The 72,089-nt window shown below is 43.2% G+C and overlaps 1 protein-coding gene and 1 pseudogene across 1 annotated transcript; both read left to right on the forward strand.

The window, feature by feature from the left end:
• Window positions 1-30,124: 30,124 nt before the first annotated feature.
• LOC132889959 (uncharacterized) lies at window positions 30,125-33,607 on the forward strand. Its single transcript, XM_060926763.1, has 4 exons — window positions 30,125-30,328; window positions 30,948-32,029; window positions 32,247-32,563; window positions 33,102-33,607. The coding sequence occupies exons 1-4, from the start codon at window positions 30,125-30,127 to the stop codon at window positions 33,455-33,457; spliced, it is 1,959 nt and encodes a 652-aa protein (XP_060782746.1). The 3' UTR covers window positions 33,458-33,607.
• A 23,022-nt stretch (window positions 33,608-56,629) lies between these two features.
• On the forward strand, window positions 56,630-57,545 carry LOC132890298 (dehydrodolichyl diphosphate synthase complex subunit nus1-like; annotated as a pseudogene).
• Window positions 57,546-72,089: the final 14,544 nt, after the last annotated feature.

Raw genomic sequence — 72,089 nt, forward strand, 5'->3', positions numbered from 1 at the left:
CTACAGAGGGACCATTGAGAGCATCCTCTCCAGCTGCATCACTGTATGGGGCGGGAGCTGCACTGACCACAACAGGAAAGCCCTGCAGCGTATAGTGAACACAGCTGGGAAGATCATCAATGCACCCCTCCCCTCCCTGCAAGACATATCCACCACCCGCCTCACCTGCAAAGCTCTCACAATCGTGAGAGATGAGACTCACCCAGCACACAACCTGTTTAGCCTCCTGCCCTCTGGAAAGAGGTACAGGAGCCTACGGTCCAGAACCACCAGACTCACCAACAGCTTCATCCACCAGGCCGTCAGGATGTTGAACTCCCTCCCCTCTCTCCCATCACTGACAGCTCCACCCACCAGACAGCCAAGAAGTTAGGATCTTGCCCCCCGCATGGGAAAGACTCTGACTCAAGAACCCCCCCATACACACACACACACACACACGAAAAGACTCTGACTCAGGAAGCCCCCCCACACACACACACATGGAAAGACTCGAACTCAGGAAAGACTCTGACTATGGAACTGCACTATGTGACTTTTGCACCTTTACCTGCACTACCTCACTTTTTTTTTACACACCATACACTGTTTCTTGTTGCTGCTGCCCTCCACGGAAAAGACTTCTCATTTGCACCTTTACCTGCACTACCTCACTTTTTTTTACACACCATACACTGTTTCTTGTTGCTGCTGCCCTCCATGGAAAAGACTTCTCTATGGAACTACACATGTGACTTTGCACCTTACCTGAACTATCTCATAAGAACTGTCTTGGGCCCTGCAATATAACAACTTACCATATGCTGCTTCTGAATGCTGCTACACATTATTAACACATTATTATTTAACACATTATTCTACATAATGCTGCTACTGTGATAACCTCAACTGGACTGTGCTGTACTGTACTGTGTGTCTTGTATACTAGTCTTGTTCTTATCTTCCTGTCTTTAGCCTAGATTATTTTTCTAAATGTTAAATGTTTCAATATTTTTTTAAATCATTATTTTATTATTACTTATTGCTTGTTACACTGTTATTGGTCCTGTCTTGTGCTTTAATGTTTGTCTTGTTAATGTCAGTCCTATGTTTGTCTATGTCTTTACATGGGATAGAGAGAAACATAATTTCAATTTCCTTGTATGACCTGTGCATATGAAGAAACTGACAATAAAGCTGGCTTGAACTTGAACTGGCAATGATTTACAATCTATGGAAGACACATAACAGAACATCAATGCTAGCGGACGTGAACATAACATGAAACTTATATTAAAGGCGGTGTATCTCAGTGTCTAATACCAAACTTAACCAAACGAATATGCACAATTTGACGTTTTATGGTAGGCTAGTGTGCATGACAATATTTCCCCATCAGCCATAAATGCATCTGCAAATTTAATATCTTACAGTGAATTGAAGAGGATTTATGACCTTAATTTCACTGATTTTATTTTAAGACTTTTTAAGGAGCCACAGGAATCCTGTGGTGCAAAAATTCAATCAGCTCAGCTTTGTCTGATGACTTGTGACCATCTGTCTTCCTCTTGATCACATTCCAGAGGTTCTCAATGGAGGTCTGGAGATTGGGCTGGCCATGACAGGGTCTTGATCTTGTGGTCCTCCATCCACACCTTGATTGACCTGGCTGTGCAGCACGGAGCATTGTCCTGCTGGAAAACCCAATCCTCAGAGTTAGGGAACAATGTCAGAGCAAAAGGAAGCAAGTATTCTTCCAGGATAACCTTGTACATGGTTTGATTTATGTGTCCTTCACAAACAAAAATCTGCCCCATTCCAGACTTGCTGAAGCACCCCCAGATCATCACCGACCCCCTCACCAAATTTCACAATGGGTGCAAGACACTGTGTCTTGTAGGCCTCTCCAAGTCTCCATCTAACCATTACATGACCAGGTGATGGGAAAAGCTGAAAATTGGACTTATCAGAGTAGATGACCTTACTCCAGTCCTCTATGGTCCAATCCTTATGGTCTTCAGCAAACCTCAGCCTGGTTCTTCTTTGCTTCTCACTGATGAAGGGCTTTTTTCTAGCTTTGCATGGCTTCAACCCCACCTGGAGGAGCTTGTTTCAAACTGTCCTTGCCATGCACTTAACCCCAGCTGCCATTTGCCATTCCTTTTCTAGGTCACTTGATGTCATCCTATGGTTGTTGAGTGACATTCAAAGGAGTTGATGATCATCCCAGACAGTGGAGAGTCATTTTTGCCCTCTGCCACTCTGTAACTTTGTTGTGCCCAATGTCTGCTGCTTGACCTTGTTCTTATGAACTGCCATCTTTGAAATTTTGAGGATGGAAGCAACCTCATGCTCAATGTATCCCTCTGCCAGTAAAGTCAGAATTGAACCATTCTTTTTCTCACTTAAAACTTTTCTTTTTAACTCTTTTGGCAGGATGAAGAGATATTTTTGTATTCCAATTAAATTTAAGGTACTACTAGTGTAACAGAGTCATATATTCCAATTTTTTTAGAATTTTTTCTATTTAATATATGATGAATGAGTGCCCTCTACTGACGCTACTGCAGACATTACGGGGATTTCCCCACATACGTTACCAGTCTGCAGTAGCCTGTCTTATGGTAAGTTCGTGTACAATGAGCTCCACTTAAATAGTTGAATAAATAGGTTTCATTTGTAGAAATATTACTTTTGCAAAGAGCTATATGCAAGTGGAGAGTTTCATATTTAATGTGAGATGCTCAAAATCGTCTTTGTTTTATTTTACCGTAAAATACCAAATAATAGCCGAGTTCCAATTAACCGCCGAGTTCCCTTTAACGGCCGGGTGTACGCGTGTGTTGTGACAAATAAAGGCCGGTTCCGAATACTCGCCGGGGTCTAAAAAAAAAAAAAAAAAAAAAAAGCGTCCGAACGTTCTATCTAGAATCTTGAGGCCCAGCACTTTTCTGGTTTTCTGGTGTTTAAACGATTTTGCATTGCATAGTTTTCTACCGAAACAATATGAATGAATGAATGAATGAATGAATGAATGAATGAAATTATTTCTATAATACTGTTTACAACATTTTGTTACGTGATAATAAACATGCCATTTCAATGTTATAATCTTGGTCTACCGTAATATTTCTTGAGGAATGCAACTCCGTAACTTTTGACAGATGTCTTAGCCACCCCTTTGGGTATACCCAACGAAAGCCAGCGTGTGTGGTGACATTGAGGACTGCGGGTTTCCAAGGTTGGACTGCTGCTTCTGTTAAACGACCTAAATTGCCGAATGCATGCGTCAAAGCACACACTGAGTTTTATTAAAGACCTTATACCATTTCACTTGCCCTTACCCATTCGGATCTGGAAGACGCTTTACAAAAAAGGTGAGAGCGTTCTAACATGCATTTCAGTCTGCTCGCGGCCAATCTAATCCAAGGGGCCTTTTCAACAAGTAATCTGTCGTGCAAGTTGGGCAGAAGCACGCGTCAGGCAGGCAACATGTAGGCCTACAAGTCAGTAACCTATTCAACTAACTTTCATCCGAACTTTAAGTTTTCTACCGGGTCGAGCCACCGTACCAACTCACTCGGGGAATAGGCTCATATCGGCCAAATAGGGAGACGTCTTGGAGAGAAACGTGATGCAAGATGACAGTATGTAGCCACTGCAGGTCACTTATTTTTCAGCATAAGAAAAAACCCTTTGGTTTGACACTTCGCACCCTAATTATGTTGCTTCAACGTCGCGCCCTCCATGCAATTTCAGATTGACAGACATCGCGAAGCGCAAAGGGTGGAGGCTGCATGGGTGAGGGTGATAGCAAGTGACCATAACTTTGCAGAGTAATTAAATCACAGTGCTGCGCACAGACAATGGTGTGGTTTCTTGATTATTTTGTAAAGCATGCGCTTAACTAGTCATTAACAGGAAAAGGTGTGTGATTTATCCTTTATCCACCCCGACTGTGCCATGCGAAGATGCATTCTGCGTCTTCAAAATTCCCTGAAGTCGGCACCGTGCTATCTGTAATCTAACTCTAAACAAACTGTAAGTTATACTGGTTAAAAGTAGGCCTATCTGAGAATGATTTTTTCCCCCGTTTTGAGGTAGATTTTGGGGAAGGTGTTTGTGAAGAAGGAATTAATCGCCTGTTCCAAATAGCCGCCTAGTCTCTAATATGCGCCGGGTCTCTTACGTGATTGAGACAAATAATCGCCCGGGCTATTATTTGGTATTTTACGGTATCTCTTGTACTTTGGTTTGTTAAAATAACCACTTTGTGCTAATCAGGTAGTCTAGCTAGCGTTACCTGATGTAAGCAGTAGTCAATAGTGAATGAATATTTTCTTTCTGTCTTCAGTTACTTGTACCGTAATCCACGGATTCGCTGTGAGATACTTACGAAGTCTATTATTATCAGGTACACATGGGTATTCATATGGTAGTTTTATGTTCTGTTATTTTAATGCATACACATACGTTACCAGTCTGCAGTAGCCTGTCTTATGCTACTTGTAATCCACAGATTCACTGTGAGATACTTACAAAGTCTGTTGTTATCAGGTGCACACGGGTATATGAATAAACGGCTGGGAGCCAAAAAGGAGTGATTGATGAGTTTTATTTGCCTACATAATGTGCACGAGAGAGAGAGTACACAACTGCTACAAATGGTGCCATGACCCTTCTTCTCTACACGTGCCTGCTGCTTCGTTGTGGGAGTTCCGCCATTCCACAATCATCTCGTCAACACTGTGCGTCGCCAATGGACTGACACTTTTAGCAGAGGACAGGTTTGAAAAAAAGAAAAAAGAGAAGAAAAGTTGATTTACACCCTTTAGATTAGATATTATGCAGCTGGTCAATTTGTAACTGCATTTAATACTTATTATTTCATTGTTTACCATGAAAGCTCTTTCTTTTTGCTTGTGAGAAACAAAATGCATATCTGAATTGAGCTTAGTTGATAAAAGGGAGCTTTTTATGTTTTAAATTTTCTTTTGTATTTGTCATTTTGTGAAGTCACTTTCTAGCTATCTTAAGCCATTCTGTGATATCCTTTTGATTTTTATGCTACCAACACTGTGTATTCACATAGTTACAATTTTGTGATTTGGTTTGTAATGGAGGGGATGGAGAATGGATTGAAATTGGATGGGCCAAACCTATCTGGTGTTGGCAGGGGTCAGAAGTTGTGGCTTAGCCCTTCACAACCAGTCATAGGAGGTCATAATGAGGGGAAGCCTCTTACATCTACCCCTCACCAGGCAATGCTTAATGAAACTGAATGTGATGATGCCTATGCTACTGCAGGTGTTCAAGCAGGCAACCCACCCGCATTTTCTGTGGGTTAGGCTGTGGAGCATGTTTCAATACATGTTCTTAGTGATTTAGTGAAGCAGATAGGCAGCAGCATTGTGGAGAACATTGTCTCATGCCTTAAGTCAGTTACAACTGGTGAGTCAAGTTTGAGCCCTTTGAGCATTACTGACCTCTCTAAGGTTAACCTGACTATTAGCTACAATAGTTACGAGCCACAGCCCTTCAGAGGGGATAAGACAGATAAGCTCTCACTGTCAGAATGGGAGGAGGCTGTTAATCTGTACCTGACTAGGAGGGATGTGAAGTTGTGTGATCAGGCAGAAGAAGTCATGAGTAAGTTGCAGAGTAGAGCACATGATGTAGTGAGAGTAGAGCTGCTCAGCAAGCCTAGTTTGGACTTACCGTCATGTCCCCAGCCCATTTTTGACATACTTAAGCAACACTTTAGCGAATCTGTGACTTCTTTTATCCCTCTTGCTGACTTTTATAACACCAAGCCCTTCCCCACTGAAAGTGCAGTTGACTACTGGATTCAGCTTAATAAAGCCATCGACACTACTGTTGAGGGACTGAAGAGGCAGGGCAAGACCCTTGATAACCCCCCTAGAGAGATGACCATCATGTTCATTACCCACTGCCCTGACCCTGAATTGTCTATGGTCTTCAGCTGCAAGCCACTGGAGGAATGGACTGCCCCTGATATTCAGGTGCGGCTCGATGAGCATCACCAGAAAAAGCGTCTTCAGCAGCGACAGTGAACCTTGTGCCCAGCTGATAACTTGCGCTCTGCGCAGACTGGAGACGTTCTACACAGCCATGTTCAGGCCACCATGAGTCCTCCTGCCTCTACCCCACAACCAACCTCAGCTGGTTGGCCATCATTGAGTGAGGGACATTCGCTTGAACACGTTATCACTCTTCTAGAGCAGTTACTACAGCAGGAGTCCATTCAGCGCCCCAGACAACCCAGATCCAAACAAGGCGTTCGCACCAGGGCTCGAGGACCATGCGCTATTTGTGGCAATGATGATCATGACACTGCATCGCACTGCTGAAGTGAACGCCTTTGCTTTTGCTGTCATGCTGCCAGACATCAGGCGGTGACGTGTACAGCCTCCCCCCCCCCCCCCGCTCCTGATTTGCCTGCCGCCCAGACGGGCCCATCCACCCGGCAGGGAAACTAGCTGGCCCACACGAGGAGGGGACTACTGGAGGACCAGTTGGCATGTCCCCAAGTGAGGTTGCTGATCTTGAGTCTGTTTATTCTGAATTTTGTGCGTCAGCGAGTAATGATCCGACTTTAATATTTCAGAACACACAAAGACTGATTGCAACAGATAATCTTTTCTACACCAATGTCTTGATCCATGATGCTGTGGAGCTGCATGCCATGTTGGACAGTGGCTCAATGGCCTGCTCCCTTAACTCACGTTTGCTTCCAATGCTGGAAGAGGCCAGTGTTGTTTCACCTGACTCTATCTCTCTGATGTCAACTGTTTTGATTGGTTGTGGAGGATTGAAGACAAGTCCTGTAGGTGTATGTGAGCTTCAGATGAAGGTCCTTGACTGCCAGTTTTCAGTACCCACACTCATCGTGGATGGCCAGAGTGATGACTTGATTCTGGGAAGCAACATGATAAAACATCTCATTCGCATAATGAAGTCCTCCAAAGATTTCTTGGAACAACTTTCTCCTTCACACCGGGCACCTGCAGAGGAGGAAGCCATACTGCAGCTGATGGCCACTGTGGAGAAGTGGGGAGGCAGCGAGATCCCTGATAAGGTGGGCACTGTCAAACTGAAATGTGCTGTGACTTTAGAGCCCATGAAGGAAAATCTAGTATGGGGATGTCTGCCTAGCCATGCATGTCTCTCTACTGTCAGTATGGTAGTGGTGGAGCCAAGTAAGTCACGAACAGTGCCACTAACAGTCATGGTAGTTCGACTTGTGACACCACTGTGGGGCAATGGATGGGTCCCTGTGAGAATCATTAACCCCTCCCATAAACCTGTGACTCTGAAACGCAACTGCAAGATTGCCGACATATCTCCCTGTGTGGCACTTGAGGACTTTGACAATGACTGTTTGTACGTGACTGACCAGACTGACAATGTAAAATGCAATGTAGCCAATGTTGCGCAACTGACTGATACTGGTAGTGAGAAAAGCTTGATCATTGAATCAGGGTGCTCTGTGCCCAGACAGATGCGATCAGTTCTCCATGATTTAGGACACCTTGACATTGACTCAGCTGTCCTGTCTCCATTCTGGAAAGCGAAGCTGCTCGATCTTCTAGCCAAGTATGAGTCCATCTTCTCCCGCCATAGCTTGGATTGTGGAAAAGCAAAAGGATTTGTTCACCGCATCCAGCTGAGTGACAGCAGGCCTTTCAGACTGCCTTATCGGCACCTCTCTCCATCCCACTATGATAAGCTTCGCATGGCATTGAATGAGATGGAAGAGCAAGACATCATAAGAAAGTCTATGAGTGAGTATGCATTGCCACTGGTTCTGGTTTGGAAAAAGAATGGCAATCTGCAGCTTTGCACAGATTTTCATTGGCTGAACGCTCGCACCATCAAAGACACACATACCCTGCCTCACCAGGCTGACACCTTGGCTGCTCTTGGGGGAATGCATTTTTCTTGACCATGGATTTAACCTCTGGTTTCTATAATGTGGAAGTACATGAGGAGGACAAGAAGTTCACAGTGTTTACATCTCCCTTTGGGCTGTATGAATACAACAGGCTCCCTCAAGGACTGTGCAATAGTCATGCCACATTCATGAGGATGATGATGGCTATTTTTGGAGACCAGAACTTTTTAAGCCTCCTGTGCTATTTAGATGACATCTTAGTCTTTGCCCCTAATGAACATCTGGCTCTTCAGAGACTAGAGATGGTGTTTGAGAGACTGAGGGTGCCCAACCTGAAGTTGGCTCCAAAGAAGTGCCACCTCATGCGGTCATCTGTTAAGTTCCTGGGGCATGTTGTGGACAAGGATGGCATCTCCACTGACCCAGAAAAGGTCAAAGCCATTGTCCACCTCAGTGCGAAGGATCTGATGGATGAGAGCAGCGGCACCCCATTTCCTTCCAAGATAAGATCCTTCCTGGGCATGGTTGGCTTCTACCAACAATTTTTTTGAGGGCTACTCTCACATCAGCAAACCTCTATTTGCTTTGACCTCTGGGGTGAAGAGGCCACGATATAGCAAGGGCAAGAGGAAGCTGCCTGTGACCAAGAAACTCACCTCTGCTGACTGGACACCGGAGTGCAATGAAGCATTCAGGAGGCTGAAACAGGCTTTGTTGGACAATGCCACTCTGGCTCATCCAGACTTTAGTAGGCCCTTCTTGCTCTCTGTTGATGCCTCCTCTAATGGCCTTGATGCTGTGTTATCCTAACACACTGAGGGTGATGACATAGCATGTCCAATTGCATTTGCCAGCAAATCTCTCAGTTACGCCCAGTCCCTCTACCCAGCACACAGGTGAGAGTTCCTGGCACTCAAATGGGCCGTTTGTGACAAATTCAGCCATTGGCTCAGAGGCCACACTTTTACTGTATGGACTGACAATAATCCATTGACCTACATTCTTAGTAAACCAAAGCTCAATGCCTGTGAACAGAGATGGGTAGCGAAGCTTGCTCCATTTGATTTTGACATATGGTACATTCCAGGCCCTAAGAATGTGGTTGCAGATACCCTCAGCCATGAACCTTTCGTACAGCCCAGCGTGCTCCATTGCCTCACAAGGGTCCCTTATGGTGCACTTATGGAAGAGGCAAGCACCTTGAACCCCGAATGTGTGCAGGATGCCTTTCATCAGTCCTGTGACCCACAGGCCAGGCTACAGATGCACTATTGCTCAGTGGGGGCCTCTGGATGTGCAGTGACAATGCCTCTGAACCCCTCCATCTCCGAGCAGGCAGTGTTTGCAGTCCTACAGTGGTCTCTAGACCAAGAATGTCTGCCTCCCCAAGCCTTGCTCTTGCCTCAGCTTGTGCAGTCCATTCAACCACATGAGCTGTCTGAGGTATGACCTCTACCTAAGGACAAGCTGATGTATCTGCAGCGTGCTGACCCCTCTTTGAGCCACGTGTTTCAGTATGTGGAGAGACAGAGGCGCCCATCGAGACGAGAGCGTGTGCATGAACCAGTTGATGCTCTAAAGCTCCTCAGGCATTAGGATAAACTCATCATCAAATCAGGCATGCTCTACCATGTGTCAAAAGATGCCATTATGAAGAGGAAGACTTTTTAGTACATTGTGCCCTCTACGGTGAAAGAAATGGTCCTCAAAGGTATGCATGATGAAGCTGGCTACCAAGGTCAAAGCAGGATGCTTTACCTGTGTAAACAGAGATTTTACTGGCATAGTATGGAGAGAGATGTGACGGAACATGTGCAGTGCTGTCGTCGCTGTGTGCTTAGTAAATCTCCTGAACCAGAAGCCAGAGCGCCACTAGAGAGTATAACAACATCCAGACCACTTGAGTTGGTTTGCATTGATTTTTGGTTGGCTGAAGACTCTTCCAATAAATCCCTGGATTACCGACCACTTTACCAAGTTGGCCCAAGCTTATCTCTGTCCCAACCAGTCAGCTAAGGCTGTTGCACAACAACTCTGGAACAATTATTTTTACATGTATGGCTTTCCTGAATGCATACATTCAGACAAAGGTGCCAGTTTTGAAAGCAGTCTGATTGCAGAAATGCTCCTTGTTCCCGGCGTCCAGAAATCACATACAACTCTCTACCACCCCATAGGCAATGGAGCTGTTGAGAGGTTCAATTGCATGCTTGGGAATATGATTAGGGCCCTCCCTCCCAAAGCCAAGCACAGGTGGCCCCAGCTGTTAAGATCTCTCACCTTCTCCTACAATGCCACAGTGCATGAGACTATGGGGTTTGCTCCGTTTCAACTTATGTTCGGACGAACGCCCAGGCTGCCGGTTGACCTCATGTTTCAATCTGCCCTTCAGGATGATCATGTGGTTGACTTTGATGTTTATGTGCAGCATCTCAGGCATGATTTGGCAGAAGCTATCAAAGTTGCTCAGCTCTCCACCACCAAACAGCAGCAGAGGCAAGCTGACCTTTACAACAAGAGGTTCAAGGGCACAGCTGTGGACATTGGAGACAGAGTTCTTTTAGCTAATAAGGGTAAACGTGGAAAGAGAAAATTAGCCGATCGCTGGGAGAATCATTTGTACACTGTTGTTGAGAAGCATGAGAACACACATACATTCAAGATCAGGAACTGTGCCACTGGCCAAGAAAAGGTGGTTCACAGGAATTTAATAATGCCTGTTAATTTCCTGCCTATACCAACTCACTCTGATGATGGCAGTTCTTGTGTGAGTAAACTGACCACAGGGGCTACAGACAACTCACTGCTGGAGGAAGATGATGCCGCTGGCTCTGTTGCACTGCCTGATTGTGGACCAAATGACAGGACTGCATCATGGGTCTCTCACCTTCCAACTTCAGTTGAAAGTCACCGGACTGCTTCACTTGACAGAAAAGGCCAGACTGTTTCCTGTGACTTACCTGTTGACCTGGACGAGACACTTGACACACAGGACTGGACTGAATCCTATGACTTGACTGCTGACAGACCTGACCAGACCGTTTCACCTGACTTACCTGTTGGAATAGACTGTTGGCCTGACTAGACAGACGTAGAACCTGTCCCTTCTATGCCAGCCGATGACTTGCAGTCCTCAGTTGTAGGTGCTGTAGTTAGATCTAGTGTGCTACCATCCCGACTACACACAGCTAATGATGGGATACTTGGGGTGAGAACTAGATGTGGGAGAGTTGTTAGGTCTGTCGTGAGGCTGATTCAAAACATGCACCGGAAGGTTCTTGCTGGGCTTTAATGTTTTTCATTTTGTCATTCTTTAAACTGTGAAAGTGGCATTTTTCTTATTTTAGGGCGACCACCTCTGTGTGATATACAAACATGTGTGAGACTTTGAGACCCAGGTGGTTTGAGTGTGTACTGTGTAAATTATGAGATATCTGGAAGTCTAACATGTAGATGGGCATGTTTTTCTATGAATGTTGGAAGGATTTGCAACCTTTTCTCATTCTAATTCCTTGGGAATGGTCATTCACTGGAATGCTTGGTGTCTGTGATCTGAACAGTACAGTGTATTTTTTTTAATTATTATTATTATTTTTTACTCTGTGCATTTGTATGTAGTTGTTGGTACCTTTTGTTATGTAGTGTCCTCACAGCACTGATATCCATGTCTTTTACTTTGATCCTAGTTGTTTGAATGGGCAAGTGGAGATCAATAGGGGGGAATGTAACAGAGTCATATATTCCACTTGCCATTATCAGCCATTTGAAAACTTTTTTTTTATTTTGTAAGAATTCTTTCTATTTAATATATGATGAATGAGTGCCCTCTACTGACACTACTGCAGACATTACGGGGATTTCCCCACATACGTTACCAGTATATGCAAGTGGAGAGTTTCATATTTAATGTGAGATGCTCAAATATCGTCTTTGTTTTATTTTATCTCTTGTACTATGGCTTGTTAAAATAACCACGTTGTGCTAATCAGGTAGTCTAGCTAGCGTTACCTGATGTAAACAGTAGTCAATAGTGAACGAATATTTTCTTTCTGTCTTCAGCTACTTGTAATCCATGGATTCGCTATGAGATACTTACGAAGTCTGTTATTATCAGGTACACATGGGTATTCATATGGTAGTTTTATGTTCTGTTATTTTAATGCATACACATACGTTACCAGTCTGCAGTAGCCTGTCTTATGCTACTTGTAATCCATGGAATCACTATGAGATACTTACGAAGTCTCTTGTTATCAGGTGCACACGGGTATATGAATAAACGGCTGGGAGCCAAAAAGGAGTGATTGATGAGTTTTATTTGCCTACACAACGCGCGCGAGAGAGAGAGTACACAACCGCTACACTAGCACTGTTTTTGCCATCCAAACTGGTCCTATTGCAAGAGGATAGTGATGACCACAACAATGTTTTTTATACTTTTCATTGTTAAATAAGATTTGGTTCACGTGATCACCTAATCAGCAACTCATTAAGTAAAATGAGGTGCTTGTGTTGGAATTCCAGCACAAACACTGGAATGAAATGGCTGCCCCACATAGAGATAATGATTTAAGAAAAAATTTAAGTGGTCTCATAATTTTTTTCCAGAGTTGTGTGTGTGTGTGTGTACATTTACCAGTATATGTCTTCTCCCTTCCAAGATGTTGTGTTGTTTTAATGTTCCATGCTCTACCATCCCCTCTTTACGTCCTTACCCACTTCATATCCAAGTGTAGTTGGAAAATATATTAGAAAAGGTAAAGGGACAGACAGAATTAGATAGATAGATAGATAGATAGATAGATAGATAGATAGATAGATAGATAGATAGATAGATAGATAGATAGATAGATAAGAAAATGTATTTTTATAATAACCAAGTCAGAGTCCAATCTGAACCAATTTTAGATGCTGAACTGAAAACGCCCTGCTGCAGAAAGTAATGGTCCAAAATTCCTCCACACTGTGCAAGTCTGCACAAAACACTTGGAGGTTGTTACTGCTAGTAAAGGATTTACTAGTTCTACTAAAGGGTTCTGATCATTTTCTCAAACTTCAATTAAGAGCTTTTGTGTTATTAGTTTAGCCAGCATGAGTGTATTATTTTGACTTGATCTTGAATGAAGATCCATCCATCCATTATCCATGACTGCTTATCCTGTGCAGGGTCGTGAGTAAGCTGGAGCCTATCCCAGCTGACTATGGGTGAGAGGCGGGGTACACCCTGGGCAAGTCACCAGATCATTGCAGACCTGACACATAGAGACAAACAACCATTCATACTCACATTCACACCTAAGGTCAATTTAGAGCCACCAATTATCCTAACCTGCATGTCTTTGGACTGTGGGGCAAACCGGAGCACCTGGAGGAAACCCACACAGACACAGGAAGAACATGTAAACTCCACACAGAAAGGCCCTTGTCAGTCACTGGCTCAAAGCCAGAACCTTCTTGGTGCGAGGCAACAATGCTAACCACTACACCACTGTGCCGCCCTGAATAAAGATCTGATCACATTTTATCATTAATCAATACAGAATTCCAGGTGATTCTGAAGGTCAGAATATTTTTGCAAATGTATGTTCCTCTTGTTTATTTCATAGTGTCAGCTTACCTAGTAGAGTGAACAGTGAACTACTCTACATGGGTAACATTGTTTGGACATTTATTTTAATTTATGCTCCAGTGACATATTAAGGATTCATATCTTTCTGACTTCATTGCATCAGTTTGGGGAAGGCCTTTTCCTGTTTCAGCATACTCCTTCCTGCAGAAACCAAGATCCATTTGAATTTGGTGTGGAAGAATTTTACTGGACAGTGTGACGGCGGACCAACCAGCGCACCACTCCTCACACAACTGCTCCCGTGTTGCTGAAGAAACAGTCAGCCCCCACCTGCAAACACGCCCTCGGCCATTTTCGGCTCTCCACTGCCTGCCCAGACTGCACATATCTCACCACTCACTATCACTGCACTTCCCCGTCCTTTCGATTTCATTAAAAATTCCTCACTTGGTTGTACTGAGACCTGGGTTGTGTGACTGTGTTCTCCCCATCTCATAGCGTGAGTCCATAACAGAGATATTTTCAGGCTGAATGTTTACAAGCAGCTTAATAATCCATTAATAATCCAAGTGACAGCTCGATCAGAAGAGAAAACGTCCATGTCTCTACCTTCATAGGAATAAAGCAAACCAGTCAAGGCCATGTCTATCTGACTGAATGAAGTGGGTTAATGTCCTTTTACTAAGGAGTTCAGTAAAAGAATTGCAGACTTGGAAACATTTATGTCAGATTACTTCCACTATCAGAATCTGTGTGTACATTCTGTGTGCGCGCATGTGTTTGAGTCACAATGCATTTCACAAACCACAGTTCACGTTCAGCTAACGTGCTACGTCTGAGACACGGGAAACCAGCCAACCACAGCTGCTCATGCTGAATCACAGGGCAGCATATCACACTGATGAAATATTCACAAGTTTATTTTTAGACATTTTCTCACATTAATGTTGTTGTTAATAAATCATTCAGTTCACTCAGTGGTGTGTTATAACTTTATTTGAATCTGCATCACATTAAGCATCAGTAACATCCATAAGCATCATAATAAATGGTGTGTGTTGCATCTCAGTTGCAGCATTAAGATGCTTTAAGCTTTTAATTCGATGGTGACTTCATGAACACACAGTCTGGGGAACTTAGGAGTAGTAACACTGAAACACACACATAAACACACACATCAATACAATCATTTAGAAATGGATTTACTTTCACTTTTTTAAAATTAAAATAATGGAATAAAACGGTAATCCATGTCTAACTGTCAGATACTCGCATGAAGCCTTTCTGTGGACACTGTGAGTCTGTCTTTTTAACCTCCAGGATGTATTGGGGAGGAATTTTGCCAGTGAAAAACTCAAAGCAGCATTCTGTAGGTGCAACAGCTTTAGCTGAGCAAAAGAGAGATGAGGTGTTTTTTGTCAAACAGAAAATATTAATAAAATAAATGTATAAAAAGTCATACAAAATTATTCCTTCAGTTCTTCAGTTACCGTAATGAAACATTACTACTACTACTACTACTACTACTACTACTACTATTAAAAAAAAAAAAATAATAATAATAATAATAATAATGCATGAAAGTCAGATCTTATAATAATAAATAAATTGCATCCTTCATGTAATAATTTTATATTTCATGAATATAAATATTTTATGATTAATTAGTCATTATATCATTCAAATTTTAATCATAATTTTAACAGTAAATACTTGCAATATATAACTATTCTTTTAGTACAGAAGGTGAACTTCACATGTGAGTTATACTATAAATTGTAATATTTGTACCCCCATTCCTTTCAACAATGGCAGGAAAACCTCACTGCTGAGCTGAGAATGGTGAATCATCTACCACTGAAAATTATATAATTTCAGTGGTGACCTTTTCCATTGCTCAACAATATACAGGGTGTCAGTACTTTGTGCAGATCAACTAATGAGATGTTATTCATTTTGAACCTATAATATGACATAAATGGGTGATTAAACACCCAATGAACATCGATCTGTGGATACATGAAATTTATATATTTCGTTCAACTCACGCTGAGGATCTGAGTAGAGCACCATGATCAGGACAAAGCCCAGGACCAAAAACACACGATTCATCTTCATGTTCTCAGCAGGTGTGTGAAGATCTGATTCCTTCTCTCTCTCAGACCTAATTTGATTACATCTGGCTTGTTTTATACAAATTTTTACCTAAAGGCAGAGTCTTTTTCCCCGCCCCTTGTACATCGACACGCAGCTCCTTCTCTCACCACATCCTCCACCCAGCCTAAATAAACAACTACTAAAGATCTATCATCAAGATTTATCTTGAAGATAGTAACTTCTCCATCGATTATGGGTGATTAAACACCCAATGAACATCGATCTGTGGATACATGAAATTTATATATTTCGTTCAACTCACGCTGAGCATCTGAGTACAACGCCATGATCAGGACAAAGCCATCGATTATCATGATAGTTTACATGATAATCCATCGATTATCATGTAAACAACACGCTGTGATGTACAGCCTATGGTTGAGTGGAAAAGTTCATGAAATCAACACTGAACATCAGTTAGCATTTAAAACATTCTCTTAGTATCACCACCAACAAAAATGGGAATGTGTGTGTGTGTGTGTGTGTGTGTGTGTGTATGTGTGTGTGTGTGTGTGTGTGTGTGTGTGTGTTGACAGCAAGCATAATTGATGAATGTGATTTATGTGTGCTTCTGTTATATTTACCTCAAATCACATTATCATTTTGTCAATGAATCTTCATTCATTAACCCATAATATAACCAGAGGTGGACAAAGTACCCAACTTCATTACTTAAGTCAAAGTACAGATCCCACTGGTCAAATGTTACGCCGATACAAGTGAAAGTTGGACAGTCAAATTTTTCCTTCAGGTAAAATGCTGAAGTACTTGCTTTTAAAAATACTAAAGTATTAAAAGTACATTTTCTGTCAATGCATTGTTGTATTATTGCCACAGCGCTTACAAAACCTAATGCCTCTGAAGCAACCGACTGGATTTACTGATGATCTTATAGAACCTGTAGAATAAACACATGGTAGAATGTTACAAGCCCGATTCCAAAAAAGTTGGGACAAAGTACAAATTGTAAATAAAAACGGAATGCAATAATTTACAAATCTCAAAAACTGATATTGTATTCACAATAGAACATAGACAACATATCAAATGTCGAAAGTGAGACATTTTGAAATTTCATGCCAAATATTGGCTCATTTGAAATTTCATGACAGCAACACATCTCAAAAAAGTTGGGACAGGGGCAATAAGAGGCTAGAAAAGTTAAAGGTACAAAAAAGGAACAGCTGGAGGACCAAATTGCAACTCATTAGGTCAATTGGCAATAGGCCATTAACATGACTGGGTATAAAAAGAGCATCTTGGAGTGGCAGCGGCTCTCAGAAGTAAAGATGGGAAGAGGATCACCAATCCCCCTAATTCTGCGCCGACAAATAGTGGAGCAATATCAGAAAGGAGTTTGACAGTGTAAAATCGCAAAGCCTTTGAACATATCATCATCTACAGTGCATAATATCATCAAAAGATTCAGAGAATCTGGAAGAATCTCTGTGCGTAAGGGTCAAGGCCGGAAAACCATACTGGGTGCCCGTGATCTTCAGGCCCTTAGACGGCACTGCATCACAAACAGGCATGCTTCTGTATTGGAAATCACAAAATGGGCTCAGGAATATTTCCAGAGAACATTATCTGTGAACACAATTTACCGTGCCATCCGCCGTTGCCAGCTAAAACTCTATAGTTCAAAGAAGAAGCCGTATCTAAACATGATCCAGAAGCAGAGACATCTTCTCTGGGCCAAGGCTCATTTAAAATGGACTGTGGCAAAGTGGAAAACTGTTCTGTGGTCAGGCGAATCAAAGTTTGAAGTTCTTTATGGAAATCAGGGATGCCATGTCATTCGGACTAAAGAGGAGAAGGACGACCCAAGTTGTTATCAGCGCTCAGTTCAGAAGCCTGCATCCCTGATGGTACGGGGTTGCATTAGTGCGTGTGGCATGGGCAGCTTACACATCTGGAAAGACACCATCAATGCTGAAAGGTATATCCAGGTTCTAGAGCAACATATGCTCCCATCCAGATGACGTCTCTTTCAGGGAAGACCTTGCGTTTTCCAACATGACAATGCCAAACCGGCGGCATGGTGGTGTAGTGGTTAGTGCTGTTGCCTCACAGCAAGAAGGTCCGGGTTCGAGCCCCGTGGCTGGCGAGGGCCTTTCTGTGCGGAGTTTGCATGTTCTCCCTCTGTCCGCGTGGGTTTCCTCCGGGTGCTCCGGTTTCCCCCACAGTCCAAAGACATGCAGGTTAGGTTAACTGGTGACTCTAAATTGACCGTAGGTGTGAATGTGAGTGTGAATGGTTGTCTGTGTCTATGTGTCAGCCCTGTGATGACCTGGCGACTTGTCCAGGGTGTACCCCGCCTTTCGCCCGTAGTCAGCTGGGATAGGCTCCAGCTTGCCTGCGACCCTGTAGAAGGATAAAGCGGCTAGAGATAATGAGATGAGATGAGATGAGGTTGGAAGTGTTGTTCGGAGCTTTCTTTTCATCAGCAGCTCAGCAGGTGACAGCCCACACTCCAGAGGTGATGCTCTATAGCTCAGTAGAGCCAGGTAAGGATCAGAGTCACTATCTGAAGCCTTCTTCAACAGCTGCTTGAGGATGTGAACGCCTTTCTCAGCTTTGCCATTAAACTGTGCATACAGAGGGCTAGATGTGACATGCTTGAAATCATAGACTTTTGCGAAGTCTTGCCACTCTTTGCTACTGAAGCATGGTCCATTGTCACTCATTACTGTATGTGGAATGCCATGTCTGGCGAAGATGGATTTGCTATGTGTAATGACACAGTTGGATGATGTACTTGAGAGTAATGCCATCTCGGGGTAATTTGAGAAATAGTCAATGACTACTAAGTAGTCCTTTCCTTTCAGGTGGAACAAGTCCATTCCCACTTTGTGCCACGGTGCTGTTGGCACATCAGTTATAGTCATTGGTTCTTTTGTTTGTTTGTTTCTATATTTCTGGCATGTCCCACATCTGCTTATCATGTTGTCAATGTCTTTGTTAAGTCCAGGCCAGAACACCGTCTCTCTCGCCCTTCTTTTACATTTTTCGACACCTAGGTGTCCTTCATGAATTCTCTGCAGTAGCTCTTGTCTGAGCGTACTTGGAATGACTATTCTGTTTTGTTTTAACAAAAGTCCATGAACTACACTCAGCTCACCTCTGACGTGGTAGAACTGTGGACATGATCCTGCAGCCCATCCATTCCACATGTTCTCCATCACGCGCTGTAGTTCTGGATCTCTCGCTGTCTCATTGATGATCTGGCTGGTCTTGGTGTCGGACACAGGAAGCATTGCAGACACCGTGTTGACGTGCACCTGGACATCCTCTTCGGTTGTGCTCGCACAACCCTTTACAGGTGCTCTTGACAATGCATCAGCGAGAATGAGGTGTTTGCCAGGTGTGTAGATGAGCTCAATGTCATACCTCTGCATCTTCATCATCATGCGCTGTATCCTTGGTGACATTTCATTTCAGTTCTTCTTCATGATTGCTACAAGTGGACGATGGTCAGTCTCTACAGTGAAGGTGGGTAGGCCATATATGTAGCTGTGAAACTTCTCAAGGCCAAACACTAATCCGAGACACTCTTTCTCAATTTGTGCATATTTGCGCTCAGTCTCTGTCATAGACCTGGATGCCTATGCTACAGGTTTCCAGTGCTCACCTTCAGCTTGTAGTAGTACTGCACCGATTCCATCTTTCGAAGCATCTGTAGACATCTTGATTCTCTTGGTTGGGTCAAAGAATGTCAGCACAGGTGTGGCAGGGAGTGCATCTTTGAGCTTTTGCCACTCGCGCTCATGGTTGACTGTCCAGTCGAAGTTGTTGTCTTTGTGGAGGAGTTCACGCAGGTAAGTTGTCTTTGCTGAGAGGTTGGGTATGAATTTCCCGATGAAGTTTACCATTCCCATGATGCGTAGGACGCCTGCTTTGTCTGTGGGTTTCGGCATGTTCAGTATGGCGTTGATCTTTTCTTCATCTGGCTGTATGCCCTGAGCTGAGAGCTTATCACCCAGGAACACGATCTCTTGAGCAGCGAACTGGCATTTGTTTTTGTTGAGCTTTAATCTATTCTTCTGTATTCGCTCCAGGACATTGGTCAGTCTCTGATTGTGCTGCTGGATTGTGGACCCCCATATGATTATGTCATTCACATAGGCTCTTACTCCATCCAGGCCTTCAATTATGTGTTCCATTGCCCTATGAAAGATCTCAGAGGCGGATATAATTCCAAAGGGCAGCTTCTGAAAGCAATATCGTCCAAAGGGTGTATTGAACGTACACAGCTTGGCACTGCTCTCATCCAGCCTAAGTTGCCAAAAACCTTGTGACGCATCAAGTTTGGAGAAGTATCTGGCACCTGCCATCTCGCTGGTGATCTCCTCTCGCTTGGGTATTTGATAGTATTCACGCTTGATGTTTTCATTGAGGTCTTTCAGAACCATGCATATCCTCAACTCTCCACTCTTTTTCTTCACACAGACCATGGAATTTACCCACTCTATCGGCTCTTCTATCTTCTTTATCACACCAAGCGCTGTCATCCTCTCCAGTTCTTTTTTCAAACTGTCCATGAGTGCCAGTGGAACTCTTCTTGCGGCATGTACAACTGGCTGTGCATTGTCTTTCAGCTGAATTTTGTATGTGAATGGCAGCACACCAAAACCTCTGAAGACGTCGGAGAAGTTCTGCACAATCGCGTCAACAGAGTCAGGTGCGTCAGTTATGCTGGTGTTGATCCGATACACTCTTTTCACAAGCTCCAGACTTTCACAGGCTTTGTCCCCCAGCAGTGAATCAAGTCCTTCGGGAACAACTGAGAAGAGCAGGTGATGCACTTGATCCTTGACTGTGACTTTCAGCTTGCATGTGCCTAAGCACTCAATGCTCTGTCCATTGTAGTCTGTCAGTGCGAGTGTTTTCTTCTGTATTTTTGTTTTTTCTCTCATTGCCTTCACATCTGACATACTGATTAAGTTTGTTTTTGCGCCAGTGTCCAGCTTCAGTGTGATTATAGTCCCATTTATTTGCAGTGGTGCTATCCATTTGTCTGCTTTAACAGCGTTTATCTGTGCTTTTGGTTCTTTTTCACAGTTCACCATGCCAACAAAGAATGTGTCATCTGAATCCGGATCTTCCACGACATTCACCGATTTTCCTTTCTGTTTCTCTTTTCTTTTTGAAAAACACTGTTTGGCGAAGTGGTTCTTGCCCTGGCAGTTGCTGCATTGTTTACCGAAGGCAGGACATTCTCTTGGCTTGTGCTGTGTGCCGCATCATTTGCACTGGAACTGCCCCGTTTTCTGTCCGCTACCCTTTCCTTGACGAGCATTGTGTAGCTTGGACACAGCACCAACGTCTGCTGTTTCTCTCACATTCACGCTGCCAGTTGCTGCTTCACTGAACGTCCGTATGTGCTTTTTGCTAAGTTCGCTAGCATGGCAAATCTTCACTGCTTCTTCTAACTTCAGTTCAGTTTCTCTTAGCAGTCTTTCCCTAACCTTCTTATCTTCGATGCCAAACACGATCTGATCCCTGATCATTGAGTCTTTGAGAGTGCCGAAATTGCATGACTGTGCCTTTATCTTGAGGTCTGTGACAAAACTATCAAAACTTTCTCCTGGCTGTTGCAGCCTCGAACAGAATACATATCTCTCGTATGTCTTGTTTTTCTTACGAGAACAATGAGCTTCGAACTTGGCTAGCACAGTGTCCAACTTTAAACGGTCTTCTCCCTCCTCATAAACGAAAGTATTGTATACTTCAATGGCTTGTGGCCCAGCTATAGTTAGCAGTAAAGCTACCTTTCTGGTGTCCAGTTTCGAGTCCAGCCCCATTGCTTCGATGTAGAGCCGAAACTGCTGCTGAAAAGTGCGCCAATTGTGTCGACATTCCCGGTCAACTTCAGGTGCTCTGGTGTTTTCAACTCCATCATCATCGATTTCTTGGCGTTGCAGTTAGCTTTCCGAACCGTAGCCTCACTCAGTTTACTTTGTTCACTCCTGGTACCATGTTTTGTTCTTCATTTTGAAATAAAAGAACGTTGTTTAGCATTTTGTATTTTATTAAACACGAAACATATTTACATGCATCTTCACAGAATCATGTCTGTGCTAAATCTCCTCTGTGTACAATGTTAACCATTCATTAATAAGGAACGCTACTGATACCTTGTGGTAGGAGGTAGAATTACACATATCATGACATATATCTTTGCAATAAATTAATTCCATCATTCAGTATTCAAGGTATTCCTCAATTAACTTGTTTTTGATTATCATACATCCTTATTTTATTTTTTTCCTTTCTTACTTTTTGAATAAAAACCCTTTTTGTATCACTACCCTTCTAATGCACAACATGGGTCAAAAACGACCTGCATTCATTTTCCAGGTTATTTCATGTATGGCTGAGTGTTTCTGTGATATACTTTTGAAATAAATTCATTTTGTCATTTACTTTTCCAAATATGCAGTAAATATCTTGTTTTTGTTTAGCACAAATCATCATTTTTATTTTTCCTTTCTTAAGTTATGAACAAGCACAGCTTTTGTAATTCTACATCAAGTTTACACACATGGGTCAGAACCGACCCGCATGCATTTACTCCAGCGTTTGGTGGGAACTATGAATTGTGCTTGTGTCAGACATTTCACAGCTCAGCACAGCGCCCTTTGCCCATCTAATACATGGAAGTAATGTTTTTCAATTGTTCTAACATTACCTTAGAAAAAAATTGATTATGTTTAGGTTATTTTGAGAGTGAGTAGATTACTTGTCAGAAAGTTACTATTAGCTACCTAGCTAACATATTCTACTTTAGTTAGCTAATTTTATTGTAGTTGGCTTAGCTAACTACATAGTTAATAAATAAATAACTGGCCCCATTCACTGCTAAAGTAATTACTTGAAACAAATTATTATTATTATTATAGTATTAAGACATTCAATTTTAAATCACACTTGGATGACCCATGTGTAATAATATAAAAAGTATTTTTGGTCATAAAGTAGGAAAGAAAAAATTTAATTAATAATTTGTGGCAATTAAAAACAAGATATTTAAAGAATACTTGGAATATTCAATCATAAAAGAAATTGATTTCAAAAGATAGAGCAAAGAAAAACTCAGTCAGCATGAAATAACCTGGAAAATGAATGCGGGTCATTTTTGACCCATGTTGTGCATTAGAAGGGGTGTGCATATGTTTTCCATCAAAGGGTTAAGTCCGCGAAAGTCCGGCAGTACATTCCTCGAAAATGGCGTAGAAGAACAAAATAATCCATCAACATGTAGCCTTCGATTTATTTCGGACTATTAAAGAATTCTGGAGGATATCAGCATGTTTGCGCGCCGGCTTCCATCTACCCCCATCCATGCCTCTGTTCCAACAATGAGCATGTGATTTAAAGGGACTATAGCCATAGGATAGGGAGTGAGGAGGTGTGTGCGTGTGACAGTGACAGGGAAAAACCCTATAGACTTCCGAGGCTCATACTCGCCCTGAATTTCTCTTCTAAACGCCCATATCTCTTAAAGTGAAGGCAAAAGAACGTTCAGCGCCTGGCCAGGCTTTCTATGTATTAATTTACATAGACGTTTTAATATGAAATATAAATAAATGTCTGAGACAATAGATACTATTTTATGCTACTGATCAATAATTAAAACTTTATGTGGCTGATGCTACAAGTCGTAACATACAGCTCCATCAAATGTGTGTATTAAACTCACGTTCCTGAACTTCATGAACACACAGTCTGGGGAACTCAGGAGTAGCAACACTGAAACACACACATCAACACACACATCAACACAATCTCATCTACTCTCATCTCATTTAGAAATGGATTTAATTTCACTTTTTAAAAATTAAAATCATGGAATAAAACAGTAATCCATGTGAAATTGTCAGATACTCACATGAAGCCTTGCTGTGGACACTGTGAGTCTGTCTTTGTAATATTCAGGATCTCTTCAGTTTTGCCAGTGAAAAACTCAAAACAGCAGTCTGGAGGCTCTGCGAGATTTTTAACACTTTCAGCTGAGTGAGACACAGATGAGGTGATTTAGTCAAATAGAAACTCATAATAAAATAAATGTGCATAAATGTCATATAAAAATAATCCATCTTTCAGATCTTTAGTTAATGAACAAGATTTGATGTGATCTTACTCCTGATAATAATAATAATAATAATAATAATAATAATAATAATAATAATAATAATAATAATTTTTATTCATCCCGGAAACTCAGATATGTTTTTTAGACACATTGCATGTTACGTGTTACGCATTGTTCCCGTGTAGAACACATTTTTATTTCACAGGTAGGACAACTGTAATCATTGTTGCTTTACAGTATATACACTGAGTAACCACTTATCAAGTCCATATCCTCTATAAGTCACTCTGAAGGTGGAACATTAATAAGTATTATACATCAGTTAATACCAAATAAAAAGTGTGTGTAGTTTATACTGTACATATTTACTTCTACTTCTTATGTAACTGTTGTACTGCTACATAAAATGTGTGTATTAAACTCATGCTGAGCGTCTGAGTAGAGCCCCATGATCAGGACGAAGCCCAGGACCAAAAACACACGACTCATCTTGATGTTCTCAGCAGTTGTGTGAAGATCTGATCTCTTCTCTCTCGAACATCAAATTTGCTTTTGATATTGAGTTTAGCAGTATAGCATGATTTTAAACCATCTAAATCCAGTTTCCCCTCCACCCCCCGTACCTCTACACACATCTAATCAACTCACCACTTCCTCTACTCAAGCTCTACAGTTTATCTAGAAGATAACGACTGATCCATCTCTTACCCCTTAAATATTAAACACATTAATACATTAATACAGCTCACATTTGAGTACAAAGGTGATACTTTCTGAATCCATGGTATATAAATACATAATTTAAATATAATAAAATTATAATTTTTCTCCAACTTTAGCTCACATTGTTCATGTGTCTGTTAAATAACATTCCTGCATTTATTCATGTTTAATTACTCAGATGATTCACTCTGTGGTGTGTTTATGGTTGATATGTTCATGACTAAACAGTGTGCACAGTAACACACACACACACACACACACACACACACACACACACACACACACACATGCTCTCATCTCAACTGTGTACCATAATAATTTAACCACACCCACATCTCCACTACACTTTTTGAGTAACGTTGAAGTGTAAAATATTTTACCTAATTTTTAATTGTATTCAGCGTAATCCAAGCCCAGGCCCGATACCCCTCATGTTCTGTCCAGTTGCCTCCTGACTCTGGGAAGGAAGTAGTTGCCCCGTCTCTCTATTTCACTGATGTCATGCTCTCTCTGCTTCCTGACTCTGGCGAGGTCGTCACTCCAGTGCTTTGGAGCGATGACCGAGGTCACCGAGGTCATCACACCACCACCCTTCACTGCTGAAGTCAGTGCCCTGCCACCCTGTTCCATCACTCTGCTGTCACAATTTCTGTGCCACACCTGCCCTGGGAACCCTGGGAACTTGTGGACATTCTGTCCAGGGGCCCAAGACCCCCTGGTTTGACACTTTTGGAACACTTTGGGAGAAGCACCTTACAGAGGAGGGGGGTTCAGGATTCTGTCATGAATTCCCCTCCTTGGTCTGTGCTTCTGTTCTAAGTGTGTGTTGTCTGAATGTGATCTGACCCATGCTGTGAATTTTGCTGATGATATTTGGACTGCCCTCACTAAAATACACGCTGATCTCACACAACTGTTTTCTGCCTCTTCAACACCTGAACATCACAATACGAATCAAATGCTCTTTTTAGTCCTTGAGTAAAACCAATAAATGGAATGAATTTTACATGCAAATGCAAATGTATCTTATCTTATCTAGAAACCAAAATACAATATGATGGTGTGTGCCAACATATACTGTATACTCCAGTGCTAAAAGGCTTAGAAATATGTGTGTGTGTGTGTGTGTGTGTGTGTGTGTGTGTGTGTGTGTGTGTGTGTGTCACAGTGCATTTCACAAACCACAGTTCATGTTATGTTGAAGTGCTACATCTGAGACACGGGAAACCAGCCAACCACACCTGCTCATGCTGAATCACAGGGCAGCGTATCACACTGATCAAATATTCACAAGTTTATTTTCAGACATTTTCTCACAGTAATGTTTTTTGTTAATAAATCATGCAGTTCACTCAGTGGTGTGTTATAATTTTATTTGAAACTGAATCACATTAAGCATCAGTAACATCCATAAGCATCATAATAAATGGTGTGTTTTGCGTCTCAGTTGCAGCATTAAGATGCTTTAAGCTTTTAATTCGATGGAGACTTGATGAGCACACAGTCTGGGGAACTCAGGAGTAGTAACACTGAAACACACACATCAACACACACATCAATACAATCTCAATCTACTCTCATCTCATTTAGAAATGGATTTAATTCCCATTTTTAAATTAAAATCCTGGAATTAAACAATAATCCTTGTGTAATTGTCAGATACTCACATGAAGCCTTGCTGTGGACAGCGTGAGTCTGTCTTTTTAACCTTCAGGATCTTTTCAGGAGGAATTTTGCCAGTGAAAAACTCAAAACAGCAGTCTGTAGGCTCTCTGATATGTTCAACACTTAAATGTCTAGATTCATATTTTGCAGTAGGTTCAAGAGCTGGAGCTAAATGAGATACTGATGATATGTTTTTGTCAAATAGAAACTAATAATAAAATAAATGAAAATGTCATAAGAAAATTGTCCCTCTTTAAGGTCTTCACTTAATGAAATATATTTTGATATCCTAGAGCGGCGGCTGCAGTTATTGACAGTCCATAATTATCGACACCTTTTCAGATTTACCAATAAAAAACAATTTTACAAAGGTGAGTTTCAGTTACAACAGTTATTATTGGTTAATTAATCAACCAGAAGACCCGCCTCACCCTTTGATCTTGTTGTCTGATGACACAACTCATTACCTGATATGGAATTTTTTTCCGCACAATCAGCAATTTGAGGAAAATCCAGATGTTATCCTCGCAGGTAAGCATGGTGGAAAGATCATGGACATGTTTTTACTGATCAACTTCACCGATATTTCATGATCTCCTTGTCAAACCTATTTTCTTTCTTACTCTTTCATTTGACAGCCACCATTTTGTAGCTAAACACGCATTTGATTAGTTACGTGAGATGCTGATAATAGTGATCACTTTCACTGGTGTCCACCATTATTGACACCCTGTGGAATTAAGGGACATTTACAACTGTTATGGATCAATCTTTGTGTAAAAATTAAATAAATTAAAAAGTGCTGTGATTTATATATTTTTTTCCTGATTCATAATGGAATGGAATGTTTATAGAGTATTTGGAATCGTATTGCAGTAAACAGAATTAGAGCAGAATTAAATTCCTAGCATATAAAAACGAGCATGCTTGAAATATTCAGATTTTTCTTTTCCATTCAGAATTTTTTGTTTTTTTGCAGTTTGTTGTAAATATGTACCACATACTACAATATCAGTAGCCATTTTATAGATTTAGATGTAAATTTAAAATCGCCAAAAAAAACCAACCTTTGACCTGGATGTTCATGTGGCTATAATGTCAATCACCTGTTGATATTTATTGGTAAACTACAAAACTAGAAATTAATACAAACAACAACGAATGATTAACAAAATGTGATCTACAAAAATACTTAGAAAGTGGAACAAAAAGATTTTGTGATGCAGGTTAAACATGATCAGTTCATTTGTTTGCAAACATTAGAATTACTTCCTCATTTAGGTATACACCGGCATCAACATATTTATGTAAAATATATTTTTTACTAAATATAAGTCTATGTAAAACAAATTTTTAAATAAAAACAATGTTTTCTTAATACCACATAACGATGATTTTTTAAAAATAAATAATAATCTGGATGTCAATAATTGTGGAATGGTGTCGATAACTGTGGACAAAGGTGTCAATACTTGTGAAACGGTGTCATGCGATCTGATATGCTAAGTAATCAGGAATCAAGTCTTTTTTTTTTTTCTTGTGGAAGTTTGAGTAATTATTCATGTACAATTTACATTTTGAAAGTCTTTTCTGCTTTTGCAATGGCCAAAGGATTGTTAAGGTGTCGATAATTGTAGCCACCGCTCTACTACTACTACTACTACTACTACTACTACTAATAATAATAATAATAATAATAATAGGAAGAAGAAGAAGAAGAAGAGGAAGAAGAAGAAGAGAAGAAGACTCATTATTATTAATCCAGGAAACTCAGATATGTTTTTTAGACACATTGCATGTTACGTGTTACGCATTGTTCCCGTGTAGAACACATTTTTATTTCACAGGTAGGACAACTGTAATCATTGTTGCTTTACAGTATATACACTAAGTAACCACTTATCAAGTCCATATCCTCTATAAGTCACTCTGAAGGTGGAACATTAATAAGTTTTATACATCAGTTAATACCAAATAAAAAGTGTGTGTGTGTGTGTGTGTGTGTGTGTGTGTGTGTGTGTGTGTGTGTGTGTAGTTTATACTGTACATATTTACTTATACTTTTATATCTAACTATTGTTGCACAGTGTGACGACTCTCAGCGCTGCTGCTGTGATCGCTTGTAGGCGTGGCTGGGGAGCTCGTTACGGCAACACCTGTGCTCTCCCTTTTAAAGGAGGAGCCTTTGGAAAATGGCGGCTGCTCGTGGGCTCGGCGCTGCACGTCTGCCATTTTGTTTATGTTTTGGTTTAGTTATTTGTAATGGCTTCGTTTTGCATTTGTTTTTTCTTTCATGTAATCACTCTTCACTACACTATCATCACATGCTTGCACTGTCTAACACTACTGATTAACTGCCTTACTCACATCATACATTTATCTCATTTCATTATCTGTAGCCGCTTTATCCCTCTACAGGGTCGCAGGCAAGCTGGAGCCTATCCCAGCTGACTATGGGCGAAAGGCGGGGTACACCCTGGACAAGTCGCCAGGTCATCACAGGGCTGACACATAGACACAGACAACCATTCACACTCACATTCACACCTACGGTCAATTTAGAGTCGCCAGTTAACCTAACCTGCATGTCTTTGGACTGTGGGGGAAACCGCAGCACCCGGAGGAAACCAGCATACATTTATTTTATAAATATTTCTATTTTCTTTAAGTAAATTAATTAAGATCTTCAATCTCTGTCCTTGTCCTCCTTCCTTTGTTGTGATTTGTGAATCAGTCGTAACATACAGCTCCATCAAATGTGTGTATTAAACTCGTTCCTGAACTTCATGAACACACAGGCAGGGGATCTTAGGAGTAGCAACACTGAAACACACACATAAACACACACATCAACACAATCTCATCTACTCTCATCTCATTTAGAAATGGATTTAATTTCATTTTAATAAAAATTTAAATCATGGAATTAAACAGTAATCCATGTGTAATTGTCAGATACTCACAGGAAGCCTTGCTGTGGACAGCGTGGGTCTGTCTTTTTCACCTTCAGGATGTCTTGGGGAGGAATTTTGCCAGTGAAAAACTCAGAACAACAACTTGGAGGCTGTGGGATTGGATCAACACCTAAAACTGAATGAAAAACAGATGAGGTGTTTTAGTCAAATAAAAACTAATAATAAAAAAATAAATGTGCATAAAATGTCAGATAAAAATCATCCGTCTTTCAGATCTGCAGTTAATGAAATGTTTTGATGTGATCTTACTACTACTACTACTACTACTACTACTAATAATAATAATAATAATACAACTTATTATCATTATTATTCATCCAGGAAACTGATTTTTTTTTTTTTTTAATATATCACATGTTGCATTTTACACATTGTTCTGGATAGGCTCCAGCTTGCCTGCGACCCTGTAGAACAGGATAAAGCGGCTAGAGATAATGAGATGAGATTAGATGAGATGAGATGAGACTATTATTAATCCCAGAAACTCAGATGTATTTTTTAGACACATTGCACATTACATTTCACGCATAGTTTTTGTGTAGAACACATTTTTTTTATTTCACAGGTAGGACAACTGTAATCATTGTTGCTTTACAGTATATACACTGAGTAACCACTTATCAAGTCCATATCCTCTATAAGCAGAGGTGTCAAGTAACGAAGTACAAATACTTCGTTACTGTACTTAAGTACATTTTGTAGGTATCTATACTTTACTCTATTACATTTTTTTCTGCCTACTTTTAACTTCTACTCATTACATTTTCACACAAGTATCTGTACTTTCTACTCCTTACATTTTTAAAATGAACAGTTTCGTTACTATTTAAGTTTGGCCATTTTTTAAAAAAATATATATTTATTCTATTTTCCTCCGTCATGTGCGTCTTCCAATACAGATCAGTGGCGCCAATCCACACCTATGAGGTCAAGCGTAATTGGCTAAATCATAGTAAAACAAACGGTCATTGGTTAGACGATTCATCCCATTTGAGCAGACTCAAAGGAAGTCATCACTCGTGCTCAGTGCTCAGATGAATGGTGAAATGGCTGAGGGATTGGACACAGGAGATGGAGAAGGAGACCAAAAAGACCTTCCACCTCACCCGTGGCCTTATCTGAAAGAATTCTTTGAAATCGTCGGAAGCAAAAACGACTCGTTTCAAATGCAGTGCAAACTCTGCATCCCGAAGACGCACGTCCTTCTGGCTTTCAAAAACTCGCCGTCAAATTTGAAAAAACATATAGAGGTAAGCTGTTTTCTTTCTTTCTTTCTCAAAGACTGTGATAGTCTAACTGCGCAGTATTTTGCTGCAGTTTGGCTAGCATACTGCAGCCTAGTAGCAGCTAAATTGCCAAAGAGTTAGCTAGCTTTTGTCTTAAAAAAAAGCTGCCGTTTTCCCCCAAAGTCTGAGCTACACTGTTGTGTATTATTATGATTTATTGCACCATGTAAATGTCATCTTATGCTTCCAGCATCTTTCACCGTTTTGTGTTGGTTGGTTGTGTACGAGATACTGAATTAACAATAGGCCTACCCTAGCTTAGTTATTTTTGTGTCACTTTTTTGTACAGATGTATTTAATAATAGAGTACATTCCAATGTATTCAGATGTTTTCTTGAATTCAGTATTAGTGACCTGTCCAAATCTTTTCATCACTTAATTTAGAGCTATGCTTTTAATTTGAATGTTTCCACGGGCAATTGTGTATTGGTTTGAAGTGTGTGAGATTGTGACTGGCCTACTACTGTAGAGGAAACGTGCCTAATCAAAACTGTAAAATTATTGACAGTGTCCTATTCATGAACTAATGATTTGGTGTTTTATAATTTATTTATATATTGTTTATGTGCATTTTATTTTTCAGAGAAAACATGGTAATCATCTCGAATGCTACAAAGCCCTAACTTCAACGGCCCTGAGGAGAAAGGCTGAAGGAACACCTGAGCAAGGCCCACCAGCACCCAAACAATCAAAATTGTTCAACAGCAGGTCGGTGTCCCAGGCCAGTGTCGATAAAAAAATCCTCAACTTTATTGTGCAAGGTCTACATGCAACCAACACAGTGGAGCAGCAGGGGTTCAAAGAGCTGATTCAGCATCTTCAGCCAAATTTAAATGTCATGTCACGTAATACCGTTGTGAACAAAATTCAGAAAATGTCTCTGGAAATGAAGAACAACCTGAAGGCAGCAATGAGTAAAATTGACTACATAGGCACGACAACTGACTGCTGGACAGCATATAGGAGAGGCTTTCTGGGCGTAACAGCCCATTGGATTGACCCTACCACCATGACCAGACGGTGTGCTGCCCTAGCTTGTAAGCAGCTGAATGGGCCCCACACCTTCTCTGCCCTTGCCAGTGCATTAAACGAAGTTCATTGCGAATTCAACATCCGAGACAAAATCACGCGCACTACGACTGACAATGGCTCCAATTTCATAAAAGCTTTTAAGCTGTATGGACAGACTGATGAAAACAACAACCCAGGTGCTTGTTTTGTTGAGGGTGGTGAAGGCAAAGATGACGGTGGTGAATCCATTGATGAGGAATTGGAGAGTGAGGGCATGGAGTTAATCGATGCTGGAGCGATACTTGATGAAGCTGAAGATGACACCCTGGAATACCAACTTCCCAGGCACCATCGCTGTGCTTGCCACCTACTTAATTTAGTGTCAACTGTTGATGTTGAGGAGGCCAATGTCAACAGCGCCTACAAGAGGGTTTCACGCTTAGCCTTTTCAAAGTGTTGGGGACTTTGGAACAAAAGCGCAAGATCTACCACAGCAGCAGAGGTTATCGAAAAGAACTGCAAACTGCAACTAGTGAGGCCGAATGCTACAAGATGGAATTCCATGTTCCTGGCGGTGGAGAGGATCATCAGAATAAAAAGGGAGCAGGGAGAAGGAGCCATCACAGCTGTATGCAGCGCACTGAAGATAGCCATGTATGTACCAGCCACTTTTAGTTTTTGTTTTTCAATCAATGTGAACATAAATGATGTAAAAAAGCATGTTAATGCATCTCCTCTATTTACAGTATATATACAGTATATATATATATATTTTTTTTTTTCACTAATTTCTTGTGCAGGTGATTTGCAGAATTTGTTAGTTATTTAATTAAAGGCGTTATTTTGTGTTCTTTCTTTGTTGATTCAACAGGTTCACACCTGTGGAGCTTGCATTCCTGGCCGAATACACAAAGACCATGGCCCCGGTGGCGAAGGCCCTGGATGTGCTGCAGGGAGAGACGAATGTGCAGATGGGCTGGTTGGTGCCAACAATCACAATACTCAAGAATAAGCTCCAGAGCCTCAGCATTTCCTCCAAGTACTGTAGGCCTTTAATCGATGCTCTACTAAAAGGCCTTGAGAAGCGATTTGAACAAGTCCTCAAAGAACCAGAGCTAATCGCTGCTGCAATCCTCGTGCCCAAATTCAAGACAGGCTGGACAAGTGACGATTGCACCCTGACACTTGGTAAGTGCTACGTTTTTGTTACTATAATACAGAGACCATAGGCCTCAGTGAACAAATGGGATTTGAGGTGCTTTTTAAAAGAAACCAGTGTGTGGGCATGGCGTATGTGAGAATGCAGACTGGTTTAGCTTAGAGGGTGGGGGCAGCAACACCAAAGGCTCTGTCACCAACGGTACGTAGTCTGGTGCGGTAGATGACAAGTTGGTCTTTGCCAGAGGAACTCAGCGACCTAGGCTGGGTGTAGTGTTAGAGGAGGTCAGAGAGGTACTGGGGAGCAAGAGAGTTGAGTGATTTGTTGGTCAAGAGAAGGATTTTGTATGCAATGTGGGACTTCACTTGGATCCAATGAACGTATCAGTCGATATGGACTGTAAAGGCCATACATTCTACTGGTTTCCATGGACAGTGTGAAGCTCCCTCATATACCACCCAGTCACAAGCATTTACTGATGTATTTGTTCATAAGCAATATACAGTTAATCAATATTTACAATGTTGTAATTTCAGTTTTCTGTCTTATTTTCCTTGTATTCATTAGGTCTTGACTACATTAAAAGTCACTTGAAAGACCAAACTGAGGAGGATCAAGTTGAGAGCTCGCCGTCTTCTTCAGAGGAGGACTTCTTTTCTTCAATCAAGCAGGCCAGTTCCCAAGAAAACGCCAAACAGCTGGAGACTTACCTTGGCTCCCCAGGTGATACAATGGATGCACTGAAGTCTTTCCCAGCAATTTGCACCCTTTCCCTCAGGCTTAACACTGCACTCCCAGCCTCAGCTGCATGTGACAGACTGTTTAGTGTAGCGGGACTGATCTTCCGTCCAAAAAGGGCACGTATTGATCACAAGAACTTTGAGAATCAGCTTCTTTTGAGGCTCAACAGAGCATTTTGGTAGTCTGAATGGGTATGCTGTCTTCCTTTCCATAATGGTGCACACACCACACACCGTCATACTTCTTGACTGTCCAGGTTTTATGGTCCATTGTTTGAAGGGTTCTATGAACCCCTTCATTACATTGATATCATTACACACACACACACACACACACACAGTTGTGGCTAAAAAGTTAGGGTATAGCGCAATGTGTAGTTCATTTCTAAACCACTGTGCTGCCCCGAGGGCTCAACAGCAGACTCTACATGAGTCAGTTGAAGGGGATATGTTAAATGCACCTCACTAGCTGCCTGTGGACTTTGACTCTCATTTTTGTGTTTTTTTTTTTTTTTTCCTGAAAGTTACTAACCGATCTGACATACCCTGGGGGGAAAAGGATATCAAAGCAGTTAGGCGTTAGGCAGTTGTTTTTTTTTTTTTTTTTTATCGGACCATCATCTTCAGGGATGTCTGTATAATTATAAAAGCTCATTTTAGTTTTGGGTTTGAATTTAATAGCAGAGGGGAAATTGTTTGCTTTTTTTCCCCGTTTTTTTTTTTTTTTTCTTGGATAAGGCAAACATGTATACCTCGTGCACTCCTAGTGTGTGCAGAATCGATCTCTCTACCTTTTCACCAACTGTACAGTTTGGATTAATACTATTTTGTTACAGGCTTATTACAGGCATTTGCAAGCCTGAATACCTTTGTTATGGCAAGCCTTGAGTGCTACCTTGAATGTAATAGCAAAAGGGAAATTGTTTGCCTTATCCAAAAAAAAAAAAAAAATCAAACATGTATACCTTGTGCACTCCTAGTGTGTGCAGAATCTCTTTCTCTCTCTCTCTCTCTCTCTCTCTCTCGCTCTCTCCTCGCTCTCTCCTCGCTCTCTCGCCACACAAACTTTGAGTACATGGAATACCTTTTCACCAACTGTACAGTTTGGATTAATACTATTTTGTTACAGGCTTATTACAGGCATTTGCAAGCCTCAATACCTTTGTTATGGCAAGCCTTGAGTGCTACCTCTGGACGTCCAATAAAGTTTGAGAAAGAACAAGCTCCTCAAGTTGCTTTGTCTTTGACAGTAAGGGGTTTATGATAATACTGTGTTTTGGGCTGAATGCAGGCCTATAATCAGTTTCAAATTAAGTTTCCAATCTTTATAGTGGCATCAACTAATGTATTATTATTTTTTGTAAATTTACTTTATACTTTTATACTTTAAGTAGGTTTTTGAGCACATACTTTTTCACTTTTACTTGAGTAAAAACGTCAAGTTGATACTTCAACTTTTTCCAGAGTAGTTTTAAACTACAGTATCTATACTTTTACTTAAGTAACAAATATGAGTACTTTTGACACCACTGTCTATAAGTCACTCTGAAGGTGGAACATTGATAAATATTATACATCAGTTAATACCAAATAAAAAGTGTGTGTGTGTGTGTGTGTGTGTGTGTGTAGTTTATACTGTACATGTTTACTTATACTTTTATATCTAACTATTGTTGCACAGTGTGACGACTCTCAGCGCTGCTGCTGTGATCGCTTGTAGGCGTGGCTGGGGAGCTCGTTACGGCAACACTGTGCTCTCCCTTTTAAGTCCGTGAAAGTCCGGCAGTACATTCCTCAAAAAGGGCGTAGAAGAACAAAATAATCCATCAACATGTAGCCTTCGATTTATTTCGGACTATTAAAGAATTCTGGAGGATATCAGAATGTTTGCGTGCCGGCTTCCATCTACCCCCATCCATGCCTCTGTTCAAACAATGAGCATGTGATTTAAAGGGACTATAGCCATAGGATAGGGAGTGAGAAGGTGTGTGCGTGTGACAGTGACAGGGAAAAACCCTATAGACTTCTGAGGCTCATGCTCGCCCTGAATTTCTCTTCTAAACGCCCATATCTCTTAAAGTGAAGGCAAAAGAACGTTCAGCGCCTGGCCAGGCTTTCTATGTATTAATTTACATAGACGTTTTAAGATGAAATATAAATAAATGTCTGAGACAATAGATACTATTTTATGCTACTGATCAATAATTAAAACTTTATGTGGCTGATGCTACAAGTCGTAACATACAGCTCCATCAAATGTGTGTATTAAACTCACGTTTCGGAACTTTATGAACACACAGTCTGAAGCGCTTAGTAGTAACACTGAAACACACACATCAACACACACATCAACACAATCTCATCTACTCTCATCTCATTTAGAAATGGATTTAATTTCACTTTTATAAAAATTAAAATCATGGAATTAAACAGGAATCCATGTGTAATTGTCAGATACTCACATGAAGCCTTGCTGTGTACAGCGTGAGTCTGTCTTTGTAACATTCAGGATCTTTTCAGGAGGAATTTTGCCAGTGAAAAACTCAGAACAGCAGCTTTTAGGCTCTGTGCGATGTATATCACCTTCAGCAGAGTGAGACACAGATGAGGTGATTTAGTCAAATAGAAACTCATAATAAAATAAATGTGCATAAATGTCATATAAAAATAATCCATCTTTCAGATATTTAGTTAATGAACAAGATTTGATGTGATCTTACTACTACTGCTGATAATAATAATAATAATAATAATAATAATAATAATAATAATAATAATTTTTTTTTCATCCCGGAAATTCAGATATATTTTTTAGACACATTGCATGTTACGTGTTACGCATTGTTCCCATGTAGAACACATTTTTATTTCACAGGTAGGACAACTGTAATCATTGTTGCTTTACAGTATATACACTGAGTAACCACTTATCAAGTCCATATCCTCTATAAGTCACTCTGAAGGTGGAACATTAATAAATATTATACATCAGTTAATACCAAATAAAAATTGTGTGTGTGTGTGTGTGTGTGTAGTTTATACTGTACATATTTACTTCTACTTCTTATGTAACTGTTGTACCGCTACATAAAATGTGTGTATTAAACTCACGCAGAGCATCTGAGTAGAGCCCCATGATCAGGACGAAGCCCAGGACCAAAAACACACGATTCATCTTCATGTTCTCAGCAGTTGTGTGAAGATCTGATCTCTTCTCTCTCGAACATCAAATTTGTTTTTGATGTTGAGTTTAGCAGTATAGCTTGATTTTAAACCATCTAAGTCTGGTTTCCCCTCCACCCCCCGTACCGCTACACACATCTAATCAACTCACCACTTCCTCTACTCAAGCTCTACAGTTTATCTAGAAGATAACAACTGATCCATCTCTTACCCCTTAAATATTAAACACATGAATAAATTAATACAGCTCACATTTTCATACAAAAGGTGATACTTTCTGAATCCATGGTATATAAATACATACTTTCAAAATAATAAAATTATAATTTTTCTCCAACTTTAGCTCACATTGTTCATGTATCTGTTAAATAACATGCCTGCATTTATTCATGTTTAATTACTCAGATGATTCACTCAGTGGTGTGTTTATGATTGATAAAGCTATGTTCATGACTAAACAGTGTGCACAGTAACACACACACACACACACACACACACACACACACACACACTCATCTCAAGAGCATCTCAGAAAAATTCATGCATGTAGTACTTTCACCCTGTGGGTACCCAATCTGCACTCACTGCTCGATTTGTGCTGCATGTACTGTGTACCATAATAATTTAGCCACACCCACATCTTAACTGCACTTTTTGAATAATGTTGATGTAAATAAATAATTTACCTAATTTTTAATCATATTCAGCATGGCCCAAGCCCGATACCCCTCATGTCCTGTCCAGTCACCTCCTGACTCTGGCAAGGAAGTAGTTGCCCCACCTCTCTATTTCACTGATATCATGCTGTCTGTGCTTCCTGACTCTGGTGAGGTCATCACTCCAGTGCTCTGGAGCATGACCGAGGTCATCACACTACCACCCTTAACTGCTGAAGTCAGTGCCCTGCCCCCCTGTTGTGGTGGAGTCCAAACTCTTTAGAGACGGTTTTGTAACCTTTTCCAGCCTGATGAGCATCAACAACACTTTTTCTGAGGTCCTCAGAAATCTCCTTTGTTCGTGCCATGATACACATCCACAAACATGTGTTTTGAAGATCAGACTTTGATAGATCCCTGTTCTTTAAATAAAACAGGGTGCCCACTCACACCTGATTGTCATCCCATTGATTGAAAACACCTGACTCTAATTTCACCTTCAAATTAACTGCTAATCCTAGAGGTTCACATACTTTTGCCACTCACAGATATGTAATATTGGATCATTTTCCTCAATAAATAAATGACCAAGTATAATATTTTTGTCTCATTTGTTTAACTGGGTTCTCTTTATTTACTTTTAGGACTTGTGTGAAAATCTGATGATGTTTTAAGTCATATTTATGCAGAAATATAGAAAATTCTAAAGGGTTCACAAACTTTCAAGCACCACTGTATACACTTGGTAAAGTACACAGTTAAAATGAAGCAACGTTTCTTCAGGACCATGGTGCTCCATTAAACATTACAGGACTGCAATCTACAATATATTATAAAGTGCAAGAATGTAAAGAGACCAACATTGCAGATAATAAATGACACAAACAACATAAAGTGCAGACACAAACAATATACGTAAGGTGCAGAGTTGAGTGTGCATATTGATGTAGGATATGAAAAGGGAATCAATAAATGTAAATTTTGTGTGTGTGAGAGACATTGTAAACATTGTAAAGCAATAGTACATTATTGTCCACTGTGCAAAGACTGCAGTGTGAGTGGTGTGTTCAACAGTCCGAGTGTGTATCAGTCCAGTCCCTCAGAGTTGAGGAGTCTGATAGCATGTAGGAAGAAACTGTTACAGAGTCTGGCTGTGAAGGCTCGAATGCTTCCGTACCTCTTTCCAGATGGCAGGAAGGTGAAGAGATTGTGTAAAGGGTGTGTGGGGTTAGCCACAATGCCGGTGGCTTAGCGGATGCAGCGTGTCCTGGGGGGGTGGAGTGCTCAGTATGGTGGTGCTGGAAATTTTGCTAATAATAATAATAACTGATTGAGGCCTCTCAGTCATGAAATCCAGGATCCAGTTGCAGAGGGAGGTGTTCACCCTGGTGAAAAACCTCACAGGATCTTTAGGGATCCATGAGGATTGTCAAGGAACTGCCAAAGATCCTTAAAGATAAGGTTCTTTATAGGATCCTTAAAGGATCTTGGAAAGATCTTCAAAGATCTTCATATGCAAAATCATTTGTGCTGATCCTCAAGGATTTGACAAAGATCTTTTAAGGATCCTAAAAAAATCATAATAATGATCTCCGCAAAGATCTTTGCAAGGATTCTTTAAGATCCTCAAAGATTCAACAAGGATCTTTCAAAGATATTACAAGGATCCTTCTTAGGATCCTGTTAAGACCTTTGCTAGGATCCTTGAAGATTTGATCAGGATCTTTTCAGGATCTTTGTCCAAATCTTCACAAGATCTTTGCAAAGTTCCTCCAAGATCCTCAAAGATTTAACAAGTATCCTTCAAAGATTTTAAATGGATCCTTTTCAGGATCTTATAAGGATCTTAACTGGAATCTTGAAGGATTTAATCAGGATCTTGTAAGGATCCTTGTCAAGGTCTCTACAAGATCTTTGTGAGGATCTTTTAAGCTCCTCAAGGATCTAATGAGGATCTTTCAATTTTTTTTAACGATCCAAATTCAATGGTATTGGCAAGGATGGAAATAGATTGAAATTTACATAATTATGCCTCATAAGAATTTGATAAGGATGGCTGGATGAAAGTCTTTCAGGAATCTTCAAGAATCCGTAAAGTTCTTTGTGACAGACTTTGAGGATCCTGCTGAGGATCTCAACAAAGATCCTCAAAAGATCTTGAAACATCTTTAGAATTCTTAGCAAGCTCTTCAAGGCTCCAGACCGGCTAGTGGCCTAGTGGTAGCGTGTCTGCCATTCGCTTATGAGATTGTGAGTTCTATTCACGGTTGGGTCATACCAAAGGCCATCATAAAAATGGTACCTACTACCATCTGGCAAGGCATGCTGCAATACAGATGTGAGTGGGGAGTTAAACTCTTGTGGTTACCAGAGGACTAGCCCCCCCCACTGTAACCCTAGCTATGTAATAGGCAAGAGGCTGAGGGTTATGGAGATCGGTGCCACAGGCCGTGGGAAGGACTTTAACTTCAAGGATTTACAAAAATATTTTAACTTCTTGCCAAGATCTACAAGGAGCTTCAAATTTCCTGCCAAGATCTTCAAGGATCTACAAGGATCTTCAAAGTTATTTTCAAGATCTTCAAGTTTCTGCAAGAATCTTCAATTATTTTTTGAAGATCTTCAAGAATCTTTTGAATTCTTGTCAAGATCTTCAAAGTTCTTGCCAAGATCTTCAAGAATCTGTAAAGTTCTTTGTGAGGGACTTTGCTGAGGATCTCAACAAAGATCCTTAAAAGATCTTGAAGCATCTTTGAAATTCTTGCCAAGATCTTCAAGGATTTTTAATATTCTTCATAAGATGTACAAGAATCTTAAAAAACAAAAAAACACATTCAATTCCAAACAAAACAATTCTTTATTGATGTTATATTAACATAACATATCATCAACACAAAGTTATGTTGAACATTCAGGAAAAAGCAAACAGATGGCAACATAATATCCTCATCAATCTGTCAATGTGAATTTATAATGATGGGTGTGAGTGCAACAAGATGGTAGTCATTGAGGCAGGACACTGAAGACGTCTTCAGCATGGGGACAGTGGTAGTGGTCTTGAAGCACTTAGAAATGATGGCGTTGCTCAGGGAGATGTTGAAGATGGCAGTGAGAACATCTGCCAGCTGTTCCACACATTCTCTGAGCCCTTCACCGGGGATGTTGTCTGGTCCAGCAGACTTCTGTGGGTCGACTATGCATAGAGTTTTCCTCACATCGGCTGTGGTCAGACATGGCACCATGGTCATTGGGAGGAGGGATGGTCTTCCTTGCTGCCACACGGTTCTGTGCCTCAAACTGTGTATAGAAGCTGTTCAGCGCATCTGGAAGGGAGGCATCATTGTCACAGGCAGGTGCTGTTGTCCTGTAGTTTGTGATGACCTGCATGCCCTGCCACATGCTCTGTGTGTCTCCGCTGTCCTCGAAGTAGCTGTGGATTCTCTGGGAGTATGCGTGCATTGCTGCTCTGATGGGCCGAGACAGTTTGGCCCTCACTGCTCTTAGGGCCGCTCTGTCACAGGCTCTGAAGGCAGCATCTCAGGTCCTTAGTAGAGCACACACCTCTGCAGTAATCCACTGCATCTGGTTGGGGTGAGTGGTGATGGTCATAGAGACAGAAACATCATCAATGCACTTGTTGATGTAGCTGGTCACTGATGCTGTGTACTCCAGTAAGTTACTGCAGTTGCCATTGGTTGCAGCCTCCCTAAACATGTCCCAGTCAGTTCTCTCAAAACAGTCCTGGAGAGCAGAGATGGCTCCTTCTGGCCAGGTTTTCACCTGCCTTAGAACTGCTTTGGAGAGTCTGATGAGCAGTCTGCATGCTGGAATTAGCATAACAGAGATATGTCTGAGTAGCTGAAGTGGGGGTGGGGGGAGTTGCCCTGGGAATGTTTGTATTTTTGTGTAAACAAGATCCAGTGTGTTTGCCGCTCTCATTACAAAGTCCACATATTGATGAAATTTAGGGAGCACTGACCTGAGATTCGCATGGTTGAAATCTCCAGTGATAATAAACAGTCTATCAGGGTGAGCATTCTACAGTTCACTGATCGCACCATACAGTACACAAAGTGTTTCCTTAGCATTAGTGCTGTGGGGAATGTAAATGTGGCAGCAGGGGTGTGGTCAAGCGTCAGTCTGTGAAGGGAGGGCAGAGTTAGTGAAGGTAAGTGGCAGAATCACTACACGTGATGGGAATTAACCTGTGTTTGTGTGTCTTCCCCAGTGACCGTGCCCTATAAAGGAGAGAGAGAGCAGAGGAAGGGAGTTCTCCCCCAACCTGGATGCTTGTGTGCGTGCATGCGAGAGTGAATATAAAAGCTGAAAAGCTAAATAAAAGAGTTGTTGAGAACTCAATTCTTGCCTGCCGTGCTTCTGTGCTCCACCCACCTAGAACTCTTGCTACAGTGGTTCCGAAACCCAGGACTCGGAGTAAAGAAGAGAACAGCCCCATAGAGTCCTCCCCCTTCAAGGACCTGGTCCATGCACTCTCCACGGCCCAACAGAGCCTGTACCAGCGCTGGTCACCCTCCGGAAGGAGCAAGAACAACGGTTCGAAGCCCTGGTGCTGGCGCAGCAGGAAGATCGCCAGGCATTCCAGCACCTGCTCGCATCGGCAGGGTCCGTCATCATTACCGGCATGGACCCTCCCCACCTCACCCTAATGAAGAGGGGTCCACAGGACAACCCCAAAGCCTTCCTCGCTCTTTTTGACCAGGCAGCAGAGGCGTGGGGTTGGCCAGTGGAGCAGCGCGCGGCGCACCTCCTCCCCCTGCTAATGGGTGAGGCACAGCTGGCCGCGCTACAGCTCCCCGCCGACAGCCGGCTGGTCTATGCCGACCTCCGCAGGGCCGTCCTCCAACGTGTGGGGTGCACACAGGAACAGCAGCGGCAGCGCTTCCACGCGCTGCGCTTGGAGAAGGTTGGCCAGCCGTTCGCGTTTGGCCAGCAGCTCTGGGACACCTGCCGGCGGTGGCTGAGGGCCGACAACCACGATGCCGAGGGAATCATCAACCTGGTGGCGCTGGAACAATTCGTCGCCCAACTTCCGGGAGGAACCGATAACTCAGCTTTTGATCCCAAAGAGCCGCCGGGAACTTGTATTCCAGGCAGCTCACTTTAACCCCATGGCTGGACACTTGGGGCAGGATAAGACAATAGCCTGAATAATGGGCCTGTTCTATTGGCCATGGATTCGCAGCGATGTCCGTAGGTGGTGTACAGCGTGCCACGAATGCCAGTTAGTAAATCCAGCGGCCATTCCAAAAGCGCCTTTGCACCCTCTGCCCTTAATCGAGACCCCGTTCGAAAGAATTGTGATGGATCTCATCGGTGCCATTAGATCGGTCAACACAAGGATATCACTTTATTTTAGTTCTGGTGGACTATGCAACACGATATCCGGAAGCAGTGCCTCATCGCAATATCTCAGCACGCAGTATTGCAGAAGCACTCTTCCGCGTCATCTCCCGAGTCGGAATCCCCAAAGAGATTCTGACTGATCAAGGCACTGCGTTTATGTCATGCACACTGCACGAACTGTATGGGTTACTGGGAATTAAGCCTATCCGCACCAGCGTTTATCACCCACAAACGGATGGCTTAGTCGAAAGGTTCAATCGCATCCTCAAAAACGTAATTAAAAAATTTGTAAGCGAGGACACACGCAACTGGGATAAATGGCTCGAGCCCCTGTTATTCGCAGTGCGAGAGGTCCCACAAGCCTCCACGGGGTTCTCCCTGTTCAAATTATTATACGGGCATAAGCCGCATGGCATTCTAGATGTGCTGCGTGAAAATTGGGAGGAGGGACCTTCAATAAGTAAAAATGAAATTCAGTACATTATCGACCTGCCGCCAAACTCCACACCCTCACACACTTAACCCAGGAGAATTTGCGGCAGGCCCAAGAACATCAAGTCTGTCTGTACGACAGGGGCACGCACCTTAGGGAGTTCACACTGGGAGATAAAGTACTCGTGTTGTTCCCCATATTGAGCTTCAAATTAATCGCCAGGTGGCAAGGACCCTTTGAGGTCACATGGTGAGTCGGGGACGTCGACTATGAGGTGAGGCGAACGGACAGGGGCGGGGCGTTACAGATTTACCACCTCAATCTGTTAAAACTTTGGAGCAAGGAGGTCCCTGTGGCATTGGTGTCGGTGGTTCCAGAGAAGGCGGAGCTGGGGCCGGAGGTTCAAAAAGGAAAATTGACATCGCCCACCGCTCCGGTCCCCTGTGGAGCCCACCTCTCCCCGACCCAACTCGCGGAGGTCGCCCAGTTGCAAACAGAATTTTCTGACATGTTCTCGCCCCTGCCCAGCTGCACCCACCTCATAGAACACCACACTGAGACGCCCCCGGGGGTAGTAGTGCGCAGCAGCCCTTACAGACTGCCTGAACACAAAAAAAAAGGTGGTTCGGGAAGAACTCGAGGCCATGCTCGAAATGGGCATCATCGAGGAGTCCCACAGTGTTGCGTCTGTTAAGTCACTAGTGAGTAGGAGGAGTCAAGTTGGGCAATCAATTAAAGCAATTGGATGCAATGAGTGGAGAGGACTTTCTTACTTACCTTGTTAAAGTGTTTGGAGCTGGTAAATCCTCATAGGCTGGTTTGTATCCAATGAATTTTAGAATGTATAAAAGTTGGAGTGCACACAAAGTCGGTATTGCCACCTTGTCAAGAGAGCTACACGGCACCGGTTTATAACCTGCCAAACGCTGCTGCTGTACTGCCACTAATGTACTGTACTGCCAAATACTGTTGCATATACAGCTACTGAAGCAAATTGTGGACAAATAAAAAATAAACCAAAGACGAGTTATAACCTTCCAGTGTGCTCTTTTGATGCCCTGTTCGGTGGGAAAATCAGGAAGAACCGAACACACAGTGACTGGAGCAGCCCGGTGGTCTTGGTGCCCAAGGCTGACAGGTCAGTCCGGTTCTGTGTGGACTATAGAAAGGTCAACGTGGTGTCTAAATTCGATGCGTACCCAATGCCTCGTATTGACGAGTTGCTCAATCGACTGGTATCCTCTTCATTTTTATTGTACTGTCACTTTCCTTTTGTACTTTTCACTTTCGCTTTCCTTTTTCCGTTTTTTTTCTTTCTCTCTCTTTTTTCGGAAGAACGCTGAGACCGGAAGCTTTCTTTTTCTCTCCTCCTGTGTAAAGACCACAAGCGGAGGCCATCCATATCGGATCTGCTTTAATATAAACAGATCTTTGTTTAAGGTACGTGAATCTTTTCATCATGGCACACCTTCAGCCTGTTCAGTGTGCTGAGTGCAGGATGTTTAGTCATTCTTCCTCCGTCACTAGTGATAGCTTTATTAGCTTTATTTGTGATAAGTGCAGATTAGTAGCTCTCTGACAGAGAAGATTACAGTGCTAGAAGCGCATGTCCAGGCTTTAGAGAAGGTTAGTGAGCGTGAGAACAGTGTAGTTTCTGTAGGGGGAAAGTCTGGATGCCCTATGTGGAGTTAGTAATCCCCTAACTCCGGCATTAGAGCCCTTACAGCGGGGTGAATAGGTGACGACTCGGCGGCATAAGCGTAGAGCCAAAGCTACCGCTGAGGCTCGCCCACGGGAGCACCACTCCTCTCCGCGTCACATGCCGAACAGGTTTGCTCTCCTTAGTGATGCACCCACTGAGAAACCTGAAAGAGCTCTGGTTATAGGGGACTCTATCATACGGCATGTGAAATTAGCTCAGCCTTTAGGGGCACCAGCAGCTTTAGTCAGGTGTATACCGGGAGCCAGGGTGCCGGACATAGCAGGTAATCTTAGGGTCCTAGGCAAGCACAGGTTCTCAAAGATAGTTATCCATGCAGGAGCTAATGATATACACCTTCGTCAGTCTGAGGTTACTAAGAGTAACTTTGTAGAGGTGTTTAAATTAGCGAAGGCGATGTCCGATGCTGTAGTATGCTCTGGCCCCATCCCAATGCGGCGTGGCGATGTAGCTTACAGCAGGTTATGGTCGCTGAACTGCTGGCTGTCCAGGTGGTGCTCTGAAAACAGTGTGGGCTTTATAGATAATTGGGCTAATTTTGAGGGCACTGCTGGCCTGTTAGGGCGGGACGGTATCCATCCCACTCGGGAAGGTGCTGCTCTCATTTCCTGCAGCATAGGTCATAGTCTCAGAACAGGCCTAGTTAATTTCTGACAATCCAGAGCCAAGGCCAGGGAGCAGACGAACAGGCTAAACCAACTGTCTGCTAGCTGCACAGAGTCGTCACTCAGGGTCCACTACATCGAGACTGTGTCTGTTCCCCGAGCTCAACAAAAAGGTAGAAATTTTCAGAGAGTTTGTTCCAGTAACCTAATCAATATAAAATTAGATCATACTGACTGTACAGCTGCTGCCAGCACCTTTGATCTAAAGGTGGGGCTATTAAATATTAGATCTCTTACATCTAAAGCGCTAATGGTTAATGAACTCATTACTGATCAGGAGTTTAATGTACTTTGTTTAACTGAAACATGGATTAAGCCAAATGAATATATAGCATTAAATGAAGCGAGTCCTCCTGGATACAGTTATATACACCAGCCTCGTCTAACTGGCAGAGGAGGCGGCGTCGCTGTTATTTATAACGATTATCTAGGTGTAATACAAAAACCTGGTTATAAATTTAATACATTTAAAGTTCTTCATACTCATATAATGTATGTAGCCTCGAAAAATAAGTAGTTAATGTGCTTATTATTTACAGGCCCCCGGGGCCATATTCTGAGTTTCTTTCTGAATTTGCAGATTTTATCTCAGATCTGGTTATTTCCTTAGACAAAGCTTTAGTTGTCGGAGATTTTAATATTCACTTCGATAACCCAGAAGACCCTTTAAAAACAGCGTTTGTGTCCATCTTAGATTCAGTCGGGATTAAGCAGAATGTCATAGGACCGACCCATAATGGTGGTCACACCCTTGATCTAATACTAACATTCAGATTAAACGTAGACAATATAGTCATACTTCCACAGTCTGAAGTTATCTCAGATCATTATCTCATCTCATTCAAACTATGTCTGAGTAATAATATATGCACCTCACCATGCTACTGTATTAAACGTACTTTCACGTCAACTACTGCACAGAGCTTTATAAATGACCTCCCAGAGCTGTCAACTTTGATTGGGTCACTGTCAGCCCCTGCAGAACTTGATCAGGCAACTGAATGCTTAGAGTCAACATTCCGCCATACTTTAGATAATGTAGCTCCTCTAAAAAGGAAAATGGTCAGAGACAAAAAATTAGCACCCTGGTATAATGATGACACTCGCACATTAAAACAGACCACTCAAAAATTGGAACGTAAATGGCGTCAAACAAAATTGGTAGTGTTCAAATTAGCTTGGAAGGAGAGCTTCCTGAAGTATAGAAAGGCTCTTAGTGCTGCGAGATCAACATATCTCTCCTCCCTAATAGAAGATAACAAAAATAATCATAGATTCCTATTTAATACTGCAGCAAAATTAACCAGGAATAAGTCCACTATCGACACATGCACACCTGCAGTATGTAGTAGCAACGACTTCATGAATTTTTTTAATGACAAAATTGAGAATATCCGACAAAAAATTCAAACTACTAATTTAAGGTCAGACAATGAAAGTGACCTTGTAGTTAACTATATAACTGTATCGGATCATCAGTTAGAATGTTTTACTCCCCTAAAAGAAACTGAATTACTTTCATTAATCTCTACATCAAAAGCCTCAACTTGCGTACTAGATCCCTTACCGACACATCTATTCAAACAGATAATGCCTGGAGTAATTGAACCGCTTCTAAAAATAATAAATTCTTCTCTTATGATTGGCTATGTACCCAAATCCTTTAAACTAGCAGTTATCAAACCCCTGATTAAAAAACCTGACCTTGATCCCTGTCAGCTGTCCAATTATCGGCCAATATCAAACCTCCCCTTTATCTCCAAGATCCTTGAAAAAGCTGTGGCACAGCAGTTATGCTCATATTTACATGGGAATAACATCCATGAAATGTATCAGTCAGGATTTAGACCTCATCATAGCACAGAGACAGCAGTGGTTAAAGTAGTAAACGACCTACTGTTGGCATCTGATCAGGGCTGTGTCTCGCTACTTGTGTTGCTTGACCTTAGTGCTGCATTTGATACCATTGATCATTCCATTCTTCTGGATAGACTAGAAAATGTTGTGGGAGTTAAGGGACTGGCCCTCTCCTGGCTCAGGTCTTATCTAACTGATCGTTATCAGTATGTTGATATCTCATCTCATCTCATTATCTCTAGCTGCTTTATCCTTCTACAGGGTCGCAGGCAAGCTGGAGCCTATCCCAGCTGACTATGGGCGAAAGGCAGGGTACACCCTGGACAAGTCGCCAGGTCATCACAGGGCTGACACATAGACACAGACAACCATTCACACCTATGGTCAATTTAGAGTCACCAGTTAACCTAACCTGCATGTCTTTGGACTGTGGGGGAAACCGGAGCACCCGGAGGAAACCCACGCAGACACGGGGAGAACATGCAAACTCCGCACAGAAAGGCCCTCGCCGGCCCCGGGGCTCGAACCCAGGACCTTCTTGCTGTGAGGCGACAGCGCTAACCACTACACCACTGTGCCACCCAGTATGTTGATATAAATGGTGATATTTCTAGACATACCGAGGTAAAGTTTGGTGTTCCACAAGGTTCTGTCTTGGGTCCACTGCTTTTTTCTCTCTATATGTTACCTCTGGGTGATATTATTCGTAAACATTGTATTAGTTTCCACTGTTATGCTGATGACACACAGTTGTATGTCTCTGCAAATCCTGATGAGAGACACCAGCTTAATAGAATTGAGGAATGTGTTAAGGACAATAGACACTGGATGCTTATTAATTTCCTTCTGCTTAACTCTGACAAGACTGAAGTACTTGAGCTAGGACCACATACAGCTAGAAGTAAGTTTTCTGATTACACAGTAACTCTGGATGGCCTTTCTGTTTCTTCACGTGCAGCAGTAAAAGACCTCGGAGTGATTATTGACCCCAGTCTTTCATCCGAAACTCACATTGATAACATCACCTGGATAGCTTTCTTTCATCTCAGAAATATTGCAAAGATAAGAAATTTAATGTCATTGCATGAAGCAGAAAAACTAGTCCATGCTTTCGTTACCTCCAGGTTGGATTATTGTAATGCCTTACTGTCTGGATGTTCCAATAAGTGCATAAATAAGCTCCAGTTAGTTCAAAATGCAGCAGCCAGAGTCCTTACTAGAACTAGAAAATATGACCACATCACGCCTGTCTTATCCACACTGCATTGGCTCCCAATCAAATTTCATATTGATTATAAAATACTACTATTGACCTTTAAAGCACTAAATGGTCTCGCACCACAGTACTGTACCTGAGTGAACTTCTGCTCCTCTATGACCTGCCACGCCTACTTAGATCAAAAGGTGCAGGCTATCTGCTGGTACCTCGTATAGTGAAGGCTACATCAGGGGGCAGAGCCTTTTCTTACAAAGCCCCACAGTTATGGAACAGCCTTCCAAGTAATGTTCGGGAATCAGACACAGTCTCAGCATTTAAGTCTAGGCTGAAAACATATCTGTTTAGTCAAGCCTTTTGTTAATGCTGTTTATGAGGTAAAGGTGTAGATCTAGAGGGTCCTCAGACAGTGTTTTGGTAAACTGGGATGTATGGATGCTGTCAGTCCCCACTCACTTGCTCACTCGAGTTTGTTGACTGTGTAGTGGCTGGCTGCTTTATGTCCCGGGGCTCCCTCATGCCTTTGTTACCTTCTGGCTCTCTCCTTTTAGTTATGCTGTCTTAGTTAGTTGCCGGAGTCCCTGCTTGTACTCGGTGCAATATGTATACTGCTCCTACTTATTCAGGTGACATTGGGCATACCTAACAACCTGGGTTTTCTTTCCCTCCCCCCTCCCCCACCCCAAATCTGTCCCTCTGAGTTACATGGAGTCAACAGGAACTCTTTTGGTGGAGAGGGTGGAGACCTCGACTGGCTATCGTAGCCTGCAGGGAATTGGCTGTCAGACTTCTGTCGCATGTCCCAGACCCAGTGAAATGTAACTGAATTGTCTTGGCCAGCCCTAAGGGTCCCATCTGCATCTCATCATTGCTGAGGAGTGTGCTCCCATCACCCAATCAAGCATCCAGCCAGAGCAGGTCATGATATATTTTTTACCATATTAACATGCCATTGTTGTGTTTTATGCCTGATGTCAAGACTCTCGTCTCTGCGAGCCTACCACACAGATTTAATACTTGTCATTTTTAGGGCATACCTAACAACATGTGTTTTCTTTCTCTCTCTCTTCCCCCCCAATCTGTCCCTCTGAGTTACATGTTGGTCCTGGGATTGAGATGCTGGCCTCTTCTGCCCCTCGGACCTGCTTGATCCATCATGGTGCCCTGTGTCTGGTTGGAGTTTTATTGCATCGCTCCTGTGAAGGACGGCCCCATGAGGATAGTTGAGGGTTATACCTGGATGATGCTCTTGACTCTTACAGTAATGCTTTTATGGCCGAGGACTACAGTTGTCTTGCTAACTTTAGGACTGCAGTTATCATGAATCAGTTTTGCACTCAAGTTTCCATCAATGAAGAGTTATAACATCAACGAAACTGTCCTCATGTTAAAACTGTTAATATTATAGTCAGGCTGTCTGTTGTTGCCCAAATGAGCATGGGTTCCCTTTTGAGTCTGGTTCCTCTCGAGGTTTCTTCCTCATGTCGTCTGAGGGAGTTTTTCCTTGCCACCGTCGCCACAGGCTTGCTCATTGGGGATAGAATAGGGATAAAATTAGCTCGTGTTTTAAGTTGTTCAAATTCTGTAAAGCTGCTTTGCGACAATGTTTATTGTTAAAAGCGCTATACAAATAAACTTGACTTGACTTGACTTCTCTCCCTCAGATCAAATTTGCTTGAGCTGAGTTTTCCAGGCTGTTTTATATGATTTATAATTGATCTCTACAGACGTCTTCAACTCATTACTTCCTCCACTCAAGATGGTGTTATCAAAGATCTGCTGAAAGTTTCCATTTTTTTTAGATAATCACTAATCTATCCATCTGCTGTACAAATGACACACAAGTGCAAAAGTTGATGAATCCAGCATTTAAGCTGATTTAGCTTTGATAGAGGAATAGAAAGGAGAAACCCTTTATTTGTCATACTTTACATTACAGTTCAAATTGAATTAAAATTATGTTTGCCAAATATCATAACTTAAGGCAATTTTGCCACAGGTTAGTTTCATAAACTTTCCACGATAAATAAGAGAGAGATGGGGAGAGAGAGAGAGCTGAGCAATGCAATGATGTGTGTGTTGAATAAATTAACCACTTTTCCATTTTTTTCCGAACATAAATCTTTTTGAACCAGAACCAAAGTCACAAGACTGTTTAACCCTTTGATGCAAAACATGGGTCAAAAGTGACCCGGCTGAGTTTTTATCTAATATATATTTGCAATAAATTAATTCCATCATTCAGTATTCAAGGTATTCCTTAATTAACTTGTTTTTGATCATCATACATCCTTATTTTATTTTTTCCTTTCTTACTTCTCGTCTCATCTCGTCTTGTCTCATCTTCTTCCGCTTATCCGGGGCCGGGTCGCGGAGGCAGCAGTCTGAGCATGGAAGCCCAAACTTCCCTTTCCCCAGTGTAGGTGCATTTAGTAATTATTAAGTGATCTCATTAAATCAGTCTCATTAAATTTGAAGGTTAATAATCAAATTGAATCAATCCCATTCGAATGGTTCGAAGTGAATCGTTCAAGTGAATCAAATCAGTGAACCATTCAAAGTGAATCAGTGAATCATTCAAAGTGAATCATACCATTAATCCTGATTATTATGATCACTTACCATATTACATAACTTATATGCACCTTTTTGAATTCTTTGAGAGATTGGGTGACTTCAAGGATATTTTTGCACAACAATAAAGACACTTTAATAAATGAATTTATTATAACAAAGATAAAAAAATAATAGCAGATTAAAATATACAACAGTGAGGTGTATATATATATATATATATATATATATATATATATATATATATATATATGTATGTGTGTGTGTGTGTGTGTGTGTGTGTGTGTGTGTGTGTGTGTGTGTTAGGCCTAGCTTGTTGCTAGCTAAAACAAAGAAATGCTATCTAAATAGAACAAGGATTAGCTCTATTGCTAATGTGTGCTTGTGTGTGTGGTCTGTGTGTAGGGAAGGCCCTAGATTAGCTTTGTGTGGCTAATGTGTGCTTGTTAAAGGCCCTATGGCCTAGCTAAGCACGTGGTAGGCCTAGATTAGCTTGTGGCTAAGCTAAGACAAAGGGAAGCTGGCTAAGGTGTATTTGTGACCCCTCACCGAATCCAGGGACACATGTCGGCCGAAACGAATCCGAGATAATAACAAAAGAAGCATTTTTTTTTCGAAATTTGTGATTTTTGTTTTTTTCCATCATGTGCAAGTTGAGATCTTGAAGAATGCAATCAGTATTTCAGATAATAGATTGTTTTGTTGGAAAAGCATACATTTTTTGTTGCACATTGTCTCGTTTTTGTCAGGACTGTAGCCTGCTGGGGGGTGTGGGTAAATTACCATATGGGCCATTCACATGAAGATTTAAGTCTTTTGTTTTTTTTTTCCGCGAATCAGCTGTATGATCCGGGCTGAGCGCATGGCTACTTAACTGCATACAGGCGTGTGATTTCACTATGGAATGAGGAAGCTAAACAGAGCGCAGAGGACCTGACACACTGCGAAGCAAACAGACACACGGTATTTACATCGGAGATAACCATTTCTAGCAAAAAAAAAACGCAACCTCGTTTTCCAGATTGAATGGAATACTTGAATGATCAGATGATACACGGACTGTTCTAGGATTACATTCCATCGGAGGCATTGGTGTGTGCAAGGCGCAGTTTCTCTTTCTGATGGGGTAAGTTTATTAATCTAAGGCTGTGTGGTTATTTTTACATGTAACGGAGAGTGTTGTGGTTTGGTTAAGCCTAGGTCACAACCGGACGTACGATTTTTTGGCCGTGTGATTTTTGGCGTTTCCCAAATCACTGCGGTTTTTTTTGTTCACGGAGAAAGACGTGTGTTGGCCGTAAGTTTGTCTTGCAACCTGATAAAAACGTAAGCGCCCGTAGAGTTTGTTTGACATGACAAAGAACCTCTGCAGCCGGTCTGCGGCTCGAAAATCAGCACATCACACGCGCGCTCTCGTGCGTTTCATGCACGCTCTCTGTGTGTTTCTTGCGTTTTTTGCATGTAGACCGGCCGTAGGAGCATGGTACGGCCGGTTGTGACCGAGGCTTTACATGAAACTAGTGTTGTGTTAGTTGTGTCATCATCGTGCTATCTTTCTTTCTTACGGTGTGAGTAATTTTTCAACCACAAAACGTTAAAGTATACTTTAGGACTTATTTTTGTACTTCATAATTGTGTTGGGCATACTTTGCATGGAAGGAAAATTGACGTGGTGATCTTTGTTTACATGAAAGTAGTATCGTGCTAGCTCGTAGGGGGTAGGGCTTTCCTTAATGTCATGCAAATGAGCACCATTATGTGCCCGCCCTACACCCAGAGTAGCTGAGATGGAAAACATTGAGGGCGATTTTCTCCCTTTTCTGTTTTAAGAAGTATACACTTTCAAAAGGCCACACAATCTTCAAATATTGTCAGATCTCCACATGGAAGGCATCATTGGAAAGCTTAGAAACTGTACTTTCTGAATCTGTCAATAACTCAAAATGCCCCCGGGCCGACATGTGTCCCTGGATTCTGTGATCTGCCACATTTGTGAGTGGTCACATGGCGTAGGCCTCTGGGCCTAAGCAAAGGTTAGCCTAGCTTGCTAACGACAAAGGAATTAGCCGTGTGGCTAGCTAAAGGTGTGTCTGAGCACGTGTCTCTAAGTAACAAAGGAATGCTAGCTGGTAGCTAACCCACTAGCTCATAATACTAAATCCACTGAAATCTTGATGCAATCAAGATATGATAATGAAATCAAAATGTTAGTAAGGGAGAGAGAGAGAGAGATGCACAGCCTATCTATTAAAACAAATGAGATTAAACAAACAGAACAATTCAATTCGACACGCTGCGTGTCTTATAGTGTAAACAAAACTTTCCTGAGCTTACATTCACACTTTCAATAAAAGCAAATTCCTAAGACTATCTTAATTATGCCCAAATATATTTTACTCAATATCTTGCCTCTAGCAAGGTTCTGAGAAGATGTTCGCCATTGTAGAGCTTCGCTGTTGTAGAGCACGTGAGTCAATTCCATGAGTCGATTCCGTGGACAGAGAACTTCTCTTGATCCGACGCGTCGTGGCTCGTGATGAGAAGGAAGTCTCTGATTAAAAAAATTAATGTGCACAGCGCTTCAATCAGGAGGAATTCTAGTCGCTCCTAATTACAAATTAAAACTGCGTTTTGGCGGCAGTCGTGACGTCACTTCTAATACGAATAAACCGGCTGTAAGTCAGGTTGAGTTTAAAGATCGCGCGACTCTGGAGTTTACCTTGGCCAAGGGTAAGAAAGAAATCGCGCTAAATCGTGGATCTTGCAAGAAAGGAAGAAAAAAGAAAATACGTTTTTATCTGGTTGCCCGAAAAGAGCAATCTCTCTGTGTCCAGACTCCTTGGAGTCCAGGTGGAAAGAGAAAGAGCTAGGAGTGTCCTTGTGGTTCATATCCTCCTGCGGGATGACGTAGATGATCCCGCCCCGGCGTGACGCAGGTCAACGCGGAAGTGGGCTGATGGGAAATGTAGTTTCTTAGTGGAATGTACCTACACCAGACACCACGGCCAGCTCCTCGGCAAGAACACCGAGGCGTTCCCAGGCCAGCCGAGAGACATAGTCCCTCCAGCATGTCCTGGGTCTTCCCCAGGGCCTCCTCCCGGGGGGACATGCCTGGAACACCTCCCCAGGGAGGCATCCAGGAGGCATCCGAAAGAGATGCCCGAGCCACCTCAGCTGATTCCTCTTGATGTGGAGGGCAGCGGCTCTACTCCGAGCTCCTCCCGAGTGACTGTGCTTCTCACCCTATCTCTAAGGGAGCGCCCAGCCACCCTGCGAAGGAAACTCATTTCGGCCGCTTGTATCCACGATCTTGTTCTTTCGGTCATTACCCAAAGCTCATGACCATAGGTGAGAGTCGGAACGTAGATCAACCGGTAAATTGAGAGCTTCACCTTTTGGCTCAGCTCCTTCTTCACTACAACGGACTGGTAAACTGACCGCATCACTGTGGAGGCTGCACCGATCCGCCTGTTGACCTCACGCTCTATCCTTCCCTCACTCGTGAACAAGATCCCGAGATACTTAAACTCCTCCACTTGAGGCAGGACTTCTCCACCAACCTGGAGAGGGCAAGCCACCCTTTTCCGGTTGAGAACCATGGCCTCGGACTTGGAGGTGCTGATTCTCATCCCAGCCGTTTCACACTCGGCTGCAAACCGCCCCAGTGCATGCGGAAGGTCCTGGTTTGAAGAAGCCAACAGGACATCATCCGCAAAAAGCAGAGATGAAATCCTGTGGTTCCCAAACAGGATTCCCTCCGGCCCCTGGCTGCGCCTAGAAATTCTGTCCATAAAAATTATGAACAGAACCGGTGACAAAGGGCAGCCCTGCCAGAGTCCAACATGCACTGGGAACATGTCTGACTTACTGCCGGCAATGCAAACCAGACTCCTGCTCCGTTCGTACAGGGACCGGACAGCCCTTAGCAAAGAGCCCCGAACCCCATCGAGGTCAACAGCTCCCCACCCGCACTGTAAACAGTGTTGGCAGAGTACTGCTTCCCCCTCCTGAGGCGCCGGACGTTTTGCCAGAATTTCTTCGAGGCCGACCGATAGTCCTTCCCCATGGCCTCCCCGAACTCCTCCCAGTTCTGAGTTTTTGTCTCCGCAACTGCCTGAGCTGTGGCACGCCTGGCCTGCCGATACCCGTCAGCTGCCTCAGGAGTCCTGGAGGTCAACATGGCCCAATAGGACTCCTTCTTCAGCTTGACGGCATCCCTTACTTCCGTCGTCCACCACCGGGTTTGGGGATTGCTGCCACGACAGGCACCGGAGACCTTGCGGCCACAGCTCCGAACAGCTGCATCTACAATGGAGGTAGAGAACATGGTCCACTCAGACTAAATGTCCCCCGCCTCCCTCAGAAGCTGGGAGAAGCTCTCCCGGAGGTGGGAGTTAAAGACCTCCCCGACAGAGTGCTCGGCCAGACGTTCCCAGCGGACCCTCACCATACGTTTGGGTCTGCCAGGTCTGTCCGGCTTCCTCCTCCGCCAGCGGATCCAACTCACCACCAGGTGGTGATCAGTTGACAGCTCAGCCCCTCTCTTCACCCGAGTGTCCAAGACATAGGGCCGGAGATCAGATGAAACGACAACAAAGTCGATCATCGACCTCCAACCTAAGGTGTCCTGGTGCCACGTGCACTTATGGACACCCCTATGCTCGAACATTGTGTTCGTTATGGACAAACCGTGACTAGCACAGAAGTCCAATAACAAAACACCATTCGGGTTCAGATCGGGGAGGCCGTTTCTCCCAACCATGCCCCTCCAGGTGTCACTGTCGTCGCCCACATGAGCATTGAAGTACCCCAGTAGAACAATGGAGTCCCCAGTCTGAGCACCTCTCAGTACCTCTCCCAGGGACTCCAAGAAGGCTGGGTACTCTATACTGCTATTCAGCCCATTGGCACAAACAACAGCAAGAGCCCTCTCCCCAGTCCGAAGGCGCAGAGAGGCGACACTCTCGTTCACTGGGGTAAACTCCAACACATAGCGGCTGAGCTGGGGAGCTATAAGCAAGCCCACACCAGCTCGCCGCTGCTCACCATGGGCGACTCCAGAGAAGTGGAGAGTCCAGCCCCTCTCGAGGGGCTGGGTTCCAGAGCCCAAGCTGTGCGTGGAGGTGAGCCCGACTATCTCTAGCCGGTACCTCTCAACCTCCTGCACAAGCTCAGGCTCTTTCCCCCCCAGCGAAATGACATTCCATATCCCAACAGCTAGCCGCTGTGTTCGGGGATCAGGTCGTCGAGGCCCCTGCCTTCAACTGCCACCCAATCCACACTGCACTGGACCCCTACAGCTACCTCTGTGGGTGGTGAACCCACAGGAGGTCGGGCCCACGTCACCGCTTTGGGCTGAGCCCGGCCGGGCCCCGTGGGCAAAGGCCTGGCCACCAAGCGCTCGCATACAAGCCCCAACGCCGGGCCTGGCTCCAGGGTGGGGCCCCGGCTGTGCCATACCAGGCGACGTCATGGTCCTTGATCAATTATTTTCAATAAGGGTTTTGGTGAACTGCTCTTGGTCTGGCCTGTCACCTAGGACCTGTGTGCCTTGGGAGACCCTAACAGGGGCATAATGCCCCTGACAACATAGCTCCTAGGATCATTCAAGCACACAAACCCCTCCACCACAATAAGGTGGCAGTTCTAGGAGGGTTTTTTTTAATGATTATTATTGTTATTTGATGATGGCGTTAGTGTATGAGTTGGTGTGGCGAGTTTTGCACGTCTTCCTGCAGCTCCAGCGCACGGCACTGTCCTGGTTCCAGGCACGCGCGTGGAAGCACACCTGGCTGCTATGGAGACGAGCCACGGCTGCTGTGCTGCTCCCGTTAGCGCTCGGCTTTGCTAATCAGAAGAAGCTCAGAGCCGCGGCGGGGAAGTGACCGGGCCGCCGGTGTCGGGTGCTGTCGGACTGCAAGGCTCTGGAGAAGCTCCCGCTGCACGTCTGGCTGCTGGTCGCGGAGGAGGAGGCACAGTTCACCGATATCACTAACCTGGTGGTGTGGTGTATGGCACTGGGCATCTCTTATGTCAGCGTGTTTGATAACAAAGGTGTGTTCAGGAGGAACATCTCCAGACCGATGGAGGAGATCGTGAAGCAGCAGAAGGAGCTCCTGGGTTCAGAAAGCTGCAAGTACTCCTCAGCCGAGTTCCTGAGTAAAGGCACAGGCACACAGGAACAAGTGTCATGGTGCCAGACGGTGGTAAAAGTCTTGTCTCCAGATGACGGGAAGCTCGGTATCGTGCGAGCGGCGCAGCAGCTGTGTAAGGCCGTGGAGCAGAAAGAGAGCACGTCCAAAGACATCAATGTCACTGTGCTGGACTCTACTGCGAGAGTCAAAGAACTTTCCAGACCCCGAGTTGGTGCTGAAGTTTGGCCCAGTAGAGAGCACGCTCGGCTTCCTGCCCTGGCACATCAGACTAACAGATTTCATCCCTTTACCTTCCCATAAAGACATCTCGTATGACGAGTTCCTCTGCGCTCTTCAGCATTACGCAGCCTGTGAGCAGCGACTGGGGAAGTGAGCGAGCCGTCCATCCAAAAATCCCAGACTGAAAGAATTCATGAGAGAGACTCCCTTTCCCCTCTCTTTCTTTCTCTCTCTCTATGTTTACAAAAGATGCAGCTGAGTATCAGCATCCCGATGCCACATCAGCATCTCTCCTTCACAGCACACAGCCTGGTTCTGACCCTGTGCACCAAGGCTCTGTGTGAGTGAATGAGTAAATACATGTATCCTTTCTTACTTTTTGAATAAAATCCCTTTTTGTGTCACTACCCTTCTAATGCACAACATGAGTCAAAAACGACCTGCATTCATTTTCCAGGTTATTTCATGTATGGCTGATTGTTTCTATGATATACTTTTGAAATAAATTCATTTTGTCATTTACTTTTCCAAATATGCAGTAAATATCTTGTTTTTGTTTTGCACAAATCATCATTTTTATTTTTCCTTTCTTAAGTTATGAACAAGCACAGCTTTTGTAATTCTACATCAAGTTTACACACATGGATCAGAACCTACCCGCATGCATTTACTACAGCGTTTGGTGGGAACTGTGAATTGTGCTTGTGTCAGACATTTCACAGCTCAGCACAGCGCCCTTTGCCCATCTAATACATGGAAGTAATGTTTTTCAATTGTTCTAACATTACCTTAGAAAAAAATTGATTGTTTAGGTTACCTTGAGAGTGAGTAGATTACTTCTCAGAAAGTTACAAGTAATTACTATTAGCTCCCGAGCTGTTGACATATTCTACTTTAGTTAGCTAATTTTATTGTATTTGGCTTAGCTAACTACATAGTTAATAAATAAATAACTGGCCCCATTCACTGCTAAAGTAATTACTTGAAACAAATTATTATTATTATAGTATTAAGACATTTAATTTTAAATCACACTTGGATGACCCATGTGTAGTAATATAAAAAGTATTTTTGTTCATAAAGTAGGAAAGAAAAAATTAAATTAATGATTTATGGTAATTAAAAACAAGATATTTAAAGAATATTTGGAATATTCAATCATAAAATAAATTGATTTCAAAAGATAGAGCAAAGAAAAACTCAGTCAGCATGAAATAACCTGGAAAATGAATGCAGGTCATTTTTGACCCATGTTGTGCATTAGAAGGGGTGTGCATATGTTTTGCATCAAAGGGTTAATATCTTAACACTTACCACAGTGCTGGTCTTTTTTCCCCCATTTGTGTTCAAAGTCTGTGTATCAAAGCAGTTGACGTCATCAAAGCTGTGCACATGTGAATGAAAATAATTTATCACATTAAAAAAATAAGTAACAAGTATGTTTTCTAATGTAAGAGAGTGTATGTTCATTTATTAAATTGTAAATGTACTCAAGTAAGAGTGAACAGTATCATGGGGGAAGCCATGGCCTAATGGTTAGAGAAGTGGCTTGAGGACCAAAAGGTTGCCAGTTTGATTCCCTGGACCAGAAGGAATGGCTGAAGTGCCATTGAGCAAGCATCTAACCCCAGGCTGCTCTGGGTATGTTGTGTGTCGCTCTGGATAAAAGTGTCTGCTAAATGTCATTAATGTAATTATATATTAAAGCTACTCCTATAAGTACAATTTATTGGTAAAAATTACTTAAGTTTATGCAATAGAGAAAACATAATGAGATCACACCCATTTCTAGTTGTGAGTTCATAACTTTATCTGATTCCACTGTATTAAGTATCAGTCACATCAAAAAGTATCATAATTAATGACTCAAAAATGCTTTGTGATGAGTAAACTGTGCATTTTGATCTGTGGATGTGTGTCAGTGTTCTGCTGCTCCTTTTTTGTTGAGTTCATGAACACACAGGCTGGAGAACTTCATAATTCTGAGAAACACACATCAGTACACTTTCATCTACACCTCCTTATCACCTCTAGACACTGTCTAACTGGATCTTAATCTGCATATCATGCAGAGTTTTTACTCGTCAAATATCAGTATTTACCAGTGAACAGAAGCACAGAGACACATCAGTCTGATGAAATTCTGCCAAAGATGTTACAAAAAATGTTAAAGGATCAGACCAGTTTTTGTCAATAACTGACTGTACACTATAAGTTTTGTACCTTTCAGAGTCTCTTCATACCTTAGTTTGGGCCTTCCCCATCTGTGTGAACCCTGCCTCAGTTCACCATACATCAGCTGTCCTGTTTTGTGGCTGCCATCCATTTTGATGACATGGCCAGCCAAGCTTAACTAGGTCTTCGGCAACATCAACTCAATGCTTACTGAGTCAGCTCTGTCTAGCATTTCCTGGTTTGTGATTCTGTCCTGCCAACAGATGCCCAAGATTGTATACAGCAATCTCATGTGGAACTGTTCCAGCTGCTTAATATGCCGAAGATACAAGGTCCACATTTCACACCCATAGAGGAGTGAAGAAATGACTATAGCTTTGTATACCTTGAGCTTTGTAGAGAGTCTGATGCCTTTTTGCTGGAGCACCTTCACTCTCAATCTTCCAAGTGTTTGTGTATGTTGATAAGAAATGTGGTGCATCCGTAACCAACATTCAGGCTAGTGACAAAGTTTTGCTACTTTTATCTCAGAGTCATGGTCTCTGACTTCAAGATAATCAGCAACAATGTCATTTAATTGCGGCAATTTTGTCCTAAATGGCCTATTGTACAGTAGCTCAGCCGGACTGATTCCAGTTGTGCTGTGTGGTGTACTATGGTAATAATAATAATAATAATAATAATAATAATTTCAATTTATATAGCGCCTTTCACAAACCCAAGGACGCTTTACACAGGAGTAACCAAAAAAAAAAAAAAAGCCACACTAGGAAGAGTAGTGTGAGGTAAAGAGAAAAGTTTTCATGTTAGCTTTGAAGGAAGTGAGAGTGGAACAGTCATGAAGCAATTGTGATAATGAGTTCCAAAGTTTAGGAGCAGCAACACTGAATGATCTGCCACCCATAGATGCCAGTTTAAAACGTGGAACAGTCAGAAGTCCACAGACAGAAGATCTGAGGGAGCGGGAGGGACAGTACAGATGAATTAGCTCACAGAGATAGGAAGGGGCAAAACCATGAAGCGCTTTATAGGTTAAAGGCAAGATTTTGTATTTGATCTGAGAAATAACTGCCAACCAATGTCTCTCGTCTCTCGTCTTCTTCCGCTTATCCAGGACCGGGTCGCGGAGGCAGCAGTCTAAGCATGGAAGCCCAAACTTCCCTTTCCCCAGACACCTCGGCCAGCTCCTCGGGAAGAACACCGAGGCGTTCCCAGGCCAGCCGAGAGACATAGTCCCTCCAGCGTGTCCTGGGTCTTCCCCGGGGCCTCCTCCCGGGGGGACATGCCTGGAACACCTCCCCAGGGAGGCGTCCAGGAGGCATCCGAAAAAGATGCCCGAGCCACCTCAGCTGGTTCCTCTCGATGTGAAGGAGCAGCGGCTCTACTCCGAGCTCCTCCCGAGTGACTGTGCTTCTCACCCTATCTCTAAGGGAGCGCCCAGCCACCCTGCGAAGGAAACTCATTTCAGCCGCTTGTATCCGCGATCTTGTTCTTTCTGTCATTACCCAAAGCTCATGACCATAGGTGAGAGTCGGAACGTAGATCGACCGGTAAATTGAGAGCTTCGCCTTTTGGCTCAGCTCCTTCTTCACCACGACGGACCGGTAAAGCGACCGCATCACTGCGGAGGCTGCACCGATCCGCCTGTCGATCTCACGCTCCATCCTTCCCTCACTCGTGAACAAGATCCCGAGATACTTAAACTCCTCCACTTGAGGCAGGACTTCTCCGCCAACCAATGTAGTTACTGTAAAACAGGAGTGATGTGAGCAGTACGCTTGACGAGTGTGAGGACTCTAGCTGCTGAGTTTTGGATGTACTGCAGGCGATTGAGCAATGTGGCAGGGAGACCATAAAAGAGAGAATTGCAATAGTCAAGATGAGTAAAAATAAACACATTGACCAACATTTTGGCATCAGTTTCCAAGAGAAAAGGGCGGAGACGTGCAACATTGCGGAGGTGAAAGAAAGCATTCTTGGTAATTAGTTTAAGATAGGGTTCAAATGTAAGGGTGGAGTCAAAGAGAACTCCAAGGTTTTTTATAACTTAGGAAGGACTTATAGACACACCATCAACATCAATAGTAAAACTGGAGAAGTTCAGAACCTGTCTTTTGGTACCTACTAATAGAACCTCCGTTTTGCTAGCATTAAGGCAGTTCTTATGCAGCCATTGCTTAGGGTCAGTGATGCAAGTCCTTAGCAGCTGAACAGAGGCTATGGAAGGGGTGATAGTGATGTAGATTTGAATGTCATCAGCATAACAATGAAAGTTAAGGCCATGGTTATGAATAATCTGTCCTATAGGAGAAACATATAATATAAAAAGAAGGGGACCAAGGACAGAACCCTGAGGCACACCTTGAGCAACAGTAACAGTGGATGATTCATGAACACCAATAGAGATAAACTGTTGCCTGTTTGCTAGATATGACTGAAACCAGGCTAAAGCTAAGCCAGTAATACCAAAAGAAGATAGTCTGGAAATGAGTATCTCATGATGTACGGTGTCAAAAGTAGCTGTGAGGTCCAAGAGAACAAGGACATTGAGATGACCAGCATCAGTTGAGAGCAGGAGGTCATTAACGATTCTTAAGAGAGCAGATTCAGTGCTATGCAGATTGCGAAAGCCTGACTGAAAGGGTTCATAGAGGTCATTACGAGCAAGGAAAGTATGAAGCTGAGAGGCTACAACTCACTCCATTACTTTAGCTAGGAAAGGGAGAGTTGAAATGGGTCTGTAATTGGACAGTGAAAAAGAATCTAGACCAGGTTTCTTTAGTATTGGTGTAACAGAAGCAATTTTGAGGGAGATGGGAACAGTGCCTAAAGCAAAACACTGATTAATCATAATGAGCAATATAAGGGGAGATAGCAGATACACAGGATTTAAGAAGTACAGTGGGTGCAGGGTCCAGCAGACATGAGGAGGAGGAGGACTTAGTCATGATTTCCGATACTTTAGAAGAATCAACAGGAGAGAAAGCAGAGAGACAGCAGTCAGCTTTATGAGACAGAGCTACTTGTGAGACAGAAGAATGAATTTCAGAATGAAAGTGTTGGTAAATACTGTCAATTTTATCCTTGAAAAAATCCAAAAAAGCCTGACACTGAGCAGGGGAACTGGGAGTGGTTGAGGAAGGAGGCTGAAGAAGTTTATTTATTGTATTAAACAGAGTTTTGGGTCTATGATTGCCACTCTTAATGATGTTGGTGTAGTAGGAGGATCGGGCAGCATTAAGAGCATCCTTATACTTTGTGATGTGTTCAGAGAAGAGTGAAAGATGAATAGTAAAGCCAGTTTTCTTATAAAGGTGCTCTAGCTGCCTTCCCTTGGCCTTCATGGCCCTAAGCTCAGAGGTGAACCAAGGAGAGATGCGATTCGCAGAGACCTGTCTAGTTTTAAGGGGAGTGAAAGTGTTAAGTGTGTTAGATATAGTATTATTGGAAATAGAAACTGTATCATCAGGAGAGGAAACCTCAGCAAATTTACAAAAAGGAGAGAGGCAGAGAAAGAATGCACATCAATAGAAGAAAGATTACGGAAAGAGACAGTAGAACGCAGAGGACATTTAGAAGAAGGCACACTGAGACAACACTCGATCAACTTGTGGTCAGTAAAACCTCCATCAGAACCCGATACAGATACAATTTTTATACCAGTAGAGCAAAGCAAGTCAAGTATATAACCATGATTATGTGTGGGAAAGTCAACATGCTCAGTTAAACCAAAACATTCAAAGACAGTCAAGAGCTCCTCAGTAAGGGAGCAACTAATGTCAACATGAATATTAAAGTCACCCAGAAGAATGCCAGCAGTACAGACAGATGAGGCTACAGTTAGCAGTTCATTCAGTTCAGACAGAAAAAGAGATGGCGATGGTTTGGGAGGTCGATAGATTAAGATCAGCAACATCGGTGTGGGAGTGGAGGTTTTCAAAGCCAGATATTCACAGGATGTAACATCATGAAAAACAATCTCTTTAAGTTTGAAACCACATCGGAAAACTCCAGCTAGACCTCCACCTTTCTCTGTGAGACGTGGCTTTGATATATATGTGTATCCAGCTGGTGAAGACATATTTAAATGTAGATAGTCCTCAGCCTGTTGCCATGTTTCCACCAGCAGAAGTATGTCCAGGGTCTTTTGGATAATTAGGTCATTAATGAGTGATACTTTGTTGGTGATGGAGCGGGAGTTTAAAAGCCCAATCTTCGCAGGAAACACAGGTGACAATCCAGAGAAAGCAGAACATTGCAGTTTCCCAAGTGAGCGAAGAACACCGTGATTAACTCCATGAGCATTCTTGTTGACCTTGGCAATCTGATTGTGAGTCCATATGATGGGTATGGAAGACTCCGAAGCATAATGAGCAGTTGGAGAGTGCGGAGACCGGTGAATATACCGAGGGTGGCGCTCCATTCCAATAGAGCGGCACAGATTAAATACCGCAGAATCCAAGCGGTGATGCGCAATAAGGCTTTTTAATTCCTCCAACGAGTAGGTGTAAAACATGGGTAAAAGCCCGGGCCACAAAACCAATACCCAGACCCACAGTCACAATCCAAAAACAGATAAATAGACGCAGTCCAATATAAGGTGCAAAGCCACCTTAGCCTAACACTGCTCATAAACGTAGCCAATACACCAGCGGTTCCACACCCAGAGTACAGTGCAGGGAAGCAATTTGACTAACCAGCACATAAAATAAGGCAACAGCATAGTAAATGGTGGAAACTCACTCACCACTGCTGAAGTCAAGCAGGTGGAAAGAAAGAGGGGGCTCGCAGGTGGGTTAGCTACAGGTGATTGCAAAAAGCCAGTGTCAAAACCAAGCAAGAAGAGTCACAAATTATCCAAAAAGAAACAAAATGGATTTGCAACACATTGCCAAAAATCAGAAGCACAGTTAAAGAAAACAAAAAAGAAAGAAAACGCCGGGGAGAAGAGGCAGCAAACTCGCGCACTACGTACTCTCAACCGGAAACTAATGTTGATGCTTGGTACATTATCAAATAGTTCTGAAGGTTGGCCCTCCAGTCAAGTTTCTGACTTTGAGCAATACGAATGCATTTCATGATAGAACGATTCTGCTGTTCAACTTCACCCTTGGCCTGCGGCCATAAAGTTGTTGTTTTCTTGTGCATAATACTGTTTTCTGCAAGATAATCTTCAAATTCTTTGCTTACAAACTAAGGACCATTATCAGTTTGCAGACTCAAAAGTAAACCATGTGTTGCAAAAATCTTTGTCAAGCAAGAAATCATTTTGTCTGTAGTAGTAGACTTTGTAATTTCAATTCCATAGAATCGACTGTAATAGTCAACTACAACCAAAATGAATTCTCCTGACGGCAAAGGCCCTAAAAGGTCAGCGGCTAAGTCTTGCCAAGGACCCGATGTTCTCACCATAGGCTCAGGTTTAGTTTCTTGTGAGACTAGCTGACAGCCATGACAGCTTTTACAGAACATTTCAACTTGCTTATCTTTACCTAGCCACCAAACTTTGACATGTAACTGTCTTTTCATGCTGACAATACTGGGATGTTCTTCATGTGCAAGTTGCAAAACACATTTGTGAAGAGAATGCGGTATGACAAGTCTTGTTCCACTGAGAACAGGTTTGCTTATTGCACTTAACTCTGTACGCACTGGAAGATACTCTTTATATTCTAACTTGTGCCAAGTTCCAGTCCGAAGAAATTTCCTTATTACATCTAGCTCAGGATCATTTTCTGACGCATGCTCAAGCTCTTTTGTAGATATTGTGACTGGAGTAGCTACTTTTGCAACAAACCTAATGTACTCTTTGGTAATGATCTTTTGGCGTCTCATTTACAGATGTGCTCAACAGCCTAGACAAAGCATCAGCAATGTTCTGTTTGCCGGGAATATGGTGAACCTTGTAATCATAAGGTTGCAGCCTAAGTACCCATCGCTTGATTTGCACATGAGGTTTAGATCTTGAAGAATATATAAACTCTAATGGCTTGTGATCTGTAAGTACAACCCCGATTCCAAAAAAGTTGGGACAAAGTACAAATTGTAAATAAAAACGGAATGCAAGAACTTATAAATCTCAAAAACTGATATTGTATTCACAATAGAACATAGACAACATATCAATGTCAAAAGTGAGACAATTTGAAATTTCATGCCAAATATTGGCTCATTTGAAATTTCATTACAGCAACACATCTCAAAAAAGTTGGGACAGGGGCAATAGGAGGCTGGAAAAGTTAAAGGTACAACAAAGGAACAGCTGGAGGACCAAATTGAAATTCATTAGGTCAATTGGCAATAGGTCATTAACATGACTGGGTATAAAAAGAGCATCTTGGAATGCCAGCAGCTCTCAGAAGTAAAGATGGGAAGAGGATCACCAATCCCCCTAATTCTGCGAAGACAAATAGTGGAGCAATATCAGAAAGGAGTTTGACAGTGTAAAATTGCAAAGAGTTTGAACATATCATCATCTACAGTGCATAATATCATCAAAAGATTCAGAGAATCTGGAAGAATCTCTGTGCGTAAGGGTCAAGGCTGGAAAACCATACTGGGTGCCCGTGATCTTCGGGCCCTTAGACGGCACTGCATCACATACAGGCATGATTCTGTATTGGAAATCACAAAATGGGCTCAGGAATATTTCCAGAGAACATTATCTGTGAACACAATTCACCGTGCCATCCGCCGTTGCCAGCTAAAACTCTATAGTTCAAAGAAGCAGCCGTATGTAAACATGATCCAGAAGCGCAGACGTCTTCTCTGGGCCAAGGCTCATTTAAAATGGACTGTGGCAAAGTGGAAAACTGTTCTGTGGTCAGACGAATCAAAATTTGAAGTTCTTTATGGAAATCAGGGACGCCGTGTCATTCGGACTAAACAGGAGAAGGACGACCCAAGTTGTTATCAGCGCTCAGTTCAGAAGCCTGCATCTCTGATGGTATGGGGTTGCATTAGTGCGTGTGGCATGGGCAGCTTACACATCTGGAAAGACACCATCAGTGCTGAAAGGTATATCCAGGTTCTAGAGCAACATATGCTCCCATCCAGACGACGTCTCTTTCAGGGAAGACCTTGCATTTTCCAACATGACAATGCCAAACCACATACTGCATCAATTACAGCATCATGGCTGGGTAGAAGAAGGGTCCGGGTACTGAACTGGCCAGCCTGCAGTCCAGATCTTTCACCCATAGAAAACATTTGGCGCATCATAAAACGGAAGATATGACAAAAAAGACCTAAGACAGTTGAACAACTAAAATCCTACATTAGACAAGAATGGGTTAACATTCCTATCCCTAAACTTGAGCAACTTGTCTCCTCAGTCCCCAGACGTTTACAGACTGTTGTAAAGAGAAAAGGGGATGTCTCACAGTGGTAAACATGGCCTTGTCCCAACTTTTTTGAGATGTGTTGTTGTCATGAAATTTAAAATCACCTAATTTTTCTCTTTAAATGATACATTTTCTCAGTTTAAGCATTTGGTATGTCATCTATGTTCTATTCTGAATAAAATATGGAATTTTGAAACTTCCACATCATTGCATTCCGTTTTTATTTACAATTTGTACTTTGTCCCAACTTTTTTGGAATCGGGGTTGTAATTCTAATTTTGTACCATACAAATACGAGTGAAACCACTCACATGCCCAAACTAGAACTAATGCCTGCTTTTCAATTTGAGAGTACCTATGTTCAACATTACTCAAATATCTACTCACATAGAAAATAACACGGAACTCTCCTTTTTGTTTCTTTACCAATACTGCACCTATCCCTACAGGACTTGCATTGGCAATGACCTTGGTTTCTGCCTCAATATTATAGTAACCAAGTACTTCAGCAGAAGACAACAGTTTCTTCAGCTGATCAAATGACTTTTGCTGCTCATCCCCCCAAATAAATGGAACATTATTCTTTGTCAGCTCCCGTAAAGGTGCTGAGATGGTAGCAAAATTGGGAATGAACCAAGAACTGTAGGTAACTAGACCTAAGAAACTTTTAATCTTGGCCGCATTTTCCGGTTCATGAGCATTCAAGACTGCAGTGACTTCGCTTTCGGACGACTCTACTCCACGATCAGAAAAGAGGTGTCCCATAAAGACCAATTTGTTGACCCCAAACTGACATTTGTCTTTATTTAAGGTTAAACCACTGTCTTTCAAGACTTTTAACACATTGCTTAACCTTTCATTGTGCTCTTCTACACAAGCACCATATACAGTCATGTCATCTTGAATATTGTGAACACCTACACAACCACTTAACAGTTGCTGAATAACCTTTTGGTACATCTCTGGTGCACAACTAATACCAAACATTAACTGTTTATAGCAGTATAAGCCTCTGTGTGTACTAAAAGTGGTTATCTCCCTTGATTCATTGTCCAGTTCTATCTGATGATAACCCCAACGCAGATCAAGCTTACTGAAAACACTACTCTTGTTCAGATCTTGCATCACATCTTCACTGGTGGGTATGGAGCACTTGCATGTGACGTCACAGCCGATCCAGATTGTGACAGACGCCATCGTGTCGGTCAAACGCCATATTCCGCCTTCTACTTCTACTTCTGGTTCTACTTCTGCTTTTACTTCTACCTTTTCTTCTGGAAAACCCTACTATATACAATTCTACTACAACGGCTGCAGCTACAAGCTCTCCCTACCTGTGCACGTTTTTTTATGTTTTTTGTGTGTATTTTTGCGTGTTGTTCGTCTGTACCGGACTTCAATATCCACTACAACCGTATGGACTTACTGGACATTGGTTTCCAGCAGAAAATGACGGTTTGTAGCGATTTCCATCGCATGCACAACATTCCGGACGAGAAAAAAAAAAAACATTCCGGACGAGATTGCGAGACCAGCGGGGTCTCCGTGGATTGTTAGGGGAAGCAAAGCGAAGGAGGCGGCGCTGGGAGCAGAAGCAAAAGCGAGGCTGCAGGCAGAGCCAGCCTGTTGACTAAGCTCAGAAAACAGCCACTCAAATCTCCACTGCCAAGCCTCTACCTCTCCAACGCCAGATCCATGTAAACAAGATGGACGATTTGGAATTACCTTATTCTATTCTATAATCGGCTGGTCAGTGCTATACTCAATACTTAAGTGACTTACCCATCCAGTGAGGATTCTTGTTTATAAGATGCCACATCTGAGTCGCTGACAAATCCTGAATTTCTGTAGAGATAACTGTCCAGAGATTTATAAGCACGCAGTGCTTCACCACTGAACAGCGAGGGAAAGTTAATATGAGGTAATTATACACGTCCGGGTATTCCGCTGGCAGTTCAAAATCCGGTCGTGAAAACTCCGTCCGGTAAGCCATAAGGGTCACTGTGGCAGCGGGGGCGTGGTCTAGCATCGGTCTGTGACAGGAGGGCGGAGTCGGGGAAGTTAAGTGGCAGAATCATTTCACCTGTTGTTAATTGATGTTTGTGTGTCTTCCCAGTGACCGCGCCCTTCTTAAGGAGAGAGAGTGAGAGCAGAGGGACTCTCTCCATAACCAGACAGCTAATGTGTGTGCGTGTGTCTGTGTGTATTTACAGCTGAAAAGCTGAATAAAGAGAGTTTTGTATGCTCAGTTCTGTCCTGCCGTCCTTCTGTGCTCCACCCATTTACACGAACTGCCACAGTGGTGCCGAAACCCGGGAATGAGCACAGAAGACAACAGCCCCATGGAGTCCTCCACCTTCGCCGACCTGATCCACGCCTTCGCCACGGCCCAACAGAGCCAGCACCAGGGGCTGCTGGCCCTCCGAAAGGAGCAAGAACAACGGTTCGAGGCCCTGGTGCTGGCGCAACAGGAAGATCGTCGGGCGTTCCGGCACCTCCTCGCGTCGGCGGGGTCCACCAACTCCACAGCCGCGGGCCCTTCCCCCCCTCACCCTCACGAAGATGGGCCCGCAGGACGACCCCGAGGCATTCTTCACGCTCTTTGAGCAGGTAGCAGAGACCTCGGGGTGGCCGGTGGAACAGCGCGCGGCGCGCCTCCTCCCCCTGCTAACGGGAGAGGCGCAGCTGGCCGCGCTACAGCTCCCTGCCGACCGCCGGCTGGCCTACGCGGACCTTCGCCGGGCCGTCCTCCAGCGGGTGGGACGCAGCCCAGAGCAACATCATCAGCGTTTCCGCGCACTGCGCTTGGAGGAAGTCGGCCGGCCGTTCACGTTTGGCCAGCAACTCCGGGACGCCTGCTGGCAGTGGTTGAGGGCCGACAGCTGCGACGCCGAGGGACTCATCGACCAGGTGGTACTGGAACAGTTCATCGCGCGTCTACCAGCGGGAACCGCAGAGTGGGTCCAGTGCCACCGCCCGGCGTCACTGGATCAGGCAATCGAGCTGGCGGAGGATCATCTGGCGGCTGTCCCGACGGCAGGACAGCAAACGACCTCTTCTCTTCTCTCCTCTCTCTCTCTTCCTCCTGTGTCTTCTCCTCGCCCCATTCCCCCACCGCGGAGACGGGGGCCGGCGCCACCTCAGCCGGCCCGCCGCACCCACAGTGCCCTTCCGTGTCTCCCTTCTGTGTCTGTCTCTCCCCCCCCTCAGGTGAGTGAGCCCCAGAGCACTAGTGTAGAGAGGAAGCCTGGGCCGGTTTGCTGGCGCTGCGGGGAACCGGGCCACCTCCAACAGCAGTGCTCGATAATGGAGGTGGGCGCGGTGGTTCGGATCCCCAACGCGCCAGGAGCCGCCCTCGATCGGGCCGGAGCGTATCGCATATCCAAGGGGATACATATCAGGCGTTGGTGGATTCTGGCTGTAATCAGACCTCAATCCACCAAAACCTGGTGCAAGACGAGGCATTGGGGGGAGCACAATTGGTGAAGGTGTTATGTGTGCACGGGGATGTTCACAACTACCCTTTGGTGTCGGTCCACATTATTTTCAGAGGGGAAAAATTTATAGTGAAGGCGGCGGTTAATCCTCGCCTTACCCACTCTTTAATTTTGGGGACTGATTGGCCGGGATTTCGGGGTTTAATGACGCACTTGGTCAAGAGTGGGTCCTGCCATTTGACAGGGGGTGGTCCCAGTGTCGCTTTGGCGGGAGCAGCTGTCACAGAGCCGTCTACGTCATCTCCGCGCCAGAGTGAGGAGCCGCCGGCTCCTCCTCTCTCTATTGGGGAATCCCTTGCGGATTTCCCGTTAGAGCAATCGCGAGACGAGACTCTGCGGCATGCTTTTGACCAAGTGAGAGTAATCGATGGTCAAACGCTCCAGCCGAACACCACCCCGTCCTTCCCCTACTTCGCGATTATGAAGGATAGATTATACCGAGTGACGCAGGACACTCAAACTAAAGAGCGAGTCACACAGCTGTTAATTCCGAAGAGCCGCCGGGAATTGGTATTCCAGGCGGCTCACTTTAATCCCATGGCTGGACACTTGGGGCAGGATAAAACACTAGCCCGAATAATGGCCCGATTCTATTGGCCGGGGATTCGCGGCGATGTCCGTAGGTGGTGTACGGCATGCCGCGAATGCCAGTTAGTAAATCCAGCGGCCATTCCAAAAGCGCCTTTGCGCCCTCTACCGTTAATCGAGACCCCGTTCGAAAAAATTGGCATGGATCTCGTCGGGCCATTAGATCGGTCAACACGAGGGTACCGCTTTATATTAGTTCTGGTGGCCTATGCAACGCGATACCCGGAAGCAGTGCCTCTTCGCAATATCTCAGCACGCAGTATTGCGGAGGCACTCTTCCGCGTCATCTCCCGAGTTGGAATCCCGAAAGAGATTCTGACTGATCAAGGCACCTCGTTTATGTCACGAACACTGAAGGAACTGTATGGGTTATTAGGTATTAAGCCGATCCGCACCAGCGTTTATCACCCACAAACGGACGGCTTAGTGGAACGGTTTAATCGCACCCTTAAAAACATAATTAAGAAATTTGTAAGCGAGGACGCGCGTAACTGGGATAAATGGCTCGAACCCTTGCTCTTTGCAGTGCGAGAAGTTCCCCAAGCCTCCACGGGGTTCTCCCCGTTTGAATTATTATATGGGCGTAAGCCGCGCGGCATTTTAGATGTGCTGCGAGAAAATTGGGAGGAGGGACTTTCACCAAGCAAAAATGAAATTCACTACGTTATTGACCTGCGCGCAAAACTCCACACACTCACACAACTAACCCAGGAGAATTTGCGGCAGGCCCAAGAACGGCAAACCCGCCTGTACGACAAGGGTACGCGCCTTAGAGAGTTTGCACCGGGAGATAAAGTACTCGTACTGTTGCCCACATCGAGCTCTAAATTAGTCGCCAAGTGGCAAGGACCCTTTGAGGTCACACGGCGAGTCGGGGACGTCGACTATGAGGTGAAACGAACGGACAGGGGTGGGGCGCTACAGATTTACCACCTCAACCTACTCAAACTCTGGAACGAGGAGGTCCCCGTGGCGTTGGTGTCGGTGGTTCCAGAGAAGGCGGAGCTGGGGCCGGAGGTTCAAAAAGGAACATTAGCATCACGTCCCTCTCCGGTCCCCTGTGGAGACCACCTCTCCCCGACCCAACTCGCGGAGGTTGCCCAGTTGCAGACCGAGTTTTCGGACGTGTTCTCACCCCTGCCCGGCCGCACTAACCTCATAGAGCACCAC

This window comes from Neoarius graeffei, chromosome 8, assembly GCF_027579695.1.
Source record: "Neoarius graeffei isolate fNeoGra1 chromosome 8, fNeoGra1.pri, whole genome shotgun sequence".
NCBI classification, from domain to species: domain Eukaryota; kingdom Metazoa; phylum Chordata; class Actinopteri; order Siluriformes; family Ariidae; genus Neoarius; species Neoarius graeffei.

Excerpts from the sequence above, each read along its gene's own strand:
- LOC132889959 (XM_060926763.1), top strand. The coding sequence starts at position 30,125 with ATGGCTGAGGGATTGGACACAGGAGATGGAGAAGGAGACCAAAAAGAC. Across the intron at positions 30,329-30,947 it reads ATTTGAAAAAACATATAGAG|AGAAAACATGGTAATCATCT; the intron begins GTAAGCTGTTTT and ends TTTATTTTTCAG. Across the intron at positions 32,030-32,246 it reads AGCGCACTGAAGATAGCCAT|GTTCACACCTGTGGAGCTTG; the intron begins GTATGTACCAGC and ends TTGATTCAACAG.